Source organism: Amborella trichopoda, chromosome 5 (genome assembly GCF_054954075.1).
Source record: "Amborella trichopoda isolate Santa Cruz 75 chromosome 5, AtrichopodaSantaCruz75HAP2 v2.0, whole genome shotgun sequence".
NCBI lineage: Eukaryota > Viridiplantae > Streptophyta > Magnoliopsida > Amborellales > Amborellaceae > Amborella > Amborella trichopoda.
This window is the reverse complement of record NC_142340.1, coordinates 1,009,594-1,065,212: the sequence shown is the minus strand read 5'-3', so window position 1 is coordinate 1,065,212 and position 55,619 is coordinate 1,009,594. Positions and strand designations below refer to the sequence as shown.

Genomic DNA, 55,619 nt, shown 5'->3' with positions numbered 1-55,619 from the left:
TTCTCATCCATTGATTTGTATGGACAGCTAGGATAACAACAGTCAATATTAATTTTTTTCTTTTGATAGGTGCCCCCACATAAAGTGACGGCATATCCCAAATTCACTCAAAATTAATTTGTAAACAAAATTAAAAACAAAAACTGGACATTATGATTGAAGCTATTCCAAATCTCTTTATCTCTTGTGGAGAGTGAAAGACTCCAAAAAGCTTTTTCTTTGGAAGGTGTCGGAGGAATCTGGGATTGTGGGGCCATAAAAACATGTGTCTATGTGTAAAGGTGTTAGGGTCGGGTTCGGGTGGATATTTGATTGGGTCCTAGTGGGACCCAGACCTAGAATGTACCCTTCCAAGTTTAGCTTTACTCCCTTTAAATGGAAATTTATCAAATTTCCTCTACATTTTCAATGTTTTAACAATTTATCTCTTTTGAACTACTTCAAATCATGGTCACATTTATTTTGATGGGTGCTTTAAAATGAAACTCAAAAATATAGATAAAATTTTAAATAGTTGGTTGCATGTATTTTGAAGGGTCTTTTTAAATTAAATTAAAAGATATGGATACGATTTTAAATAGTTGATCTCTAAATAAAGGAAAAAGTTAATTTAAAGCATCGTCTTTATACTATAGAAGTAAGGTGCACATAAAAAACTCATTTTAAAAAAATTGCTTGACACTGGAAAGCCGTCTAATTGATCATCTTGACCTCGAGTTATATGGATATGAAAAAAATGGCTTTCAAGTCTTAAAAATCTGCATTTTATAACATATTATTTGGATTGCCCATTTTCAAATTTTTCAAATGCTTATGTATCTACTTCATCTCTACTATTATTGGAACTTTAGATTTTATTCTTGATGGTGGAAATAGGTTTTCCGGCCATTATAATAGTTTTTTGGCATTGAAACTGCATCTATCAATAAATTTTGAGTGTGTACTTTACGTTGATTATTTAAGGTTAACCCCTCATGTAAACCGCGCCTTTTGATGAACTTTCCCTTTTTAAATGGAAGTTTACCTTGGGGTGGCAATGCGCAGGACCAGTTCTAGCCCTAACCCGACCCTAGTCCCTATAGGGTTGTCATGAGCCCTGCCCGACCGAAACACTATCGAAGAGGCCTTGGCTCGAACCTGGACATGGCCTTATTAGAGTCAGCAAGATAAAATAATAAGGGAAGAAAAAGGGCCTAACTAGGCCAAATCACAGTGGCCTTGTCGTAGACTTGGCCTAAGCTCGGCCTGGCCCATCCCTATCCTTGGGCCGTGGTGGTCCAACCAAACTGGCCAGGCTCTTGGCCACATTTTGTGGCCTAGGCTCTAGGTTTTTAGGATTGCGCTAGGCCGACAGGCCCACTGCCAACCCTATCTGCCCCTAACCTTATATTTGCAAACAGAAAAATATAGGGAAAACTTGTCTGCATTCATATGAAATTTAGATTTATAATGTTGCACCATCTAAAAAACCATTGCTAAAGGGGGTAACATGTTGAGAAAAGGCCCTAGATCACGATCCTCGAGAAAATATTTGATTTAGAGCTTCATAAAATATTCAAGTATTGTATATACGCTGCAAATTAGAAAATGGACAACTCATATCTATAGTTGGAGAATGTATGGAGTGTCAACTTTAGTTTGTTTGCTTTATTTCATAGGAGTGTATACAATGAGACCATTTACCTTTGGTATAAAGATGTCACAATTGCTTACAACTATCTGTCGTGAAATATGATGGTTGTGTCACAAAGTTCAATCAAATTTATTTTGAACTTTGAGCTTGGTCATTGAAATAAATGCAGCCACTCAATTTCACAACCAATGATCAAGATTAATTGTGACCTCCTTATTCTAAAGGTAACATACTTTCACTTTTTTTATTTAGGAGTTTGTTCTTGGATGAGCTACTTTAACTAATATTTGATTTCAATTATTCCATTACCCATTCAAATGCAGGAGGCATGCTTGGTAAATGTGGCAATATGTTTTGAGCTTTTTTGTGAGCTCTATCGTGTAACAATAGATTTGGAGCATTTTTGTTGAGATCTTCTTTTATTTTTTTGGAAAATGGTTGGATGGGGATGCAAATCTATCAAAATAAGTAAAGACTCACCTCAAAACTCAAAAAAATTTGACAGTTTTGGTGTTGAAAAACCTTCAAATCGATCATCTCGGCTTTGACCATTATGGTTATGAAAAAGATTTAAGATTTCAAGTCCTAAAAATAATATATATTAATTATCCAGACCATCCATTTCACCTTGAAAATAAGTATTCACATATCCGCAAGATCTGTCATATTTTTCGAGATTCAAGATTTATAGTCAGTGTTAGAAATTGATTTTAGAGCCATTATAGAGATTTTTTGATGAAAATTTGACGTGAGGCTTTACTTTGTTTTCATGAAGACTATGTTGGATTTATGTGGCCTTTAAAGGCTTTATGAGTGTGTATTAAAATAATTTTATTATAGTGAAACATAAACCAAGTGGGAGTGTGGTCCCTAGAGGACCATACTAAGCGAATGGTGTTTTCTTATACCGGACTGTGCTTATCGATCTAAGCTAGTCGGTTGGAAAACCTAAGGTACCTGGGCATAAAGAATTAACCAATGAGGGTTTTGGGTTGGCCCTTGATGAGTTCGGAGCTTATGCCTAGATGAAAGAGCCGAAGGACTCTGTGACCCTTGTGTGTGATGGTATGCCTATTGAGACGGGGGCCAAAACCTCATCCATATTCCATCACATGACATGCATATTGATAGATCGTTCGGGAAAGCCAGATATCTACCTTTGGGTGAAGCGTATGCATATGCGAGAGATACCCCTATGCACCATAGAGATGTGGTCGCATCAGGTCGTGGTGACCTTGACTCGTCTCTAGTACACAGTTGGAGGTGGAGTACCCCATATTTACAAGTTGAATTCCTCTTCTTTTTTTGTGATCAAGGTCTTTAAGATTATGGTAATTTTGATTTGAAGCATGTGGTCAAATATTGGAAATGATATAGCGGCCATGTCATATTTTGTAATATGATAAGTATGCTTTAAAAAGAATATGGTCAATTTGAATAGATGGTAAACATTAACCTTATCTTGTTTAAATTTTTGGTAGTATTTATTTACTTGATAATGTTTGGCATATCTTTATGAAATATGTGATATGATCATATAATTTTTATGGAATGCATGATATCTACTTTATTTAAATATATTGATGTGAAAATGGTTTAAGGAAATGGGGATACTGGTCCAAGCACATTCCATAATGTTGATGGCCCATCTATGGAATGGATAACTTAGATCTCTCACCCCACAAGTCACCTTGATCAACGATATAGATTCAATCTCATGAAAGATGCAAATTATGGGAAACCCTAATAAACCCTAAACCTAAATATTCACTATAAATAGGGGTGCTCTCCCGCAATCTGTATACAACCTCTCTCTCCCCCACAATCTCTCTCTCCCATAACCTCTCTCTCTCTTTAAAGGGCACGCTCCACTCTCTCTCCTATGAGTTTCTCTCTCTAACCATCTCTATCCCAAAGTTTCAAAGGGGGGCCACGCCCCAACTCTAACTACTACTATTTTTCTCCTTAGACCTAAGAACTATTTTTCTCCCTAGACCAAAGAAGAAACTAAAGGTTGTAGAAATTAAAGAGAAGCCTAAGTTATTTTTAGAGGTCAGGGTTTTGTGAAGAATTAATGGTGGTTACATAGTTTGGCCGAAATCAACTTTTTCGATTCGAGATTGAAGCTAGACCGTAGATCCCGTGACATTGGATGCGGTGACTCAGTGTGGGGTGTAAGAAGTCCGATTGAGGTAATCTCTGACGTCTTTATCTTATATTTGCTTGTTTTTTATTTCATATTCTCAAGCATAGTATTATGTTGTATGAATGACATTAAGTAGTTGAGATTTATTTTATTGATGTGTTATTTATTTTTGGAATTTTTATTGTTTGTAATAAAACCATCTGTGAGTGATATTGTTGCTAAAATTATAAAAGGTGATTATTATTTAAAAAAAAAATTGTATTTTTCCGACAAAAGATCACATAGGTCTTTCTTTCAGCTTAGGCCTTATAGAATTTACATCCATCTTCTTCTTTTTTTTTTTTTAATACATGAGAGGAGATCAATTTTGAGGGAAGAGATTGATATATAACTTTTTGGTCAACCACTCCTCAAAAATAGTTTTTCGAGGAGTATTGAAGGCTAATACTTTTAGGCACACAAACAAGTTTATTTCTTTTTTAAATAAAAACAAATAAACTTTTATGGGGTTGGGCATGAGGTCCTAGTGGTAGCATATCCCACACTTTAGTTGTACGTTTTAGTTTCCATTCCTAATGATAATTTAAAAAGTCACTAATTAATTGAAAAATGACATCGCACACTTTAGTTGCATTGAAAAATGACGTCCCACACTTTAGTTGCATTCCTACTCAATTTAAAAAACCACCAATTAATTGAAAGGGCTTATCATCCCCCTGAATTACCAAAAAAAAAAAAAAAAAAAAAAGAAAATTGCTTTTCATAGAGTTCCTGAGGGAGCTAGTCTAATTAAAATTGGTTAGACAATTGAATTACATTACATAAAAAAGTAAGAAAGATGAGCGCATTATTTTTAAATATGAAACATGTTAGAAAAAATTTATCAGTTTGTCGAACCAATCAAGCAGCCCAACTAAGTTTTAACCGCGCAAAGCACCACAACATAGCACGTATATTATGCTCTAACCAGAGCATATTGTTCATCTACTCCCTCAGTCAAAGACCTAAATGGGAGGATTTTTTTTCAGTCTGAAATCTTGGGAACTACTTAAGAGTTTAAAGTTTTTGATACTTAGATCTTGCGCTTCAAAAATTAACGGTCTTTGTTCAATCTTTTTCTAGTACATAAAGAGTTAAATTCCTCTTTTTTTTATTTTTCTATTTTTTTATGAGTTTAGTATATGGAGAAGTTTGATCCCCAAAATTCGGGGTCTTAGAATTACTCTTATTATAATGGGTTTTCCAGAAAGAGTAAATGGACATTATTTTCCCGCGGGAGTATAAAAAAATAGAAGAGACGGGTTCTTGCGTGTTTTGGCGGCAACAAGCTCTAATTAATCAATGTTAAGGCATTAGTTAGGGGATTATTAGTTACTAACCTCTCATTAAAGGACACGCTAAGGAGTTCCTGATACCTCACTTCGACCTGCATTTGCGTTTTCTTGAAGCCCTAAACTCTAGAAACCCTAGAAATTTGCAGAAACCAATCAAGAAGAGGCCCAGACCCAAGAAATCCAGATCTCTCTGTCATGGCGATCCTTGGAGTGTGGGCGTGCTATGTGATTTGACAATTCGAAACTAGCAATTAGGAAACCTCTGATGTCTTCACGGCGATCATTGGAGTGCCGAGGTGCTCTGCCAATTGAGCTTTAGAATCCCTGGTAATGGAGAAACCTCGGAATTTCGAGGCTCAACCCTTGAACCATCGAGCTCTTTCATTGTAATGAGTTATTCTTCATTAGCACCAGAAATTTTCGGGAAGTCTAGAATTTAAGAAGCCCGAGAAGTTCACGGACTTTGTAATTGGAGAAACCATTGAAATCTCAAGCACTTACATTGTGATTATCAGATTTTTTGTGAAAATTCTCCTTCTTAAGTGCTATAAGTTTGGGAAACCCTAGAATCTCTTCTTTTTGAGTAGGTGAGATGGGATTTGAACTCGCGACAGTGTTGCTATAGCCAATGCCCAAATCCCTGGAACTCTAGAAATCTCTACCCTTTTATGGCGATTCTGCAATTTCTTATTCAGAAACCTTAGAAGACACTAGAAAGCTGCGATGGCAATTATAGGCGACGCTTTGCGCCAGGCTTTCATGCCAAAGCACGAGTATGAAAGCCTCAGAGAAGAAGAGAAGGCATGGGGTCGATTACAAAGGCCTGTGGTCATGGTAATGGTGACGATCTTGTGGCTCTGTGTTGTGGTTTCTTCAGTTATTAGCCTGAACATTGTTTTTCCACCAAATGGAGAGAGGCCTTTTTGCCATGATCGTAGGCTTCAGAAGCTTCCTGTTATGCCAGAAAATGGGACTCAGGTCTCTGATCTCTTTCCCGGAGCTTATTATTTGACAGAGGAGGACGCAGCTCAGTTTTATTGGATAGTGGTGTTTATACCCTCTGCAATTGTGTTCGTTTGCTCCCTCCTCTATCTTCTTGCTGGCGAGTGAAACTTTCCTCTCTCGTAACAATTAGGGTGTTGTTTGCTTTCTTTTGTGTTACACTATCGAATTCTCTCTCTCTCTTGTTTGGAGGTGCACTATGAATATTCATATTTACAGTGAGACTCCATCTCTCTTCTTGGTGATATCAAAGTCTCTTTCTCTCCCCCCTTTGTTCAATAAGAAGTGCAACCTGTGTGTATTCATGCTTTTGTGAATTGTGAAAATCGTATCTTTCTTCATGATTTCAACATCTGTCTCTTCAAGAACAGTTGCACCATCCTATTTTTAAATGAAACTTTCTCTGCTTACTGTTTTCTATATGTCGGGATTTTTTTTCTTTTTTCTTTCCTTTCTTTGTATGAAGTTGGAATCCTTGTTCTTATTCCTTGCAACTTGATACATATGATAGGTCCTTGATGCAAATTTAGGTTTCTAGCTGATTTGCCTATTATCCTTTTTGTGTACTTTTGCAATATTGATGAATGCCATCTTATATCAGGCTTTTCGGTTGTTCCTTTGTATTTGTGACTTGGTTTCAGGGATAGCGGTTGCTTACTCTGCTCCTATGAGACATGGATGCATTAGGGTGGTGGAGAATAATTACTGTGCTTCAAAGAGAGGTATGACCATCTATTGACACTGTTTATATACACCCCTTCCTGTCTATTGAGTTTCTCTCTCTATCTAAAGTAGATTTTACTTTGTTTTTCAGAAATCTTCTGATCTAGTTAGAATGGATATTCTAATTACATTATCATATGAGTGTGCTTGTCACTGATAATTGCCAAATGCATTCTTTAGGATGCTGTTTAAGTTTAGCTTTTCATGATTTTTGTCCATTAATCTTGCATGGTGGGTTATGCATTTTTTGTTGATTGCCTTCAAAATAGTTTGGTACTCTGGTTTCTTAATAGTCAAAATCATACAGCTTTCTACTGATCTATAGATAGTTATAATTTATTCAGAGTAGTATATGCATCATGCGATATAGAACGCAGATATATGTTGCAGGCGTCAGGACTAGCAACATGTGCACATTTAGATCATTATGAAATGGAAGAGTGTTCTCATTGGTAAACAATCAACGAGTCGGTCTTCAAAATCTTCACTTTCTGCAAGTAGATTTGTACCTATGATTCCCTTGCAGTGTTACAATAAGAAATGTCTCCCTTTCCATGTTATTTAAGAAAAAAAAACAAGTTGCTTGTCAAGGACCTACATGGAGCTATGGTCACTGGAGCCTTGTCTTGATACCTAATATCATTCAACTTGTCACCCTTGGTCACTAAGATCTAATAGACTGTTCGGATAACACTTCAAGAATAGTAAAGTGGGCTCTTGATAGTCTCTAAGTAGGTGCTTTCGTAAAGACCTTCATAGTCAATTCTTCATCGCCCCTAAGAAAGGCCTCCCACACATAAGGTTGAGATTTTTGACTGTTAAATGTTTTTTGAATCTGTCTAAGTTCATAATGAACTTAAAAAGTGCTCAAACAATTCATCTTTATTAAAAAAAAAAAAAAAAAATCCATAATTGGAATCAAGTGCTTGGAGAAATCAGATACATGATTTTGAAACTTTATTTAAGAAGCTTTCTTTCTTTAAGAATTAAAAAAAAGAAAACTTTTCTTTAAGAAGCTTTGAGGACATCCAGCATAGATGAACACACTCTATTATGTCTCTGGCGTTAAATCAAGAAGAATCCTATGGTTCATCATTGGGCATCATGGAATCGAGACTGATCATGTCAAGTTCAAGGCAATACAAGAGATGCCACTTCCAAGAAATTTATGAGAACTGAAATTCCTTCTAAGGAAGCTCATAGGGAAGTTTATACCAAACCATTGGGAAGATGGTAGACCTTTTCAAAGTTAATCAAGAAAGGGGCATCATGGGAATGGCATGAAGCCAGGCAAAATGCTTTTGATAGTGGTAAGGCCTATCTCTGCAATCTAAAGGGCTATCTGCTCCTATTAGTGGAAAGCTACTCATACTATATGTAGCTGCCTTTAGTAGATTTTTGTGAGCGTTGCTAGCCCAGCACAATGAGGAGGGCAAGGAAATGGCATTATACTACTTGAGCTGTATGATGGTGGTGAAGAATGTGATTACCCACCCATAGAGAAATTGTGCATCAATCAAAATTGCAGTTCAAATGTTACACCATTACCTCCTTGGGCACCAAGTGCAACTAATCTTCAAGTCTGGATCATTAAATATCTCATGATGCATATCAAGGCCATCTTGCGAAATGGTTTCTCCTTCTCATGGAGTTTGACATAACATATGTCTCACAAAAAGAACTTAAGGGACAGGTGCTGGTTGATTTTCTAGTTGCATACCCATTCTGGAAATGTCTCACAAAAAGTACTGAAGAGCCCAAGTGCTGGTTGATTTTTATAGTTGCATATCCATTATGCAAAGGATCTCAACTAAATGAGGGTCGCCCAGATAAGGAAGTTTTGTTCATCCAACCTCACCCCATTTAGGAATATGGTTTACTGGAGCTTTCTAAAGTCAGGGGGCAAGATAAGAAAATTTTTTTTCCCCTCTTTTACACTTGATAAGGGAATGATTCCTTGTTCATTCTCTCTCTCTCTCAAGAAGATCTACTCGAATAATGAGGCAGAATGTGAATCCCACATTATTGGCTTGGAGATGGCCATCGAGATGCAACTCGATACTGTAGCTGTATATGGTGAGTCGCAATTGGTCATTAGACAATTATTAGGGACTTATGAAGTCGAGAAGACTGAAGTAGCCCCCTATGCTAACATGGCTAAGTATCTCATGTCCTTGTTTAATGAGATGAAAGTCAAAATCGTATACCTCAGCGACTCAACAGAGGCTGGCGCATTGGCAAGATTGGGGGCACCTATTGTACTCCCTTCAAATCAGCCAATGCAAATCTGTTTTTAAAAGAGCTGCATCCTACCTCCAGTTTTGAAGTTACAAATTATAGAAAGAAAGAGGTGCCTTGAGAAGGCAAACAACGGCTTACATACCTCAGTGATATTCTGTAGAGGAGGTCTTTTGATGAATTCTTATTTTGTTACCTTTCTCATGAAAAGGCTCAACAAGCTTTGAAAGAAGTCCACGCTGGAGCATGTGGGATACACTAGTTGGCACTCAAGCGACATATGAGGCTCAAATGCTTTGGATACTATATATCTGCCGACTCCATGTACTATGAGAGATGGGGTTCTGTATGTCCAATTCAGGGAGATTTGATACACTAGGCACCAGAGCTACTGCATCCCATTGCCCCATTGCCATTTGCAGAATGAGGAATGAATCTTGTCATCCAATTAAACCACTTTCTTCCGGTGGTCATACCTTCATATTAGCTGCCATGGGTTATTTCTCCAACAGGATGGAGGCTATAACTGTAAGGAATGTCACTGGGAAGTCGTAGCCAACTTTGTCCAAACCCATATTATGTAGATTTGGTCCCAGACAGATTAGCCTATGGTTTCTTGTTCCAAATTTCAGATTATATATAAGCTTCTAGCCATTCTCTGTTGTAGATTGGAGGCATCCTTTTATGTACAACCACGGGTTAATGGATTGGCCAAGGATTTCTATAAAATATTGTGCAAGGCTCTAAGAATTCGGTCTTAAGGAGTCAGAAAGTGGCATGAGAGATTGCAGAGGCTTTATGAGCCTAGCGCATGACCTTTTGGATGTCCATTGAAGCCACTCTGTACTTGCTTGTGTTTGTTGAAGAAACACTGTTTCCCCCATCTCTCTGAGTTGTAGTCAATCACCACATCTGCAAGGAGGACCGGGAGCTGGACACATTGGACGAGAGATGCCTATGAACCTAATATAATTTGGAAGCATGTCAAGTCCTCATGAGTTGCGCATTTGATAAGAAGATCATGTTCATGCATTTGAATAAAGAGATCTAGTCCCTCACTGTCTGGTGCCCATTGTCATAATGAGGTGCTCACGAGGTGAGTTAGAGCCAAGCGGGAAGGCCCACGTCAAGAAGGTCTACTCAAGTGCCTTTTTCCTACTTGGCTAATTGCAAGAAGCAATGTAGACATCCCAATGGCCCCCATCAATGGTTGATTTCTAAAGCCATACTATCCATAGTCTTCTATCTACATGTAATGGTCCTCGTCATGTGACCCCGGCATGTTTACTGCTAGCGAGATGAGTATAAATTGTAAAGCAAGACCCTCATTACAAGAGTTCCATTTATAAATGCAAAAGACTTAGTTTTGTTGTAAATATTTTCATATTAGTTCGTATGATGCATGAGTCTAAACTGCATGCCAAGTAATACCCTTGGACAACATAAATATAGACCATGTGTCATACCATGCCCTGTAAAGATTCAATTACCAGTGCAAAATGCTAAATTGATTCTTTTATAGTATTTATCTGTCTATAATACATGTAATGCTCCTAGCCATAAGAGTCTAAGCTGTGGCAAATATACTCTGTTACTCTTTTACATGAGTATAAACTGTACATCATAGCCCCCTCAGGAGAAAATAGTCCATTACCAATGCTATATGCCTGATTATTTATTTTACATTTTTGAAGTAACCAGTGAGTTGCTGTCAAAGTTTAGTTTCATGGTCCCTTTTGGCAACTTGAACAATCTCCTAGGTGTCTCTACACCAATTGCTTTTGGATTTTTGGGTTCAGGTTACTATTGACAAATGAATTAATCTTGTTTTCTGGTTCACCATTAATGTACATGCCACCACAGAGCACGTGTCAATCACTACTACCAATTAAATCTAAAAATTTTATACCGAAATTGAGTGGTAAACATGAGAAACTCAGAAAGGAGAAAGGAAAGTAAAAGTAAAATTAAATGGAGCATAGTTCCTTTTTGTTGGCCTACTATGCAAGCTCTGAATATCTGAGGAACTGTGCTTTTAATGCTTCTATTTTTCATGCTAAAGTCATATGTGGTAAATAAGTCTAGCTTATAGCTATATTTGCATGCTAAAGTCATGCATGCTATAATTCTTCATCCGGCTTATAGTTGTACGTGCAAAATAAAATGGAAGAAACACCTGAGCTAAAAGAAAAATTTATTGGAAATCCATACGTTCTTATCTTGTTGGGAAGGGTGGGAGGTGGTGCTTTTTTATTCGATTCATGTACTTGTCTTTTTCAATTTCAAGTATCATTATTACAAACCTTATTAATTCCTCACAGATGATTATGGCAAAGGAGCAAGCTTGCCTCCTCAAATCTGTCTCTTCCTTCAACACAGTCATCAATTCTGACCTTTACATTCCAATGATATGAAATAGGTAACATACAAGTTGCCTCAGTGCCTCATGTATCATTATTCACCGGGAAACATTAGTGCAGATCGCATGTTCTTTAACTTGTTTGGAAGATAACAGCATATAAAATAATATGTATTTCAGAAATATTAGAGTGCCACTTATGTTGTAATCCATACTAGTAATAGACAGCTCGAGATGATTGCTTTATAGTTGGTGGCTCTGGTTTTCTAATGTTTCAATAGTGTGTACAAGTATTCGGTATTTTATAGGTTAGTTTCCTAAGCTTAGGTAAACAAATAGTAGAAAGTTTTTAACTTCCAAAACTGCAGGCGATGATTGAAATAGTCCTAATTAGATGTTAGTTAAATGGGCAGCTTGTCTCATATTAATAAGTGGAACAACATATTATTAATAATCGATGACTTTGGTTTGTGGCTTGAGTTCTAAGGGAAGGTTGTTTGATCTCTAGGCCCCTCGTGAAAATCTAAACAAGACCTCAAACAAGCGAGTTAGGAGGTTGGGGATATGAACTGGACTGGGTCCCCTTTGGATAGCCCAAGAACCCCATTAAGAGCGGGTGTTATTTGGAAACAGAGGACAATTTTTTTAACAAGCTTATGGCCATTTGGTGGTGTTTTCTTAACAAGTTGGGCAAAGAAAAGGATTACATTTGAAGAGTGGGCGGAGGAAAGAACAGTTTCCTTAATATATTGTCTGCCCAAAAGGGGCGTCCTGTTTTGGGAGGAACCTAGTCTGCAGACAGTCCACTTTGTAGTTGTTACCCATGGATGATGAAGTTAGCATCCAACCATGCAAAGATGGTCATAAATTGCTTTGAGTGGTTGCGGACTTTGGTAGCTTGTCACTCCCTTTTAGGCGGGACCTTAACAAGGATGTTTTTGTTGAGCTAAGTTGTGTTGTTTCTTCGGGTATAAGTTCTATGGGATATGGGTTTAACCATTCTGAGAGTTGGGGTCAGCACGAGGATTTGGCGTTACAACAACAATTTTAGGGTATCAGAACTTAGATGCAATGTTGAATGAAGGTATCAAAGCATGGATCATATCAAGTGTGGCTTGTGAAGAAAGAGTTGTGGAGTACTTATCAAAAGGACAGTGGAAGGCAGTTTAATGTTTGCGGAAACAATGCCTCAGTATTTGTTGGTTGTCTCAAACTTGATGACATTTGTTGTTTTTAATTTGAAAGCAGTGACACTGTATTGATGCACATTCGAATGACCAAAAACGATATTAAAGAAATAATGTTTTGAATGATAATCGATGGAAGCTAGAAAGCCTAGCTTCAACAGATCTGTGAATTCAATAGAATTCCCTAGAACAGTGTTTGAAATAGCAATAATCAACTCTGAATAAAAAACCCTAACTGAAACCCTATTAATAGATTTTACCCTAATCCCAATTCTAAATGTGATTAGAACTCCTAATTAAAATTGAGCCTGAATTTTATGTTTTTGCCCTTGACAAATAACACAAGACAAATTTGTTCTGAAAAGAATCTTAAAATTGGGATAAGGCTTGGATGATGATGATGATATCCCAACTTCACATGGGCCTAACTTTTCGGTCTGATGTGAAAAACTCAAAATCGCTATTATGTCCCATTTTGGAAACAGTAGCATAAATGGTAGAGGCTGAAAACCAACGTCTTGGGTTCCTTGAGCAATCGAGGCCCAAAAGTGCCTCTAAGGCCCTGAATGTTGAACTTGAATTTGCTGCGCAATGCAGGTTTGTTGTCCTGCATCATACTTGCCCTTTTTGGAAACTATTATGATCTCAGTTAAGACATGTTTTAACTTGTCCTCTTTACTCAAAAGGGAGAAGATTCTATAATCGAACAGGTCTATAGCTACTGTGATAAGGCAGGCCCCTAAACACATTGGTGATAGGATTTGTTTGGTTTGCAATGTGCACAATATATTTGATTTGGGAAATAAGCAATTTAAAAAGGGAATATATATAGAATGAGACCATTTATGTTTGGTACAAGGTGGTCACATTAATCTTGACGATGTGAAATTGGGTGGCTGTTATTATTCCATTGACCAAGCTCAAACTTCAAAAGAAATTTTCTTGAACTTTGTGTCACATCCGAGCTATCAAATTTCACATTAGATGGTTGTAAGTAATTGTGGTCACCATGTATTAAAGGTAAATTGCCTGATTGTATACAATCCCATTTAAAAAATAAATTGATTTTGAGCTCTTAAAGGCCTAGTTCTATATCCCAAAATGGATGGCCTGCGTTCATAGATGTGCATATTTTGCACTTTTTGTGTGAATTCAAAACTCACTCTCTCTCTCTCTCTCTCTCTCTCTCTCTCTCTCTCTCTCTCCACCTACATCAGATCTACATGTGTGCAAAAATTGGGATCTGATAGACCTCTACTTTTCAAAGTGACATATGTTGCAGTATCAGCCAGTTTGCTTATATAATCTTCTTCCTTCCTGAAATAGCCACTCATCAATTGTCAACCAGTTTAGACTCCCCTGTTTGCAGAGATAGGGGTCTGAGTTGCGAACCTCCTATCGAACTGATCTAAAGTGTAAAAAACATGAAAATGCACCTAATAAAAGGCTTGTCAATAACTTATGAACAAAGAAAAATAGACTTATCAAATACAAAAATAAAAAGTGACATGGGTCCTGTTTTCATTCTCTTTCCTTCAGGCGGGGTTCGCTGCCTATCTATACTAAACATCACATTTGCCATAATTTTTGGCCTCCTTGCTACATTCCTTGGCTCAAGCATTCTCACCCTAGGCAGCAGCTGCTCAGCCGCTCTCTTTTGGTGCTATGAGATTGCTTGTTGGGCTCTCGTTGTCCTATATGGGGGCACAGCTCATTTCTTGAGGAGAAAGGCAGCCTTAATACTTGATGAAGGTGAGTTCTCCGGCAACCGAAACGGTGGTGTCGAGATGCTTGAGGCTCCACCAGTGCTGGTTACACCAGAGATGGAGAGGAGGGTTAATGAAGGTTTCAAGGCATGGATGGGTTCGTCGCTTCTCTCTTCGGATGACGAGGAAGATGATGGGCTGGAATGGGAGGGTGGAGATTTTAAAGAGCGAGGCAATTCGGGAAGGCTAAGAGCATAGAGTTAAACTTAGTTTGTGGGCTATAATATCCCTATGTCTTTCGCTCTCTGTTTTTCTGTATGCTCCTTTTCTCCCTTCGCCTGTTGATCTTTTTGTGCGTCGTAACTTTCGACTGTGGTGGGATATCAAGAAGGTCTATCCTGCTGTTGGATGAGAGAGAGAGAGATGGATGATTGTGAATGTCTAGAGAGAGAGAGAGAGGGAGGGATAATTGTGAATGTCTAGAGAGAGAGAGGGGTGGAGAAAGAGAGAGAGGGTTGGATAATTGTGAATGTCTAACACGCTAATGCCATTGTTTTAATTAGTTGCGGAAGAATGATATTGTTTAAGTCTCTTTGTAGAACCTGCTCTGTAAAGAAAAAAGTTCACATAAGGTGGCAACCTTATACTGTACAAGTAAGGTGCACTTCAAAACTCATCAGAAAAAGTTGTTTAGTCATGAGAAAACCCTTCGATTGATCCTCTCCACTTCAATTTGTATGAATATGAAAGAAAAATTGAATTTAAAGTAATAATAATAATACATCTTGTACCACATTATCTAGACCATCTATTGTTAAGATATTTAAAGATTTGTTAGATTTGCACTATTTTTGGAGTTTTCAATTTCACAGTAAGGGTGAAAAATAAGTTCTAGGTCGATCATAAGTGTTTGGTGCCTAAAATACATCTTATAATAAGATTTTGAGGTGTATCTTACTATGATTGTTTAAGTTTGACACCTTTTACAAACCTCACCCTTCTGTAAATTGGTTTTATCCTTTCCATCTAGACAAGATATATATATATATATATATATATATATAGAGAGAGAGTAGGATAATTGCGAGTGTCTAATATACTGATATTTTCAGTGAGAGAGAGAGAGCATTGGATAATTGTGAATGTTCTACGTACTTATGATATTCTTGTAAGTAGTTTGATATTGTTTGAGACTTTTTGTGGAACCTATTGTGTGAATTCATTTGCCCTTTCTATCTTGTGAGAGTGGCCATTGGATAATTGGGGAAAAGCTTTCAGACGCATCTGAAATATACTAGATTGGAGCTCTGCCGTTTGATCAAGATTAGAACTGTGACATTATGACCAAAGGTATCACAATTACCTATTTAGATCTGAATCTGACAACTAGGAATGGCAATTACATATATTTTTTATAAGGGTGACAAACACAGATTTCCTGAATGTCTACTTTATATTAAAGGGATTATGGTATTGTAGTTGGGTTTGACAATGGATTGGACTCATGCTACGCTCAAAGGCCATGCCCAAGTGTTGTGTTGTGTTTTTTAAAGAAATGGAAGGGTAAAAGGGAACAAGTGTTTTTTAAAGAAATGGAAGGGTAAAAGGGAGTAAGTGTTTTTTAAAGAAATGGAAGGGTAAAAGGGGATGAGGATTTAGAGAGAGAGAGAGAGAGAGAGAGAGAGATGACATATGAAAGGGTATGCTTGGAGAGAGACGGGGAGAGGGAGAGAGGAGTTAGGGCATGATCCGAGAGGGGTAAGGGGGAGAGAGGAGTTAGAGAAATGACATAATTAGAGAGAGAGGTAGTAGATAAAAAGAAGGGCACATGTAGACAGAAAGAGCGATAGGGAGTTCGAAATGGTCCACGTTTTTTTATAAATATAACAGCCATATGATTTATTTTAACAAATTAAAAACTTTAAATTTATTCAATACTCAATTAAAAAAAGCTTACTTTTGGAGTAAAAATAAATAGATCTTCAAAAAAAAATGTTAATATCACATTGTAATGATGGATTAATAAAAAGAATTAACACTTGCAATTGTGGGAAGAATTATATACAGGGTTATGTTGGGGTACTCAAGGGGTGGCAATCGGGACTTGACTCGATTGGGTTTTGGGTATGGGTCTAAGATTTGGATCCGGCAGGTTGGGTCCGGGTTCAAATTTTGGACTCGAATGGTATTTAGGTTTGGTTTGGGTCCATGTGGACCCAAGCTAAATTAGACTTAAATTTTATTAATTTATTTTAAATATATATTTATAATTATAATAATTAAATAATACATATGTATTTATGTAAGGGAAAAGTTTATATAAGATTGCAACATTAAAATGTAGAATCATAAATGCACTTCAAAAATCTATTGGAAATGTTGTTTTAATTTTGAAAAACCCTCTAATTGATCATCTCGATATCGAGATGTATGAATATGAAAATTTTTTTTTTTGAATCCCAGAATATTAGATCTTGCAACACATTATCTAGACCGTATATTTTCAAGATTTTCATATATTTATAGATCTACTTGATTTTAACTATTTTTGGAATTTAAAATTTACTAATTAGATATGAAAATATATTTTAAGATAATCCTAAGAATTTTTGCCAACAAAGTCACATGTTATGATAAAATTTGGAGGTGTGCCTCAATTGGATTGTTTAAGGTCTTCACTGTTATTCTTTTAAAAGATGCACGTTCAGGATTGATCCTCTCATAACGAATTTTACTCTCTTTTTTTAGGATTTTGATCTCTCTCTCTCGTCGGGACTGGGTTTCCATCCCTACCTGTTGCCACCCCTAGGGTACTCCTACATATAGGGTATTTCAATATAGGAGCCGTGCCAAGAGACTAAATATAGGTTATGCTCCTTTAGAGCACCACCCCTAGGGTACTCCTACATATTGGGTATTTCAATATAGGACGCCGTGCCAAGAGACTAAATATAGGTTATGCTCCTTTAGAGCATATAGTCATTTGGTAGTGCCGCTTCTCCCTACTGTAGGCAAACATTGTGACCATGTCATTTCCATTTTGGTAGTGCAGCTTCTCCCTACTGTAGGCAAACATTGTTACCATGTCATTTTCATTGGTTTTTAGATCGAAATTTTAGACTTAATTTATGGGAGAGAGAGAGAGAGGCTAGAGGCTTGTTTTGGGGTGAATAGCTTCCTCCATTGGTTTTTAGCTTGAAATCTTAGGCTTAAATTTGAGAGAGTTGAGAGAGATCTAAGGCTTGTTTTACTGGAGAGATGCTGACTTTCAAAGAACGTGACATTTGAGACGTATGATAAAGTAAAGGGCAAATTGCTGATATCCCTGGACCCTACCGTTTAGCCTTTGCTCCAAATAGTTTTTAAATTACACTATTAACTCTAATTTATTTTTCACCCACCACAAAATTGAAGTTTTTGGATGAAAATGCCCCCCATTTCCACCTACATTTCTCTCCCACCCAAAATATGATGCCCAAAATGTGTTCGTCAAGCCCAATAATATGTCGGACCAACTTCTAATAAAATGTTCCCATCCGATGCAATTTTTTTTTTTGATATTAAAATTTTGCGTGTCTTACGATATTAAATGGAAAAAATGTATATAAGTTGTAATTATCTAAAACAAAAAGGTTCATAAGGTTGACATCTTAAAATGTAGAGTTAAGGTGTACAATCCTTCAAAAAATGTTGTTTTGATGTTGGAAACCATCTAATTTGATCATTGCAACATCGTGATGTTTACAGCTCTTATTGATTTGAACTATTTTTGGTCTTTAAAATTTTATAAACACATATTCCTGCACTATCTTAAGAATTTTCAAAACCAAAATTGCATCTCATGACAAACTTTGGAGGTACACTTTATTTTGATTGTTTAAGGTTACAAAACTTACGCAAATTACACCCTATTCAAATTGTGGATGTCGGGTAAAATCGGACCAGCTCACAAAAAGTGGGAGAGTGATAAGAAAAAGAGAAATGTCGGTTAAAATGGGGTGTGGGAAAGGGGTATTTCGGTCCAAAAAATATAATTTTATTATTATTATTATTATTATTATTATTATTATTGAAGGGGCTGGTTGGAACAATAAAGTATTGATGGGTAATGCTTAGAAATTAGAGTCCAGGTGTAAGGGTGGCCATGGACCCGACCAGACTTGAGACCCAATGGGAAGACCCGATCTCAAGTCTAGATATGGATTTAGATTTTGGGCCTAAAAGGTCAGGTCCATATTCAAAACCCGAATACTATTTGGGTCCGGGTTCGGTCGAGCCGGAGCTGACCCGTTACTACCCTATCCAGAGTGTACCTGAAATTTTCCCTAAAACAAAATTGACATTAGATGGAGAGAGAGATGATAAATGATAAAGAGTTAAAGAGAGAGGCAGGTGATGGAATGTCATTTGGATGGTGACTGAAAGCAAATAAAATCACGAGACCATGTCTTGTTCGAGCTTCGAAGTGGATGCCTTCGAATAAAACGTTGTGTCACGGGCTCATGTCCAGCAACAAAACAAAAATATATCATTTCCCCTCATTCAATCGATCTCATTCTCCTTTTCCTTTTTGTACTCTTTCTCTCTCTAAATATATCACTTTCCCCTCCTCACTCTACGTTTTTTCATTGTTTCCTCTGCCTTTTCGTACACTCTCTCTCCTTTTGGAATTGTCACTCTCTCTCTCTCTTGTTCCTTATATCTCCTCAATCCTCTCTCTCTCTCTTAGTTTTTCTTAGTCTTTTATTATGATATTATTACTTCCCCAACTCACTCTACTTTCTTTGATTATTTCTTCTTTCTTTTTGTACTCTCTCTCTCTTTTGAGTTTTCGTTCTATCTTTTTGTTTCTTTTTATTTTCCTCTCATTCCTTTCTTTTTATATATATATATATCATTCTCTTGTATCAGTTACGAAAAATCGGGTGGTTCAAATTCTAGTTGCTCGGTTAGACCCATTTAGATTGGTGGCTGGTTTTGGTTTGGGTCGGTTTGGTGAATTGATAGGTATTTTTTAAAAAATTATGTAAAATCTCAAAAAATAAGGGATTTTGTTTGTAATGTATTTTTTAATCTTTTTTATCATTTTGGCAAAAAATTGGAAATTATATTGGCCATTAATACTTATTTTTACATTTTCTCAATTTTTTAGAAGATTTAAAAAACAATGTGTTTTGTTTAATCATATTTTAAATATGCTTTGCATATTTTATTAGATTTTTTTATTTATTTTTTCAACACTTTTTTTAACCGCCCAAGAGGTGCTCAACTAAGACGGTTGAACCGACCAGTTTACTAGCTAGGCTAGTTGAATCGCTTCCATCCACATGTCCGGTTAACCATTATGGTTCGATCGTTTCTAAATTATGATATTATCACTTCCCCTGCTCATTCTACTTTCTATGATTATGTCTTTTTCCCTTTACTGTCTCCTTTAGCAATTATCATTCTCTCTTGTTCCTTCTTATTTCCCTCTAATTCCTTTTTGTATTGTACGTATATATAATATTATCACACCCACACACAGTCTTATTACTTATTGTTCTCTCTCTATTTGCCAGAAATTTTAGTGGGGATTTTTGCGTCCATGATCGATCTACATGAATGAAAGCCTTGGACAGACGACAGTAAGCAGTCATCACGGGTCAAAACATCTCTCTCTCTCTCTCCACCAGCAAGAATTTTCAGTGGGATTTTGGGCTCCATGATTGATCTACATGAGAGATTGCACAGACAATAGCTTGCAGTCGTCACGGGCCAAAACATCTCTCTCTCTCTCTCTGTTTAGAGTTGAAAGGATTCTGTCTCTCTGTCTCCAAAGTTGAAACGTTAAACAAATCTGTCAAAAGTGGAAACATCTCTCTCCATTAAAGGTTGAAATAATCTCTCTCTCCATTTATAGCTGCAACTTCCTTGTTTGCTCCTCTCTCTCTCTCATATATGTATCAGAGATTGAAACAATCTCTCTCTCTATAGCTAAAAGTTCCTTGTTTGCTTCTCTCTATGGAAACCATCGAAGAAGAAAGACTCCTTCCGGGAGAAGAGGCATCAGAACTCCATAAAGCCTTGCAAGTTTGCTTCTTCATCCATATCCCCCCTGTTCTACGTTTTTCTAATTCAATTTCTTTATCTTGATTTGTATTTTCAAAATTTTCTTTCGTTTCTTCATTTTCCTGATGCAATTCTTTTATTTTGATTTTGTATTTTCAAAAGTTTCTTTCATTTTCTCAGTGCAATTCTTGTTTGTATTGTATTATGGAAGTTATCTTTCATATTTCCAGTGCAATTCATTATTTATATTTGTAGTATGAAAGCATTTTTGTTTTTATTTTATTTTATTCAAATTTTTAGTTCAATTTATAGTTTATAATTGTATTTTACTATTTTTAAAAGGGTGAGGTGTCTATAAGGCATAGGCTTTATGAAAATAAAATAAACCCTCCCCTCAATTTCATGTTTGGAAAGTATTTTCAGCAACAGAAACATCCATAATGGCTCGAAAATCAAGTTCCAACACTGACAATAAGATTCGAAACTAAAAAAGTAGTACAAATCTTGTAGATCTATGAACACTTATTTTTAAGGAAAAAAGGACCATCTAGATAGTTTGTTACAATATACACTATTTCTAGAGTTTGAAATTTTTTCTTTTTTTTAAAAACTATAATGTTCAAGCCAAGATGATTGATGTAAAGGTTTTCTAATGGAAAAATTGTTTGATTAGGCTACAACCCTATCAAAATAAGTATAGCCTCACTTCATAACTCATCAAAAATTACAATTCAAGCATTAGAAAGCTTTTACATCGATCATCTTGACTTAAACATTATGGTTGTGAAAAGAAACTAGTATTTCAAGCTAAAAAAATGATATATGTTGTAACAAATTATCTAGACTGTCCATTTCTCCCTAAATATAAATGTTCATAGATCCACAAGGTATGTATATTTTTTAAGTTTCAAATTTCATTGTTGGCATTGAAACTTGATTTTAGAGACATCATGGAGATTTCTATTATCGAAAGTACTTTTCAGATGAAGATTTGAGGTGAGGCTTTATTTTATTTTTATAAAGCCTAGGCCGTATAAAAACTTCATCCTTTCTAATCCTTGAATTGCAATTTTTCATGAGTTGTGATGTTTGACCTGCAGCCCTATCAAATCATTTTTTTTAAAAAAATTTATTGTGAATAAAGACATTTTAGGTGTCTTTTCTTATTATAGGAACTCAAAGCTTTGCGGCGTCATCTGCACCATGCTGCTGACTACTACGAGCTTTCTTTCATGAAGAAGAATCGGAGCAAAATGCAAGTATTTTCTTTAACAATATTCCTTCAAGAATATGCATGTATATGTGAGCATGCATGTATGTATATACATAATATAGATAGGTGATCGGGATCGCCCATCTGGAAAACCGGTCCACATTTGCTGATTGGAGTACCAGATCCAAGAAAGAATAAAAAAACTAAAATAAATATTGAGAAAATAACAAAAACTAAAAAGTGGGGCCGTATCATCCTATTCCTAGCCAGAACTGGTTGATTCCCAATATATATTCGGAATTGGACCGGACCCACCAATTCCCAACTTGGATTGGGCCATTCATATCTGGATCGGCGTCTTTCACAACTTGGATCAGGCCATTCAGATATGGATCGGTGTCTTTTAATACCATGGTACATACGAAGTGGAGCAAAATGCAAGTATTTTGTAAACAATATTCATTTGAGAATTTGAATATTTATATATGTATTTATGTATATACATATATGTATGTGTACATGCATGCATACATATACATATATGTACATAAGAATAGATGATGTATATGTATATATGTATGAATTTTTTGCATGTATTCATGTATGTGAATATATGTGTGTGCACATAACGAGGAAGGGTGTTTACTCCAATTTTTCAATATTTGAATTAACATATTATGTTGTTGATTCACACATGTATGTATATACCAGTGTAGGATTGCCCGAATTGGGACCAACATTGGGCCATGAGCCGGGCCGAGAAACAGTAATTGTGTAACTCGGCCCGAGTCGGGCAAGTCCCTTTTGAGAGAGAGGGAAAGGTAGGAAGCTAGAGAGAGAGGGGGAGAGCGAAAAAGAGTAGGGGAGGGCTCTGTTGCCTCTGACAAAGAGAGAGGAAGCTAGAGAGAGAGGGAGAGAGAAGGGTAGGGGCCATGTTGCTTGAGAGAGAGAGAGACGGGGATAGTTGAATAACCGGCCGGTTTAAAGAACACCTAGCTGGGTTAAAGAAAACCCAAGTAGTTAAAAACCTGTTTGAGTAGGAGGTGCATTTGGGTTTTTTTTTTTTTCGTGGGGGAGTCAGTGGGGAGAGGGCTCCAACCATTGGTAGGAATTGAGCCTAGGGTGTTGCAAATTGTTGAGTGCTAACAAATTAAGCCTAGGACATTGCAAATAGTATTTATTGCAAGTTATTATTTTTTGATATTTTTATTAAATTTTTTTATTTTTGAAGAATACACACATAAAATTTCAAGTTATTTGGATTTGTAGAAAAAAAATTTAAATTCAAACACAAAATGAGGTTGTGACCGTCAAATTGACCTAAATTCAATATGGACTATTGAGCTCATATGTCAATATGAGCTAGTGGGTTAATCTCAACATATATATATATATATCTCTATATATATATATATTTATTTCGCTTCTTTTGACATGAGACTTGAAATTTTGAATGCAGAGTGATCCTGGATGCTAAGGAATACATAGCAAATTCCGTGGTTGCAACTTTGGATCATCTTGGGAATCTATCTTCAATTTTGGAGTCTCTTTTATCCGATACCTCAAACCATGTTTCCAATACTCATTTGAGGATCGACTGCTTAAAAAACGTAAGCTAACCAATTATTATTATTATTATTTTTTTTCTCATCTCTTATAAAATGGTGACTTAGAATTCCTATTTTTGATACAAAGTTCAGTGTCAAAATGGTTCCCAAGGGTGGTGGCAACGAGCCAAACCTAGGCTGGGCCCACCTTTGCCCTGGTACTAGCTAATAAACAAATGAAGAAAAAAAATCAGGCCAGAACGAGCCGTTATTGGCTCTAATCCAGCCCTCGGGCCATAGTTTAGGCCTAGACCCTACTTTTTTCATGGCCAAGTCCCTTGCCAATCCCAATGGTTCTAAAGTCTTCATACATTTTGGTGTAAATACAGGAGTGGGGTTGAGGTTGTGGTGGTAGCACCACTTGACCGATCTAGATTTTTATTCCCAGTGACACATTAAAAAACCATTAATTATTTTTAAAAAGGGCAGGGGCTTGTATTCTCTACCGCTAAAAAAAACAAAGAAAGTTTTGGAGTAAATATTATTGCATAGTTTGATTGAAATTTGAAGGTCACCAAGAATCCCTGATTTTGTAGGTTCATATTTTTTGGGTAAATGCTATTTAGTTTCTACATTTAAGGGTATTCTTTTCGTTTTAAGAAAAATGATTTTTGGGAGCACTGAGTTATTTTGTGTGACTCTTTATGTTGTCAAAGGGCATTTTGTTCTCGTTATTAGAAAAGTATGATAAAACCATTTTTGGAAAAAAAAAAATTTTATATAAGTGCGAAATTCTAAACAATCAAATTAAGGTGCATCTCAAAAATTTTACTAGAAGAGGTTGTTTTGGTGCTCAAATATCTCCAAATTAATCATCTTGGCCTTGGCCTCAATATGTATGGACATGAAAAAAAAAAAATTTCAAGTTTTGGAAATAGTGCATCTTGTATTGCATTTTTGGATCGTCAATTTTCAAGTTTTCATAGATATGCTTGATTTACACTATTTTTGAAGCTTTAAATTTTATAATTAGAGATAAAAATATATTTTAAAACTATCAATTTTCAGTATTGAAACCACATTTCTAGAAACTATTTGAATGTATGTTCTACTTTGATTGTTTAGAGCCTCGAATTCATACAAACCGCACCCTTTTTCCACCTGTTAATTGAGGAGACGTTAATTACATGAATTAATGATTTGTAGAGGGTCTTGACATGCAAAGAATTCAGTGAGAGAGAAGGCCTCAATGAGCAACGTTGGGCATGGAGATATGCAAGATATTACAAGAGCTACGAGTGTTTGGGTAATTTTTAATTTTTTTTATTTCTTTAACACATTAGGGGAGAAAATATACAACCTTTATAAAAAAGTAAGTGTCATCATGCGTGGCAGTCGAATTGACCAGCCGATTGACGGGTTGACACGGTTCTAGGTCTAGACCCGAATTTTGGACATGGCGGGTCGTGTTCGGGTCTCTTTGACTTGGACCCGATCTTGGGTAAGCTTTAGGTTTGGGCTATCCATGACCTTATTGCGTTGGGTCCATGTCCTGAACTTATTCAGCATATATACATATATATATATATATATATAGTGGGTGTGGCTTGTACAAAGTTGCAACCTTACTTGTAGAAGTAAGTTGTAAAGTTTTATAGTAGATGATATAGATTTGACATGTCTTTTCAGTTAATACCAAAAAATGACGCATCTTTTAAAATAGTATTAAATCTACACCATTCAAATAAAATTGAATTTCTTTATACAATTTTTGGACTTATGTTATTGCGACTTAGTTTTTAACATTTCATTTTAACTTTCCTATTTAGACACGGGTACCTTGGAGGACAAGAATTCAGATGTTATTGCAAGGTATGACACTAAATTCTGTCTATTTTCTATGGAAAATGTCAAATGTAGTCGATTTTCTCATTTTCTTAATTCTCATAATATAAAAGAAGAAGCCCACCAACAATTAGTTATAATAAACTTAAAATATTACTTGATGGCATATTGTACATTCACTCCCTCGATTAAAACTGCATTTAGGAGTATTTTCTATTTTTAAGACCCCGAAAGTTTGGAATGTAACCAACAACCTAGGAACTAACCTAAAATTTAAAAAATAATATTTAAAACACAAGCACACCATATTTATCTTATAACATCTTAGGATTAAATAGAAATTATCTTATTTTTGGATGGTCGGATTCGAGTGTTTAAAGACTTTATTATTATTAGTTATACATTTGTTTGAAAAAACTCATCGAACTATTTAAATAGATCCTAAAAAACCCTTTTAAGTAGTTTTTTGCCTAAGGGATTCATATTTTCTATTTGGTAGTTTTGTGATACGGATCAAACTCAAATGTAGTGTTCTCAAATCAATTGCTAGAAATTCAAGCCAAATTCCAATTCCCGAAAATATTGATAAAATAAAATAAAATAAAACAAGCTGGCCTAGCCTTTTCTTTTTAGGTATTTTGCCTAAAAGAGTTAGTGTATATTGTGGTCCTGCAGGAATACACTATAAGAGCTCAACGGTGAGAGTTTATTTTGATTCTCATAAACATATCTCTCTTACTTGCAGGGAAAACAAGGATCCTACAAGTGGCCATATATCCAAAAGTAAGTATATTTAGGAATGATAATGAGCAGGGTAATTACGGTTAAGTTCCCCTTTTTTGGTTTTTTACTGCCAACACTATATTCATTTAATAACACTATATTCAATTTATTGATTTCAAAGTATGAGTTTATAGGGTTAAGTTCTACATGTTTCAAAAGGGTTGGAACCCTAGAAATGGGTAGATCCCACATTTTTTCAGCGGACCGGCCTGATCAAAATACAACAAAATGTCGATTGAATTAAGCCATATCATGCATGTTTGAAAGACATATCATTCTCATAGAGTATGAATATTCATCATCGTCATAGCATTTTTTTAACTAATTGGGGTTGGCTTCCATAGTATGAATATTAATAATAAAAATAGCATCGTTATTCATACTTTTATAAAAAGATTATATGCTATAAGGCCGTTTATTTTTTGTGCAGGAAGGCGATAGTCACCTCTAGCAATTAGATGTAAAATAAAGCAATGAAGAGTGCATCATTTCTCCACTCAAAGTTCGAGAAAACTTTTCTCATATGTTGAGTGTGATGAATAACATTACCCCTAGCCGCCTGACTTCACATATGATAGCTAGGCATGACTGTTATCTTCTTAAACCAAAATTAAATGGTAATTCTCAAACTTTCCCTTTACAGAATAACCATCAACAATAACCAAAAGGAAATTAATAACTAGGAAATCCTGGAAATTAAGAAAAATTTCCCTAGAGATTATGTAATGGAAAGGTTCATGACTCTTGGATCCTATCCAACATTGATGTATGTACATTTTGGTAATTAATATTTGAATTCTTATCTACTTTCAATGTTGGGGAGGGATCTAATAGTTCTTTTCTATGAGAATTCATGCTAATAATAAAGTTTGTTTATTATAAGACTACTTACCTTTGATATGAGAAATTCACAATCAGCTCAGGTGGTTAGATGTGAAATTGGTTCATTTCTCGACATAAACTCAAAAACTATTTTCTTTCGCTTTGAGCATGACCAATAGCAATTTTCAAACCACTCGATTTCACTTCTAACAGCTAGGGACGATTGTAACTATTTAGTACAAAAATAAATAAATTAAACAATCTTATGGTATACTTTCACATAACAAGATTTCTATATTTATGGTATTGTTTAAAGGGTGCAGTTGGCATACAGATGCATCCGTAGCTGTAGAGGTAAGGTGCACATTCAAATTTTATCATGATATATAATTTTGATGTAAATTGTTATTAGGATTATCTCAAAATCTAATTTTATATCTAATTATAAAATTTTAAATTTAAAAAATGGTTAAAATCAAGTAGATCTATAAACATATAAAAATCTTGAAAATGGACGGTGTAGATAATATGTTGTAAAATGCACTATTTCTAAGACTTAAAATCTTTTTATTTTTCATGGTCATAAATTTTGATGTCGAGATGATCAATCAAAGGATTTTTCAACATTAAAACTACATTTTCCGATAGATTTTTGAGGTGGATCTGTAGTTCTACATTATAAAGTTGCATCCTTACATAAACTTTTTCCTTGTTTAAATGGTTCTTTCAGGATTTACAGCCATGTCTACGCACTCCAAGTCTCTTGATCCTTCTCCTCTTAGTGGCCTTTCAATGGTTGGATTCTCGTCTCTTTTATTTATTTTATCATTAAAATAAAGAAAACATTTGGTTTTTCCGGTCAAATTGTAAACCTCACGATCATACTGTAGCACGCAAAAATTATAAGCATCCAAGATCATCTAGATCAATAAGTTAGTGGAGGTTGGATTAGTGGAGAAGACCTAATATATAGTCTAGCCCACCAATAAAATATCTTCACTCAGATGATAAAAAAAGACAAGAGGAAACCCACCTGGCTCAGGAGCTCCATCCATGAGAGACTCGTTATGAATCTCCCTCGTTACATCAACCATAAGCTTTTTGAAAGAAACCTAGCTAATGTTTGCCTTAGGCCTATGCTTCAAATGCCTTTTAAAAATGGTTAATTATTGCCTCATGAACTTTTCTCTCTCTCTCTAACACATAAAACACATTTTCTTTTTATAATAATATTCAAATGTAGTTTCATACTAGGTGTGAGGTTTGTATGAGACACCCTCTTTATACTATACCATAGAAGACATACCTCTAAAATATACTTGGAGATGTTTTAATTTCAAAAACTTTATGATGACTTGCAAATCTATTTTTAGTCCTAGTTATAAAATTTTAAATATAGTCTAAATTAAGCATATCTATAAACATTTGAAAATATTGAAAATAGACGGCCCATATAACTTATTACAATGCACTATTTTTAGGACTTGAAATTTTTTTTTCCCTTCATATCCACACATCTTGAAATTGATACGATTGTTTGAGGGTTCTTCAATGTCAGAACACTCTTTTGTAGACGACTTTTGAAGTGCACATTACTTCAATAGTATAAGATTGTAACCTTATATAAAATTTGTGTCTATTCAATGACACTCTTACAACTACCCATTTTGAAATTTAAAGGACAAAAATGATTGTGACCGCTATGTACAAAAGATAAATAGTACAATCACTTATATTAAAGATTTTTTTTCTCTCCCTTTTTTTATTTTCTTTCTTTTTTTTATTTTCCTTTTTTTTATTTATTTATTAACTTTTGTTGTTGATAGGATCATGAGTTATTTTCAAGTCAGAACCAAAGGAGGGACGGCATCAAGAACAAGATCTTGGGATCGCTCACTTGGAAGAATAAGAAGGCCATTTAGGAGTGAACCACTGACTGTTGCATGTTCAATTGTTTTTTTTTTTTGGAAAGAAAAATTTGAGAGAGGATATCATATGAAGTTTTAATTTCATGACGGATATGAACAATCCATTACACCCTCTCTGTCTGTGTGTATGTGTGTTTGTGTATCTACGTATGAATAGCCAAACGCACTTAAAGCCCTGGTAGGAGTTTGGACACTCATATAGTCCTGCTCAACTCTTATTTTCACATGCCAATAAATGCATTTGTGAAAAAAGACACTCATTGTTCTTTATATGTCACTAAGATAATATACTTGTTTTTTTGCCTAGAAAGATGCTTGTTTTGTTTTGCTACAAGTGATAGAACCCCAGTATGGCATTAATTTAACTAAGGAGATTGTATACCATGCGACTATTATCTTTGTTACAAGGAGGTGATAATAACCCTTAGTTATTAGATGTAAAATTAGTATCATAAAGCTCGAGAAATTTTTATTTGTAACTTTGAGTGTAGTTAATTTCACTCTTTTAAAATATGATGGAAATGAATAATTATGACCTCCTCGTACAAAAAGTAAATATTCGTTTTGTATACTTTTCTTTAACTTCAAGTAGGATTGATGCTTAAAAAAAATCGTCCATAATAGTAAAGCACAGAGCTAATACACCAAGATCTAGAAGACTGCAAAAAAAAGACCTATCCTTAATATGAGAAAAAAGAGTAGAACATCTTAGCAGTCCTTAAATGCAATCATGTGAGCCCTCCCAACATTTCATGGAGTTTTTTCTTTTGCTTTAATGTTATTTTATGGAGGTTCTCAATCTTTACATAGACTCAACATATGCTTTTTGTTGCTCTTAACATTGTTTTTTCTTGTTTGAGTGTTTTGATATGGAAAAATATACAATGAGACTATTTACTTTTTGGAAAAGATGGTCATAATTAATGTGGCAATATTTATTCCATTGACCACACCCAATTTTTTTTTTTTTTTAATTTTGTGATAGACCGATACTATTAAATTTCACATTAAATGGTTATACGCAATTGTGACCTCTATGTACCAAAAGTAAATGGTCCCATTGTATATAATCCTTTATTATATTGGTATGTATAAAAACCAATTCTCGAGATCGAACTTGGGGCTAGGTCTCTTGTTATGCATACAAACTCGTTTGTACTATAGTATTAAGATTGGATTAGTCTATTGGTCATACCGATCAAACTACCAACCGATGTTTTGGCTGATTTAGTCAAAGCAAAATTCCAATTTATTAAAAATCTAGTTAAAACTTGTATTTGATCAGTTTTGATTAGTCAGAGTAGCTATATTAATTAAATAAAATTAGGCAAATTTTTAAATATATTTTATTTTCAAACTATTATTCTTATTTTTTTATTTTTGAAAATTCAATCCAACCTATTCGACAAGTAGTTGAATTAGTTTAGACTGGACTAACCTCCTTACCTATTAAGTAGCCTGTTCAATACAGTTGCGTATGAAGTTCATGATAATGATAATAATGAACCTCTTCTTTCCTCTCTCCTCTTTTAACTCATCTTCTATCGTTGTCTCTCTTTCTCTCTCTACTCTTATTCTTTATCCCTCCCTCCCACTACAAAATTATTTTTTTTTTTTTTTTTAAGGACTTCCTAGTTCGTAATGATGTTTCATGTTATATAGGAATTATTATTAGCTAGATCGTCTATTTTCAAGATTTTTTGAGTGTTTGAAGATTTATTTGATTTAGACTATTTTTGGAGTTTAATATTTTATCATTAAAGATGAAAATAGATTCTCAAACCATCTTAATAATTTTTTATATCAAAATTATATTTATTATAAATTTGGAAGTACGCCTCCTAAAATTTGTTTAAGGTGGCAATCTGATAAAAACCATACCCTGTATAAAAAAGCTATTTACTATCTTCTCTAATAGAAATAGTCACGTCTACGACGAACCATGTTAAAATTTGATATTCGTTTTCGTGTTATTGTCTTTGCTGCCTATTTTTGGTTACTTGTTCATCACCGGTTTTACTTTCGTAAAGATATTTATTTACCAAAAAACAAAGAGTTTTAGAAACTAAGGTCCAAAGAACAAACATGAATCTCTCTTTGCTCCACGATCTCCCTCTCCCTCAGGCCGGCAATAGGCCGGTTGGCCTGGCTTGGCCTGAGGGGCCGGCCTAAGCCACCGACGAGGGCGAAACTAGGGTTAGTGGCGCCGCGGTGCTATTGGCCCAGCTTTTGTATTTTTTTGTTTTATTTTTATTTAAAGTTTTGCTATTAGTTTTAGCCGGGCTCACGCCACGGCCCGCCCGTTGCCATCCCTGACTGCTTTCTCCTTTCTGCTCTCTCTCTCTCTCTTACCCTGTGCGAGCAACCCCTCTCTCCTCTCTCTCTCTCCACGAAAACGCCTTTCCCCTTACTCTCCACATTTTCAGCCGCTCACTCTCCCTCTTCTCTCTCTCTCTCTCTCTCTCTCTCACACACACACACACACAAATTTCAGCTGCTGTATCAATCCGTCAAGATCAAAAGCAACAACATTCAAACCAGGAAAACATTACCTTGAGAATCCAGAGAGAAAAAAAAGAACTCCATATTTCTGCAAATCACAAATTTGAAGAGCAAGAAACCAACAATCTCGAAATCAGGTATGTTGATTCCTTCTATTTAGGATTTTTTGAGCTGCATCAATTAGATGGAATGATTTGTTTGGAAGAAAATCAGAAAATCCTTTTTTTTCGAAGAAATGAGTTTTTTTGAGCTATAAAATGCTGAACATGTAAATCAGTGATTAGGAGTGTGTGATTAGGAGTGTGCACTCTGTTTTTAACGAGTGGTTTATTTGTACTTATCTCTGATTAAACATTGTAAATCACTGTAAATCAATGGATAGATTACCAGAAATGTTCTTTCATTCCGGTGATTTACTGTAAAAAATGGGTTTTAAATTTTTCTCGGTTGATGGTTAGCTTTTCTTGATCTTCCTGGATTATTGATTATTTTCTGGAAGAATATTCTGATGAAATTAACTGATTTTTCCTTTTAATTATCACTGAAATGGACACAGCTTCGGTTTCATTTCACTTGTTTTCTATTTGGCTTAATTTGATAACACTAAACTTGGAGAAAATCCACTCAGATTGCTTTTTGCTTATATTTAAACAGGTAATTTTGGGGAATTTTTCATTCCATGGCACATTTTCTCAGTCTTTAACGAATTTAGTGTTGCTCAGTGTGCATGCATGTAATGAAATGGCGAAGTTTTGTTAGTAGCTATTTAAAAAGAAATTGGTATGAGCTCAATACAAAGTTCCAAATGTTAATGCAGCTGAATTGTTTTTGTTATTTTATCTCTAGCTTCCGTCTTGTGTTTACTTTACACTTAAAACTCTGAAATCGGCAATCTTGCTGTTTCTACTTCGGCTGGAGTGTCATATCAAAATTCATACCATTGAATTTTGTGTCCTAACTCTTTCAATAAATCTAATAAGGAAAATAGTTCTTTCTTGCCCTAACTCTTTCCGTAAATCTAATAAGAAAAAGAATTCTTTCTTACTTTTCTGTTTTGCATAAATCCAATTGATTCGTTTATGTACATGATTTCATAGCTGTTTTTCCCAAAGCGATTAACTTGGCAGTCTAAAAGATTTTTCAATGGAACAATGGCAGGTTGGTGTTTATTATTTGCGCTTTCTTTACCTCCTATTGTTTGAGTGGTGACTTATGCTCTGATTTTTGTTTCTTTTTTGCAGCAAACTCTTATGAAAATTGCAATGGCTGTACAGAGAAGACATAGGGTTTTGATGGTCTCCGATTTCTTTTACCCCAATTTTGGTGGTGTCGAGAATCACTTATATTATCTCTCTCAATGCTTGCTTGAGCTTGGTCACAAGGTCAGATAATCTTACGGCTCTTTTCTAAAGATCTCTCTCCCCCCTCCCCTGCTACCCTATTATGTGATCTTATAGTCATGTAATTGCATTCCATCTCAAGTGTTGATGAGTTCTCAGAATTCTGAGTTTTAGATTTTGTGTAATGGGTAACATTTTATCTGATATTTGGGAAGTAGGGCTACAAAACATTTTATTATGGCTGCAGAAATCCTATTCCGTCATTCCGTTCTATCAAGGGTCATACCTTCGGTCAGACCATAAGCTGTCATATATTTTCTCATTACTTCCATCCATATCTTTTGGGGCCTTCCCGTTACCCTTCTAGAGCCTTTGACTTGTACCAAATCACTTCCTAACTGGTCTGTTCTAGGTTGACACTGCACATGTAGTATGACCAGCCCACCAAAGTCTACTTTTCCTCATCGTATCGCCTATTGGAGCTACCCCTAAGTTCCCTCGAATGTATTAATTCCGAAATCATCCTTCCTTATCTTGCCACTAATCCATCTCAACATTCTCATCTCAACTACACTAATTCTATGGATATGTTGTTTCTTAATCGCCCAATATTCCTTCCCATAAAGCATAGCTGGTCTTATAGCCGTCTTATGGAACTTCTCCTTTAGCTTCATTGGGATGAGATGATCATATATGACTCTAGAAATACATCTCCACTTTGTCTACTTAGCTCTAATCCTATGAGCAACATCTTCCTCAATCTCTCTTCTCTCATGGATTATCAACCAAAGATATCGAAACTAACATCGTTTAGATACTTCTTGGTCATCAATCTTAATTAATTCCTCGTTTCTGAGCCTATTATTACTAAACTTGCATTCGATATATTTGTCGTAGTTCGTCTAATTTTAAAACCTTTAAATTCTAAAACATCCCTCAAAAGTTCTAACTTTGTATTCATGTGGTCTCTAGTCTCATCAATCAAAACTGTCATATGCAAACACCCTTACACTATGGCACCTCATCATGTAGATGCCTAGTTAACTTGTCTAAAACCAAAGCAGAGATATGGGTTCATCGCATGTCAATATATCCTCTTGATGCTCCTTTCTATTCTAGCATCCACCAAATTATCTCTCTAGGTTTCCTTACTTTCTCTAAAGCAATAAAGACCGTAGAGATGTCTTTTCTCTTCTCCCTAAACTTCTCGATCAATTGCCTAAGTAGGAAAATAGCGTCCATATACATAAATATATAACTAATTATATGCCACCATAAATACTATTTGCATATCCATACACAGTAACATATTCATAACATACATGCATTGACTATTATGTACACATTATAAGTATCATCTTTTGGTTCTCTTCCTTTTCCTGGTCCTTGACTGTGTGCATGAATCAGGTTGTGGTTATGACCCATGCATATGGAACACGTACAGGGGTCCGATACATGACAGGTGGTTTGAAAGTCTACTATGTGCCATGGAAGCCTTTTCTTATGCAAAATACATTGCCTACAATTTATGGCACATTTCCTATTGTTAGGACAATCCTAATAAGAGAGAAGATATCTGTGGTTCATGGCCACCAAGCTTTCTCAACTCTCTGCCATGAAGCCTTAATGCATGCAAGGATTATGGGCTACAAAGTTGTTTTCACTGATCATTCGCTCTATGGTTTTGCTGATGTTGGAAGCATCCATATGAATAAGGTGCTTCAATTTACTTTGTCAGATGTGAACCAGGCTATTTGTGTTTCTCATACTAGCAAGGAAAACACAGTCTTGCGCTCGGGTTTGCCCCCTGAAAAAGTTTTCATGATACCAAATGCAGTAGATGCGGCCATGTTTAAGCCAGCTGAGACTCGTCTAAGCCGTGAAGAAATTGTAATTGTTGTGATAAGTAGATTGGTTTATCGGAAAGGTGCAGACCTTCTTGTGGAGGTCATCCCTGAAGTTTGTCGTTTATACCCAAATGTGAGTTCAAAAGCATGAGAAGAAAGCTGTATGTCACATAGTTGCTCTATGAGGTCTGCTATGTTTGTTGCCTTTTTCTTTTGTCAGGGGTTTGATGGGAGTTAGAATTTGTTTTTTTCATGTCGGTTTTTGGAAATCAAAGAAAACCATTTAGCGAACTAAATGTAATGTCAATCTTGAGATGGATGATCTTGTGAATCTCATTTGACACTTTTTTATGTTGGTTTATTTGTGTTGAAGGTTCGTTTTATCATTGGTGGAGATGGACCAAAACGAGTGCGGCTGGAGGAGATGAGAGAGAAGAATTCTCTTCAAGACAGAGTTGAGATGTTGGGGGCTGTGCCTCATGTGCAAGTGCGATCTGTCCTTATCCGTGGGCACATTTTTTTGAACAGGTATTGGCTTGTATTTCCTCTTTCCTATGCGACATTGCTTTTATATTTTCAATGTTACTTGGATATTGGCTTCTCTTTTTCCTCTGTTCTTTCTTATCTGTAAATATATTATCAATATTTGAGAATTCTTTGTTCTTGAAGTTTGTAAGTATGATATGTTTCATTTCTAAGCATCGATACGTATCTTCTTTAAGAATGTATTTTACAGTGTGGGTTACCAATTCCTCCTTTTCTCTCTCTCGCGCTTTCCCCATTCTCTCTGTTTCTTCGGTGCCATCCTGTGCTCCGCGTTGTGGGATGTCAGCAAGGGGCATGTGGAATTTTGTAAGATATATATATATATATATATATATGTATGAGGGCATGAAGTGCAATGTTTTTTATATATTGATAATTATTGGTTTCATGTTGTGCAACATATCAGTCCCGATCTCCGAAAGGAAAATTGTGCTTTCCTGACAATAGTATAGGAGTCTGAACCGATATGGGAGGGGGCTCTTGGTGTAGGTGACATCAGTATTTCAAAACCTGGGTTGGTGGGGCGGATCGACCCCACAGATCCATGTCGGATCACCTGATCGCCGATCCGGATCAGTCCATGTCTGTGATTTGGAAACACATTAAAAAACAAAAAAACAAAATGGGAGTTTATGGGGCGGGGGGGGGGGGGGCGGATTTAGGGTGAGACCTAAGAACATCAGATAAACTTCTTTTTGTTTTTTTTTAAAGAAAAGTTATTGAAGGGGGGGGGGTTTGGAGTGGACCGGGCCGGTACTGATAGCTTTGGGGAACCGTTCCGTTCCCGGCCAAATCCCGATTTGGATTGGGGATTCCTGGTTTGGATCAGTGGGTTTTGAAACACTGGGAGATATAAATCATTCAATAGGGACCTTCTAGTGTGGGTCAGGGAAAGAGCAACCTCAGGGTGTCCTGGGAAGCAAGTTCAATGGTAGCAACATATACTTGTTAAATCAATCCTATGTCTTTATTGTGTTGTCTACAAGTATTGACAGTGAGAGAAATTCATTTGGCATCTAGGAGAAAATTTTGAAATGCAATACCTTTGATGGACAGATTTATATTCTGGGTTTAAACTATGTCAATGAATCAGCTTACATGTATTGATAGCGAGAGAAATTCTTATGGCATTTAGGAGAGAAATGTTAAATAAAACAGCTTTTATGAACTGATTTATTTTGTGCAGTTGATGAAATGTTAATTATCAAAAGTTTTCTGGGATTAATGGAAGAAGGTATACATTTGGGGATAAAAAATTTCCAGAACCAAGGGGTATATAAATTTATTCTAGAGTGTTTGGCATCTTCCATGCAAATTTTTTTGAGAATGTTAACTGTTATATATATTAGAATAAGGTCATTGAGTACAATGAACTCGTAAGTAGAGAGGAGAATGGGGGGAGAGTGTCTATCCGTTCTTGGATAGCTCAGAGTACAAAGATCCCTTCTAAAATAGAGGGGAGGGAGAGAGAAAAGCGAATCCAACAGCCTTCTTTTTGAAGGTTACAATGAAAAGAGTACAAAGATCCCTTCTAAAATAGAGGGGAGGGAGAGAGAAAAGAGAATCCGAAAGCCTTCTTTTTGAAGGTTACAACGAAAAGTCAGAGCAACCAAGAAAAAGAAACTGATCCAAAAAACAATACTAGGATCCATCATGAGCTGCTGCCTTCTTGGCCAGAGCGTTGGCTACCTGGTTGGACTCCATCCAGATATGCTTCCATGAGATGCTCGTACCCCTGCAGAGGTGATAAATTTCATAAAAAATGTGGCTAGAACCCAAAGAGGGGGGAAGAGTTGGTGGCCCAAGCAATCACGTTCTTAGAGTCTCCCTCGATAATCACTGACTCAATGCAGTGAAGATGAATGAGTTTGAGTCCCTCGAGGAGCGCCATAGCCTCTGCCTCCATGGAGTTGGCATGGCCAATGTTTTTGGATAGTGCCACAATTGTAATTCCCGAGTGATCTCCCATGCAAATTGAGAAAAAGAAGGCTGTATTTCCTATCTCCATAATGTATTGTACCCTAGTGATTAGATAGGAACTCTATGTGAAATCGCTACATTTTTGTAATTTTGTAGATATATCGTAGTAGTTAGAGTCACTAGTACTATATGGAAAGTGGGTTGGCTTTGATTCCAGTTGGTGATTTTGTCATTTTGACACTTACATGCTAATTGTGAAAAAGAAAGGTGTATTTGCTATATCTATAATGTAGTCTACCCTGGTGATTAGAGACAAACTCCGTGAAATTGCCACATTTTTGAAATGTTGTAGAGATATCATAGTGGCTAGATTCACTAGTACTATATGGAAAGTGCGTTTGGCTTTGATTCCTGTTGGTGATTGAGTCATTTTGACTCTGGCAGTTCCCTCACGGAGGCTTTTTGCATAGCCATATTGGAGGCTGCTTGTTGTGGCTTGTTGACTGTAAGCACACGAGTAGGAGGTGTTCCAGAGGTATCTGTTACAAACTAATTTTTTCGTCTCTTGTTAAACAGACACTTTCTAAAGCAAATTAATTTTAATTACTTCGACAAGTATTTCTAAAATCTGGGACTCGTTAAATTGTTGTGGTGACCCATAAGCAACATTGGATCATATTTGTTCTTTTTTTTCCCTTCCTTTTAATTTGGTTACAGGTTTTACCAGAGGACATTATTGTTCTTGCAGAGCCAGTACCCAATGATATGGTTCAAGCTATTGGGAAAGCCATACGATTGCTTCCTAAGATTGATCCACAGGTTATGCATGACCGAGTGAGTGCCTTTCTTTATTGGTGCCTACATATGTATCATTTTTACATCCATGGATTCATTAAGTGAGAGAAGTTTGTTTAGCTGTCTGGCAATCTTGGTAGAGAGAGAAATAATTGTTCTCAATGTTTGCATTCAGATGAAAAGCCTGTACAGTTGGCATGATGTGGCGAGAAGAACAGAGCTAGTGTATGATTGTGCCTTAAGTTGCTCTGATGAGAATCTTCTGGTGCGGCTTTCACGGTATGACTTGACCATTTGTCTATGTAAATGATAGAAATATCATGCTTATAGAATTTTTTAACTTGGTGATTTCTCATGAGATTTTAACGATCTGTTTTTTCCCCCAACAAATTCTTGAAAGGGAAAATTTTATACATGGAATTTTTGAATGATAGCTGCTAATCTTGCCCATGTTCTCTACCAATCAAGAAAAACAGAAGAAAGACTTGTTCATGTTTTCTTTATGCCACCTAAAACATGGTGAGAGTATAAAATTTGCTTTTGCACTTGTGCTTGGGTGCGATAGGAGAAACATATGTGAGAATAGTAACCCGCTTTAAAATTTATGAAATAATAGGAAATGAAAATATTCACAGTATCTTTCCTTTGGTTAAGTTTAGGGTTTGTAAGTTAATAGTTTCAGAATAAATGCTAGGAAAAAGCAGTGTTTTCTGTCTACTGTTTTTTCCTTTCTTTTTGGGTATTTTTTCCCTCTCCCTCTGCCATGGAGGGGGTTGTTTATCTTGATCGTTTTTTTGTCAGATTCGATGATAACTGCAATATTTGTCACAGGATGATGGTTGACAACTCATTATGTTTGTATTACATGTCCAGTTACGATTTCCAAGAGATAAACCAAGTTTTTTCTTTGTGAGAGTAGTGAATGTGTCAAGTTTCTGTGAGTCTTATGATGAAAACTGTTCTTATAAACGTATGGAAGTCTGACTGTCATATCTGGTGCTGGCTTCACTCGTCAAATGTAAAACTAGTCTGGGCCGGCTCGGTTTTGCTAGGAGTGGATATCGGTCTGAAGATTATAAATTGGTCTGCCAGTTCTTTGACTCTGGCCTGAGGCTTCTTGCTCTATTTGAGTCGCCTTAAACCAGAGCTGGTTTTGCAGTCTTGAGTAAACTACTATATTGGGTTGCTTATTTTCCTTCTTTTCCGAGTAAGATGGTTAAGAGATCTTTAATGAATGCCGTGCGTTCTAAATTTGTTAATGCTTATTTCATATTTATGTCACTTTTATTACTTCTTTCTGACTCTGTTAATGCTTATTTCATAGGTATTTCGCTTGTGGTGTGTGGGCTGGCAAGCTATTTTGCTTGGTCATGACACTAGATTACTTGTTATGGCATCTCTTAGAACTTTGGCAGGTACATTAGTTTCTCTCTCTCTCTCTCTCTCTCTCTCTCTCTCTCTCTGTTGAGATATCCGCACTATGCTGAGATATTTAGTGTTTCTTCTGATCTCTCTCACTCTCTCTCAGCCTTCAAAAGATATAGAGGAAGTCCCTGATATAGCATCTGAAAGTTTACATGAAGAGATGCCATGGAGTGTTGAAACGGAGGCAATATAGGGTGGTATGGAAGATGACACCCTCTATTTTATTAATTAGATGGTTTGGGAGATGACACCCTCAATTTTATTAATTTAGCTTTTGGGTCTTTTCCCTGTAAATGTCCTGATGGTTAGTTGAGGCATTTTTTGAGAAGTGAATGAATATGTTACATTGTTCTTTAAAATGCAATAGAGAATGATTTTTAGTTTCTTTTGCATGCTCATTAGTTTGAGAAAACAATGAATGGTGAGAATTGTTGATGTGTTTTGTTTTCTATGGTGGAACGCCATTTATCATTGGAATAAGGAAGTTATGATCAAATCCTAACTGTAAGATGTCAAATCAGACAGTTTTGGTGTGTCATAAAGTTCAAGAAATTTTCTTTTGAATTTTGAACTTGGTCAGTGATACACACCCAGTTGCACAATTTCAATATTCATGCCCAAGAGTGATTGGGACATCTTTGTAACAGAGGTGAATGATCTTTTTATATACTTCTCCTTAAAAAAAATTGTTATTAATTGTGAACACGACGGTGATTTTGACGATGGTGGCTTCTGATACTATGATTAAAAAATATTGGTGTTACAATGCATCCATTCATCTTTAGTACAAGAAATTCAGAGTCACTTCTATGGTTTTACATCGTTGTGAGATTTATTTGGCATGTTATAATGTTTTCTTGTTTTTAGTGTGATTCATGAAGATATTAACGCCTAGTGCTTTTATGTGGTCCATGTGACCTATCATCTGGGTATCCAATGAGACTGGGAGCTCTTGCTATTCTTTGCAGTACATGAGTTAGGCTTTTGATTCTGATGTCATAGGAAAGCAAGTGGTTGTTTCAATTGGAGCCATTAGGGCATGTTTGGTATTATAGGTGACGCATTTTCCTACAAAAACATTGAAAATTATCGAACCTAAAAATCTATAAACAGTGGAGCATACAGTTGTTAACAAGTGCAATTCTCCATCACAAATTTCGATTCTACCCAAAAAATGGTATAATGGTAAACTTTCCTTTTCATTCTTTAGTGATTTGTTGCATTAATACTGACCTTATGAAAACAAAAAGGGCATTTATGTTGCAAATCTACAACATCAATATTCCCCTTCAATCCACCAAATAATATAACCCTCATGTATTCAAAATAACACGTACCCAAATTTTAAATTATCAAAGGAAAATATAGGAAAAGTATTTCTTAAAGAAGTGGCTTATACACCCACACCTCAAATCGTAGATAAATGCAGTTTTGGCATATGAAAACCTTTAAATCAATCATCTCCACTTTGATGATTATGGATATGAAAGAAAAATTAAAAGAATGTTTTAAGCCCCGAAAAGGGTCCATTGTGCAATACTTTTATTGAACTGTCCAATCCAAAGATTCACATATCTGTCAAATCTACACCATTTTTAGTATTTCAAGCCAACGGCCAAGGATGTAAATGAATTTGCGGGCCATGTCCTGGTTTTCTAGTACCAAATCTGATTTATCCAATAAAGCTGTTAGGTACAACTTTACCACAATTTGTAAAGCTGTGGCCTTACCAAGACCTGATCAATATCAATATGCAAAAAACACACAATATCTTAAAAAAAGAAGTTTCAAATATGTCCCACAAAATCATTTTCTTTTGAAAATGGTGATTTAAAGAATATTGAGTGTAAACTCCAATTAACTAAGAAGAAGCAACTATCATCTAAAGAAGAAGAAGAGTTATGGAACTCAATGAAGTGTTTGGTGGAACCATGTAAATAAAGAAATAATTAATAAGTGCACAAAATTTAGGGCTTTCCCATTGTACACATTCTCATTATGAGGTTTGACAACTCATGGTCTACTATTTATGAGCATTTACCCCTTTAAAATCAAACTCATTGTCGTTGGGTGGTTTCTCTATCTAAATTATTGACAGCATCATCTATCTACCATTCAAAGGGAGTATTCTATATCAAATTAATTTTTTGCTAGTTATAGAGGCATTTTTGGGGCCTCAAATTTTGGTGATGTAACCTCCTCAACTTAGTGACCGACTTCGGAAAAGAAATAATTAAACATACGACAAATAGTATCTTGAGATTGAACAAAAACCGTTTAATTTTTGGACAATTCAAATGACCTAAAAATCAAATTTATTTTCTTTTTTTTAAAAAATAATAATCATGTGTTGATTCTAAATGGAGTCCAATATTTCATACTAAAAAGGGGAGAATTTATCAAAGGGTGGGGCTTGTATAAGGTGTTTGTACTCTAATTTTTGTTGGAAGATGTAGCTTTAGTGTCAGAAACTTTACAATGACTTGAAAATTCAGGTTCAACTTTAATTATAAAGTTAAAGTTAAAAAACAAATACATATTAGGCATATCTACAAACAAGTGAAAATTTTGGAAATAGACAGTCCAGATAACTTGTTATAAAATGCACTATTGTTAAAACTTGAAATTCTTTTTTTTCTTTATATCCACAATCTCAAGGTTGATATGATCAATTGGTAGATTTTCCAACTTTACAACACTCTTTTTATTATTCAAATACACCTCATTTTTGTATAAAATTGCGACCTTATATAAACTTTTTCCTTTAACAAAATACCCATGTTGCAACCTTATATAAACTTTTGCTTTTAACAAAATACCAATGAGAGAGAAAGTATTTAACATCTTACCCATTTTCAACTACTACAACTCAAGACCATGTGTAGTGTTATAGTTAATTTGAATTAAATCAAGGACCCAGTTTCTATGGGGGCCTATTAATAAATCTATTTTTAAGATGGATTTCTAGATTTACTTTTTAAGGATATGTACTCTCTAACATGGAGATCATAAATATGAAAAAAATAAGTAAATTTAAAAGACTAGAAATAATAATTCTACTAAGAAAACAATTGGACCATTAATTTTCATTGTTTTTAGATGGAAAAACTACTTGCATTCATCTTTACGATGGATGCTTTACACTTTTTTGACTACATATGTAGTCTTGCGGTCCAGATCGCATGAAACATTTTCCTTAAATCAAGGGACATAAGTAAATTGTTTAAATTGCTTATTTTTACAAAGTAATTTGATAAATGCCACGCCCCCACCCCTAAAAAAAAAAAAAAAACTATTTCCAAACATTTATTGTGCTTGAGGGAGTAAATGCACAATGTACTTTAAGGGCAGGCACTCTTAGCGAGAGAGAAATTTTTTGGGTGCGGTTGTATGGAGCCTAGGCTCTAAACAATCAAATTAGAGCCTACCTTCAAATAAGATCGATAAATGTGGTTTTAATATTGAATATCTTTGTGATAGCTTTAAAATTTATTTTCATCTTTATTTATAAAGCTTAAAACTTCAAAAATAGTGCAGATCGACAAATCTATGAAAACTTCAAAATCTTAAAAATTGACGGTACAAAAATGCGTTACAAAATACACTATTTCCAAAATTTGAAATCCATTTTTATTTTTCTTATGTTCATGCATCTTAATGTCGAGATGATCAATTTAAGCATATTTGAGCATCAAAACAACCTTTTCTAGTGAAATTTTTGAGGTAGGCTCTAATTTGATTGTTTAGAGCCTCAGCTCTATATAAACTTTTCCCAAAATTAAATGAGGTCTTACCTCTTTTGGAGTTTTCTTGAACCCTTTCAGTTGAGCAACTTAAAAAATTTGGATTGCTTCGATGGGACGAAACAGCTAGCTGCATGTCGAGCTCTTTCGTTAGGTTTCTATAAGGCCTAGGCTTTATGAAAATAAAATAAAGCTTCATCTCAAATCTTTTTTTGGAAAGCACTTTCGGTAATAGAAATCTATATGATGGATTTAAATTAATTTTCAAATTTGAAACTCAAAACATAGTATAGATCTTGCTGATCCATAAACACTTAATTTTGGGTGAAAGGTAGGGTCTAGATAATTTGTTACAATTTGCACAATTTTTTAAAGCTTAAGATCCCAATTTTTTTTCACAACTAATATGTTCAAGCCGAGATGATCGATGTAAAAGTTTTCCAATTCTTAAATTGTAATTTTTGATGAATTATAGTTGAGTTTTTTACTTTTATTTTGATAGCTATCAAAACATTTTCCGTATTTGTTTTCTTTGCCCCATTATCTTTCTCTCACACTCACATGTACACACATATTGTGACTTGAAAATCGAATTTTGGGAAATTTACGTATAGACCGGGTTTTTTTACCGTTAGAACATTATGGCTCAAAAATTGGCCACTATTACTTGGAAGGATGACTTCACGATGTTTTTTTTTTTTTTTTTGTCAAATTTACCTCGGGTTCGATTTCGCTACTTTTTTTGTAATGAAAAAAAAGAGTAAACATGGGGGGCAATGCCGGTGATTATGTGGTCTAACTCTTTATCCGATTTAAAGAGAGAGATAAGAGTTTAGAGAGAGAGAGAGGCTTTTAGTTGGCTCTTTAGGCAAGAGATCAAATCAAGAATGTAGCTTCGAGTGAGTAGCTGGTCCTGATTCTAGAGAGAGAGAGGCTTGCCAAAAAAAAGGCAGGAATTGGTCCTGAATCTAGAGAGAGAGACAGGCCTGCCCCTTCACAACTCAAGTACATGTTACAGATACATGATCTAGAGAGAGAGACTTAGATGTGTTGGACCACCTACGATCTGACTCTTACTGGTCTTTATGCTCCCTCACACTAAAGGAAGCCTACATGCTCCATGAAAAAAAAGTAGTAAATAAAGCGGTCTCCAATGTACCTCGGGTAAATTTGACAAAAAATAAAAAAAAATCGTGGAGACGTCATTTTAAGTAATAACAACCTATTTTCAGGCTATACCGTTCTAATGGTAAAAAAACTCGATGCGTACGTATATTTTCCAATCGATTTCTACCTGTAATTAGGAAATTTAAAGCTCCAAAGGTATTGTAGATTGGGCAGATATAAAAGACATTTAGAAATGGACGGTCTAAATTAGTGGTTTAAAAAACGGAGCGGCGCTTCGGATTGGGCCTCCCAAAAATCCATCCGCACCTGTGAATCGACAATCCAAATCGGGAATCGGTTGGATTAAACCTTAAAAAAAATCCAAAAAAATTATTAAAATTCATTATAAATATTGTTTTTTAGGAATCTAACAAAAAATGGGGGTACTACATTATTAGCTTTCATTTTTTTCATCAACATGCGAATATTGAGATGTTTTTTCCCTGTATAAACTTATGTTAACTATTAAACTTACATCACAAAAAAGAAAAATCATATAATTATCATGGATGAAGTATATAATCATACTAAATTACAATAAAGAATGGATTAAATCAATGAAAAAATGGCCACCAAAATTTTGAATTGACAGAAAACCGCAATCTGCTAAAAAAAACCCAAATTATTACAACCTAACTAATTATAATCCAAAATTATTATAACCTAACTAACTATAGTATTATATACTGAAATTAAAATTGTTGGTTTGTATTTTATAGTTTATTTTATTATACAAATAATAACAAATCTAAAATATCTTATACTATCATTTAATTTAAAATGTATTATTGACTACTGGAAGAAAAAATAATACATCACATAATTGATAAAGCAAATAAATTAAAATAAATAAAATAAAAGATTTGGCTATCAATGTAGAAATAAATTCTAAAGTGGTATGAGTTAGTGTTATTGTTCTCTCTTAAAATATCCTCTAAACTAATATTTTTTAATATTCAATAAACGAGAATTAGTATTATTTGTTGTTTTTTAATATCATATGAGCTAGTACTAATTTTTAATATCAATTAACTACTTAATTAATTATTAATCATATAATAAAATAATCTCGTGAGATACCTAATAGAATTTTTGTGTTTTATTTGGGTAGATAAATTTAGATTTTTTTGGTAGAAGATAGGGGTGATGAGCACCCAATTATTATTTATAATAATTTTTTTATTTTTTATCATATAATTTAATTACCACAACCGAGTCGACTCGTTGTTTTTTAAATCCCTAATTATAACTATTAATTATATTATTAAATCAAAATAATTTAAAAATATTAAAAAAAACTTTCATATAATTTAAAAATAATTTAGTGTATATTAACATAAGCCAATCTTCTTTGTATTTCAAATAATATATTATTACTCTAAATATATGGTTATTAATAACTTGTGGATTTGTGATATTTAACTACCATTCCACAACTACCAAACCAAAAGAGGTAAGATCTTTTCTTAGCAGCCCAACAGCAGGATAAGGATTATTGGTAGGATGTGGGTGTCTCATCATAGCAAATAGACCATGAGTAGAAAACATTCTTTTTTTATGTAAAATATAATAATGAATAACAGTTCTGTGTTTATTGGTAACTTTATGATTTTCAATATGACTTGTAGCATTAAAAGAAAAGGGAGAGGAAAAGCAAGAATATCACATAGAGAGTGTACTTCTGCAGGAGCATACTATATAGTTACGCCATTAGGCAAAAGTGTTTCTCACGCGGATGTTTTCAATTTGAAATTTTGGTTCACTTGAGAATCACCATATGAGTATTTCGAACATAAAAAGGAAAAAAAGATTTTGATTTTGAGTTATTGAATACTTAGATGTGATAGTTCAGAAGATGAACGGCTCTTATCAATTTTGGGTCGCTATTTTCTCTTTTCAAGAACATATGAAGTGGGTATGGTTTTAAATTTTCTTCATATCTGGCTATTTCATGTTTGAGGTGTTGAGGAGGTTATATCTCAAAATTTTGATATCCTTAAAATACTCAAGATGTTTTACTTGGGTGAGAGAATGTACAGTATGCTCCCGCTGAGTATATAATCTTTTCTTTTGCAAAAAAAAAGTATATAATCTAAAATTTGCATATATCGTGGCAAGAAGGATGGCGCATCTTTCGCCATTCATTTGGAGAAGTAAAAAGTTTATATAAGCTTGCAACTGTGTACTATAGAAGTAAGGTGCCGCTCAAAATCTATAAGAGCCTATTATGAAATTGAAAAACCTTTTTATTCATCATCTCGACTTCGAGCTTTATGTCTATTAAAAGCAAAAAAATTTAAGGCCTAAAAATAATGTATCTTGTAAATTTTCAAGTAATTATAGAGCTACTAAATCTGCATGTTTTTATAATTAAAATTTCATAATAAGGTTTGAATATGAATTTTCAAGTCATTACAAGGTTCCCAGTACCAAAACTGCACCTTCCAGCCAAATTTAGAGACACGCCGTAATTGTATAGTATAAGGCGGGCACCTTATACAAACCGCACAGTTTTTGAACTCTCTCAGCCCTATTGATAATGGAAACTCTCTCCTATTGCCCAATGAAAGCTCTCTCTCTCTCTCATTTGTCAAAAAAAAAAATCTCTCTCTCATTTTTTGAACTTTCTCTCTCTTATTGCCCAATGGAATCTCTCTCTCTTGGTTTGTTTCTCGAGAGATTTCATGCAATATTTCATGGTAAAACTACGAAGGATGAGGTTTCTATAAGGCCTAAGCTTTATGAAACCAAAATAAAGCCTCAACTCAAATTTCTATCCGGAAAGCACTTTAGGCAACGGAAATCTATACGATGGTTCTAAAATCAATTTTCAACATCGACACTGAAATTCAAAACTTAAAAATTGGTACAGATCTTGCGAATCTATGTACACTTTTTTTAGGGCAAAATGAACAGTCTAGATAATTTTTTACAATAACACTATGTTTAAAGCTTGCAATCAACAATAGTGTTCAAGCTAAGATTATTGATGTAAAAGTTTTCTAATGTTTGAATTACAATTTTTGATGAGCTGCAGCCCTATTATATCATTTTCCTATAATGAAATACACCTTTAAAAAGATAAATGTTAGAAGCATTTGTTTGACCCCAATTTTTAGACGTACATTCTTTTTAATTCGATGAACAATTTAGAAAAGCAAATTTCAGAAATGCACCTTAAAAGATATTTTCTTTTAACCTATTAAATCTAGGTCGTCCAATTTTTATTTTTTTTTTCAAATTTGTAGATTGCCTTATCATCATTATAAGAACAATTTAAAAGAAACAATTGACATCGAGTTCTTAAAGGCTAGGATCTTAATGTCCCCTAAATGGATACTTTTGATCCACTGCTGGAGAGGCAAAGGGACTTATTCTAACTTTATTTAAGAGTGTAAATTTATTTTTTATTTTTTATTTTCAAGATTGAATGTTGAGATGAGGAGACTAATTGCACAAAATACTGGATCACACAAATTTTATAAATATAAATTTTTTATAATACAATTTCATTATATTATAATAATAAAAAATATACAAATAAACTGTTTATATTTAGCACAAAGAAGGTCACAAATCACTCTTGTCCTTTAGATTTGAAATTCAAATAGATATAAGTATGTCATCGACTAAACTCAAAGTTCAAATAAAATTTTCTTGGACGTCGGGATACACCCCAAGCCATCTACATCTAATAGCAATAAATAATTGTGACCTCGTTATAAGAGACATAAATAGTCTCATAGTATACAAACCCTCCTAATAAAACTATGACATATAATCACTCCCATAAACAAAAAGGAATAGTTTATATAGAGCCGAGGCTCTAAACAATCAAATAAGAGCTTACCTCAAAATTTTCACTAGAAGAGGTTGTTTTGATGCCCAAATATCCTCAAATTGATTATCTCGTCATCAAGATGCATGGACACTAGAGAAAAATGGACTTCAAGTTTTGGAAATAGTGTACTTCATAACACATTTTTGGACCGTCAATTTTCAAGATTTTCAAGTTCTCATAAATCTGTCGATCTACACTATTTTTGAAGCTTTAAACTTTATAAATAAATATAAAAATACATTTTAAGGCTATAACAGATATTTCCAGTATTGAAACCACATTTCTCAAAACTATTTGAAGGTAGCCTCTAATTTGATGGTTCATAGCCTGGCTCTATACAAACCGTACCCTAAACAAAAATCTAAATTGAATTAAATGAAATACTAAAAAAATAAAAAGGAACAAATAAAGACATTAGAAGGTGGGGAAAGTAAAAGGAGAATTGCCTTTGTGTGATAAGAACAAGAAATTATTGTTAAATTATGGTAAAATTGTAACAAAATGCACGTCGCATTGGAAAAAATAAAGGGAAAGAGTCAGAGAGTGTTTGGTAAATTTGGGAAAATTTGGAGGCAGATTCATTAATTGCATTCATTCTCCATATCAACTTCTATGACGCGACACATAAAGCATGGCTCGGCTCGGCTCGGCTCGGCTCGGCTCACAACCAAATGAGTTGGCTTAACCTTGTCTTTTTCTAATTTGTTAGTGTTTTAAAAAGGATGAGGTTTCTATAGGGCTTAGACTGTGTGGAAACATAATAAAGCCTCATGTCAAATCCTCATCTAGCAAACATTCAATTATTTTTAGGGTGAAATTGATGGTCTAGATGATTTGTTGCAATATACATTATTTTTAAAACCTGAAATCTTAAATTTGTTTTTTACAACCATAATGTTCAAGTTGAGATGATCGATTTAAAGGTTTTTCAACACTTGCAGTACTATTTTTGATGAGTTATGAGGTAAGGCTTTACTTATTTTTATAGGGTTGCAGGTCTATCAAACCATTTTCTTTTTAAAAATCGGGATCTAGTATATTGATCTGGATCAAGAATCATTGAGGACCGATCTAGTTCTCTGTCAAAATTGGGAAATTGGCCCAATTTTGATTGTCTCACTCGTTCTAGTAGAAAACCGAGCAAGTCTGCCACATAACTAGGCCATCCAAATCGGCTAAATTAAATTTTTATTTCATCAATTTAATGATTTTTAAAATTTTCAAATTTAAAATTAGAATTTACACAGAAATTTGGACTGATTCTCAAACCAGAGATTCAGACTGATCTAGCATGGATTGATGATCTGAAACTATTCAATGGGTGGTGGGTCTAGTATCCTGGTCTTAATTGTCAAACACTGCTATTTCCTATGCGTTAAGGACTTGGATTTCAATCGGATGATTCTGATAAGCATTGACATTTTTTAAACTGCTGATCTCTAACAGTATAAATGAGAGAAAAATAAAATGGGTGAAAATTTTGCCGGATTGCGACTTTATGGTAATCCATAAAACCGCACAGTAGAACCCTACTAGAAAATGCAGTTCAAAAACTACCCCCCAAAAAAATGCACTTTCAAAGCTAGAGATCCGTTTTAATTACTTAGAAATCTAATTTTCCATATAATATGAATATGAAGCTCTAAAATAGTGCCAATGTGGTGGATCTACGAACATTTTAATTGGATGGTAAAGAAGAGGTATTACAAGTTTTTTTTTTATATATATATTTTATAATTGTGTCAAAATGATCAATTTATGGGTTTAGTAACATTGAAATAATATTTCCCGACATGATTTGAGGTGTTGCTTTGTAGAGCGATACCGCTCCATGAAATACTGTCCCTTTTCTAAAGCTGCAACTCTACAAAACATTTACCTTTATTTTATTTTTTATCACTCGTTTGCATAGTCAACTAATGAGGAATGGTTCTAGTAAAAGAGTACAAGAAAAATAAAAAAAATTACCCATAGTTGTGACATATTGAATTGAAACATGGCTTTCCTTGGGTGAATTGAATTGAAACATAGATGAGAGAGAGAGATTTCATTAAACACAAAAGACACACACGTCACTTTCTTTCAGATTTTTACCCTAAATAAATGGAACCCAACCTATTAAGATTGCAGCTGATCTAGACTTAGATCCTGTCATGTCAACAAAAAAAGTAAAAAAATTGGGGTAGTTTAGTGGGGGCAAGGGGTTCTCTTTCCATGGCAGGAATATAACTCAAAACATTATATTGTAGCACCATGTCACCCTGATCACCAAGCCATGATTCATTTCTCTGTTGGGTCAAGGTTCATCAGACCTAGATTGATTTGTTGGGTTTCGATCATGGATGCCGACTCGGAAATTGGTTCCATCGGCAGGCAACTTGGGTCCAACCTTGGACCCCCCAGAGTCCAGCACCAGTTGGGTTTAGGACCCATGGCTAGATCCATACCAAAAACCAAATCCTAACATGTCAGTTATGGAAATTGACACAGACCCAACTTGCTAGGTCTGAGAGGCGGGCTGAGACTTGAACCCGAGTTAGTTCAACCTGACAAGTTGTCAGGTCGGCCCGAACTGTTTGACAACACAAGCCTGACTAACCTGTCAACAACGCTATTGGGATGTGTTTTGCGCCACATTTTGTTTGAGGAAAACATATAGAGCAATGATCCAACGCAACGATTGTATCATAGTGTAATACAACGACACTTCTAGAAACTATGTTTGTGGTATTTAAATGACCCCAAATTTTGCACACATACTCTTTTCATCTCAATAAGCAATTCTCTTTAAAAAAACAAGTTCAATTTGAATCCAATATATGGTCAAAATGAGTCCCCTCCAAAAACAAATCTAGACCATTCATTTTGTGAATTTCAAGATCTTAGCCTTTATAAACTCAAAATATTTTTATTTTTTATTTTTGTAACATTGTTCATCTAATGATAATAAAACCATCCAAAAAAAATGAAAATGAAAAAAATCTTTCTAAGGCCTAGATCTAAGCATCTTACAAAAATGAACGGTCTATGTTAATTGGGCTAAAAAAATACTTTCTAGGTTGTGTTTTCAATTTTTTATTTTTTCGTGATTGTTCATTGGAATGAAAAGAGTGTATATCTCAAAATTTGGATCAAACAAATAGTTATAAGATGGTTTTTTAAGCTTGTTACATCATATTAGAAATCATTGGCCAAACATATAAGTTTAAGAGCAAAATGTCTTACAATACAATGAATCCCTGCAGACCCAAGAAATGTTTAATTTGCTGAAAATGTAGTGCATTTTTTCCATTTCTATTATTTGGGACGATACATGTACTTTCTCTGAAGTGAAATAAAGTTTGGAAGAGTCAATTTTGCATCATATACTTTCTCTCAAGTGAAATAAAGTTTGAAATTTTGCATCAACAAATGAATGTGTGTTTGATGGTAGATTGTTTGAGTTTTTTTGTACGGTTCAATGATAAGAATTGAATTTGAGATGTAGCATTACTAATGTCGACTGCTATTCTATGGAGCCCAAGCATTTGAGTCCTCAAGATGCGCGTCCATGCATTTTTACCCCCTTTTAGGTGCGCACTTACACAAGCACTGTCCATGATTTGTGTGAGCCAAAAAAAATTGACGGACATGGTTTCTATGAGTATTAGGACTCATATACAGAAATGAGTTCCCTCTTAAAAATTCATGTTTTAGATATATTTTGGACTTAATTTTTTAAAAATGTATAATCTCTAACACGGGGATCACAAATATATAAAAACTAATTTAAATTTTAAAACTGAAAATGATAATTTTATGAAAAAAATATTTAAATCATTGGTTTGAAAATTTTTTTAAGGACTACTCATTTGCGTCCACCTTTAAGATGGATATTTTGTACCTTGGGGGACACAAATATAGGAATTAAATCATGGGAAAATATTTTCATATCCCTTATTTTTAGGTTTCATTTTTTGATAAACTTAAGGTTTCAAAAGATATCTTCTAACCCCGTGGCCACTTTAAACTTATTTTTTAACCTAAATAAATGTTAGAAAGACATGTTTTTTTAAAACTCAATCATTTCTCTCTCTCCACTTATATACCCCAAACTTCTATCTTCCTCTCTCTTCTTACATCTCGGACTCTCTCTCTCCTCATGTGTCTCTCCAAACACCTCTCGGTAACCTCTCACCTCCATGAAACCTTTCTCTTTCTCTAGAAGTATAGGAGAATGGCTTTAGAAAAGGCATGTCTTTTTAGATTTGTTTGACCTAAAAAAAACAGGTTTAAATTAGCTCAGGGGGTTAGAAGAAATAAAATATATAATTTGTATGACGCAAGATATCTTTTAAAACCTTAGTCTATTGTGAAATGAATCCTAAACATATGAAATATGGAGATATTTTCCCTTAAATCATTGTCTTAGGAACCAAAACAGAAACCAACCTAAGCCTGACCAGCCAAACAAGCAATAAGTTTTTAATATGAGTAATTTTAATTTGTGCAACAAGCAAATGTCGAAGCACTCAAGAGCAACTTATGGATTTGGTAAAAATTTATGTCAAATTTTAAAGTAGTATTTTAAAACTTAGAATTAGTATTTGTATCACCCACAACATGTACCTAAATGGATGGGCCAAATTGCCAAACCAAATCGGCTGAATCGGTGAAAAATCGGCAAAAAAATAACAAAATGTCAGTTTCAGGTGATTCTAGGGGCGACGCGTGGCGTGGGGGAGCCTCGGATAACCTATCCACCGAATCTTATCAAAATCGGCAATTGTAATTTGGATTGTAGGGTTTTAAAACACTAGTCTAAACAAGTTTTGTCAAATCCGCTTCGCTTCAGCCGAATAGGCCGAAGCTTTCAGATTAGGCCTAGACCGAAGCGAAGAGAAGCCTGATATTACCGCTTTTATCAGATTCGGGATGCTTCGGTTAGATTAGGATCTGCTTTGTGCAGATTCCGAAGCTTCAGCCTCTTCGGCCTAACTAAAAAAATATCTATATAAAACTATTTTTATTTTTCTGATTTTTAATTATTTTTATAAATTGTTGCTACCGCTTCGATTAGATTCAAGCATGCTTCAGGCGGATTCGGCCGAAACTTTAGCCTCTTTGGCCCGAGCAAAGAAATACTATATATAAGTATTTTTTAAATTTTTAATTTTTGAAATTTTTATTTTTAATTTTTTCATTATTTTTATAGTTTTCTACATATAAATATCTAATTTATTTATATTAAATTAAAAAAAATCTATCAGCCGAAGCACCTAATTGCTTCATTTTTCTCACTAAACCGAAGATAACCTTGAAGCAAATCTGACAACATTGGTCTAAACTATGAGGAAGATATCTTTTTAAAGTGAAGATCGTCAAGTTTTATTAATATGGGCTCGTGTTTCTGGTCTTTAGTATTGGTTAACACACCAAAATATTAGACACTTTAGAACTATAGACATTGTTAACCTCGTTGGTTGAAATGTTGAAATCTCAGTACAAAAATATTTCAATATCATTTTAAATCTCACCTCCCTTTTTATCTAAATGATACATAACTATATCATATCTCAAAAATTAATTTTGAAATTGACATTTCTGATACGTGTAACATTGTGAAATGCTAATACACTTATTTTTGTCCTTACAATTTTTTTTTTTTTTTTGGGCAATTCAATGGGGGAGAGGGCCCCGACCCATTTTTTACGACAAACATCAAGAGATACATTTATAGTTTCTAGTTAGACGAGGAGTTCATACTCTTACTGCTTTGATAATTAGTAATGACGAAGATTTTGCTTATGAATAAGATGCTCCTTGGTAAGTCGTGGTGGAGAAGCCTTCAGCTATGGTGCCGAGTTCTAATCACAAAATATGGTTTAGATAGGCAAGAGATGTGGATAGCAAAAGGTAGTGGAAGGGCAAACATTTTTTCTTTGTAGAAGGCAATATATGCCTACAAGCAACTAGTTGAACAAAATGTCCATTGGTGTGTTGTGTTGGGTAATCTAATCTCATTTTGGCACCATAAGTTGTTGGGGGATAAGCCTTGAAAAAATACCCATCCACACTTTGTTTTGATAAAGTTTCACAACCAAATGCTAGAGTTTCTGAGTTGTTTGAAATTCAGAGCAATAAAGCAAGTTCGAACATCAATTTTCCCTATAACCGATTGCAAAATGATCTTTATCTTCCGTTAATGAATATTCTGCATGAGTTCGAGAATGTGTATATTCCTCTAATTATGGAAGATGAGTTAGTGTGGGAGGTAGAAAGTGACCGACAATACACGGTGAAGTCTGCTTATAGAATGCTCTTCCATGATAAGAAACACAAGTCGTTACCTTTAGTGACTCAAGTTCGGAAATGGCCCATACCCCGCAAAGTACAGGTCTTTATTTGGCCGACTGCTCAAGATAAGATCGTTATTGTTGATAACTTAATTAAGAGAGGCAATATTCTTATTAATTTATGCTTAATGTGTAAAGAATATGAGGAACCATGGGTACACGTTTATTCATTGTTTCTTTTGTCTCTAGAATTTAGTACTGGTGTTTTAGCCTTATGGGGATAAGGCTGGCCTTGCCACAAAATGTGCTAGACATTATTGGCCACATTTTATTCCAAACGTGCTACGATTATTTGGAAAATTTTCAAAGGTGGTATGGTTATTTGGAAAATTTTCAGATGTGGTACGGTTATTTGGAAAATTTAGAAAAAACGAAATCGTGGGACCTTTGAAGGAGAGGAGCTGCTTTTTTGATAAACAAATTAACAATATAAAGCTTTCATTATGGTGTTGGTTGTCTGATTCAAAGGAAGGTTAGGGTATGTTTGAAATAGATGTGATGCTCAATTATCCAAATCTTTTTAAATTTGGTGTTGTGAAAGTTTGGCCGCGATGTAGATTCTTACTGCCTAAGCAAAGATGTTTCAAGCTTAATTTTGATGGGAGTTCATATAGTATTGGGGGTGTGATTACAGATTGACATGAAAATGTCAGGTAGGTTATGATGGTGCGGTTAGAGATTGATATAGAAATGTCATTTTCATGCATCCAGGTCCTGTAGTGTCAACACTCCAATCATGTTGAGTTCTTAGCCCTTCTCTTGAGAATTTTTAAAATTAGAAATACAGGTTCCTTTTATTCCATTGATGGAGATTCTTTAAATATTATTAGATGGTGCAAAAAATGTCAATTGAAATTGATTTGGCTTCAAGTATTAAATTTGACGGTTTCTTTCCGCCATGTCTACAGGTAAACAAATGATATCGTTGTTTCTCTTGCGAAAAGGGTGTTGCTTTGTAATCTTTGGTCATGGCTAATGATGTAATTTTTCTATTGTAATTTTCCTCTTTTAATAAAATTTGATAATTTTGTAAAAAAATAACAATACAATTAGACGAGAAAACAAAGAAAAAGGAATAAATAATTTGTAAGACACAAGGTTCATAAAAAAACTAGTAACATGTTAATGGCACGCATACCCAATATGCAACATGGAAACTCAAATCTATAACTTTTTTTGTTTTATGTATTTCAACACATTAAGGACACGACATTCTTATTTAATCCTTTAGATACTTAGGCACTTGTTACCCTTTCCCCTTAAAACCTCTTCATAAAAGTTCTCGGTATCACTCCTTTTTTCAAACTAATGTATGAATTTGAACTATCTTAAGAGTTAATTTTTTAGATTGACATTTTTCAATCCTGTCTGTGTTAAATGCTAATATGCATTTCGGTGTCCTTATAATTAGAGGGAGAATGATGTTATAAAAATGAAGAGAGAGAAAAATAGGGAGAGAGAGATTTTTTTATATAGGAGGAGATATTAATTTCTCTCACGTATGTACCAGACATGCTTGCATCGACCCAAGCCAAGCCTTACGCCAAACCAACAGCTAGAGAGAGAAAGGCTGGAGTATGTTCACTTAAACATGTCTAGAAAGAGAAAGGCTAGAGAAAGTCCAGGTAAATATGGTCTAGA

At 34.7% G+C, this 55,619-nt stretch overlaps 3 protein-coding genes across 32 annotated transcripts; all 3 read left to right on the top strand.

Moving 5' to 3' along the window:
- Positions 1 to 5,207: 5,207 nt before the first annotated feature.
- Positions 5,208 to 14,979, top strand: LOC18426627 (uncharacterized). 3 transcript variants are annotated; one of them, XM_088866619.1, is made up of 4 exons: positions 5,208 to 6,215; positions 6,757 to 6,837; positions 11,398 to 11,495; positions 14,162 to 14,979. In XM_088866619.1, the coding sequence occupies exons 1-3, from the start codon at positions 5,837 to 5,839 to the stop codon at positions 11,466 to 11,468; spliced, it is 531 nt and encodes a 176-aa protein (XP_088722745.1). In that variant the 5' UTR covers positions 5,208 to 5,836; the 3' UTR covers positions 11,469 to 11,495; positions 14,162 to 14,979. The 3 variants fall into 3 exon arrangements, with proteins under 3 accessions (XP_088722745.1, XP_088722746.1, XP_006833332.1); XM_088866620.1 differs by lacking the exon at positions 14,162 to 14,979 and adding an exon at positions 11,944 to 12,782; XM_006833269.4 differs by lacking the exon at positions 11,398 to 11,495.
- Positions 14,980 to 18,983: 4,004 nt separating this feature from the next.
- Positions 18,984 to 28,827, top strand: LOC18426626 (protein ABIL4). 21 transcript variants are annotated; one of them, XR_016055522.1, is made up of 11 exons: positions 19,054 to 19,675; positions 19,890 to 20,201; positions 20,348 to 20,400; positions 21,552 to 21,634; positions 23,052 to 23,202; positions 24,346 to 24,445; positions 24,969 to 25,011; positions 25,730 to 25,767; positions 26,198 to 26,384; positions 27,320 to 27,384; positions 28,416 to 28,827. XR_016055522.1 is itself a non-coding variant. In XM_088866623.1 (10 exons), exons 4-10 carry the CDS (start codon positions 21,612 to 21,614, stop codon positions 28,509 to 28,511), a joined length of 516 nt encoding a protein of 171 aa, XP_088722749.1. In that variant the 5' UTR covers positions 18,984 to 19,675; positions 19,890 to 20,201; positions 20,348 to 20,400; positions 21,552 to 21,611; the 3' UTR covers positions 28,512 to 28,827. The 21 variants fall into 21 exon arrangements, 15 of the variants coding, with proteins under 15 accessions (XP_088722749.1, XP_088722757.1, XP_088722753.1 ...); XM_088866623.1 differs by lacking the exon at positions 26,198 to 26,384 and having other exon boundaries at positions 18,984 to 19,675; XR_016055525.1 differs by lacking the exon at positions 20,348 to 20,400 and having other exon boundaries at positions 19,056 to 19,675.
- A 1,824-nt stretch (positions 28,828 to 30,651) lies between these two features.
- Positions 30,652 to 39,277, top strand: SETH2 (UDP-Glycosyltransferase superfamily protein). 8 transcript variants are annotated; one of them, XR_016055516.1, is made up of 9 exons: positions 30,652 to 31,156; positions 32,261 to 32,401; positions 33,767 to 34,339; positions 34,580 to 34,734; positions 37,117 to 37,207; positions 37,421 to 37,506; positions 37,643 to 37,746; positions 38,792 to 38,882; positions 38,996 to 39,277. XR_016055516.1 is itself a non-coding variant. In XM_011622251.3 (9 exons), the coding sequence occupies exons 2-9, from the start codon at positions 32,270 to 32,272 to the stop codon at positions 39,083 to 39,085; spliced, it is 1,353 nt and encodes a 450-aa protein (XP_011620553.1). In that variant the 5' UTR covers positions 30,652 to 31,156; positions 32,261 to 32,269; the 3' UTR covers positions 39,086 to 39,277. The 8 variants fall into 8 exon arrangements, 3 of the variants coding, with proteins under 3 accessions (XP_011620553.1, XP_088722743.1, XP_088722744.1); XR_016055519.1 differs by having other exon boundaries at positions 33,767 to 34,392; XR_016055518.1 differs by having other exon boundaries at positions 33,767 to 34,392; positions 37,390 to 37,506.
- Positions 39,278 to 55,619: the final 16,342 nt, after the last annotated feature.

What these genes read in the sequence shown, in the direction of transcription:
- LOC18426626 (XM_088866621.1), top strand. Translation starts at nt 20,332, where the DNA reads ATGGAAACCATCGAAGAAGAAAGACTCCTTCCGGGAGAAGAGGCATCA. An exon ending in AACTCCATAAAGCCTTGCAA is followed by an intron (nt 20,401 to 21,551) that starts GTTTGCTTCTTC and finishes TTCTTATTATAG; the next exon opens with GAACTCAAAGCTTTGCGGCG. An exon ending in CAAGAGCTACGAGTGTTTGG is followed by an intron (nt 24,446 to 24,968) that starts GTAATTTTTAAT and finishes TTTCCTATTTAG; the next exon opens with ACACGGGTACCTTGGAGGAC.
- LOC18426627 (XM_006833269.4), top strand. Translation starts at nt 5,837, where the DNA reads ATGGCAATTATAGGCGACGCTTTGCGCCAGGCTTTCATGCCAAAGCAC. An exon ending in CCTCCTCTATCTTCTTGCTG is followed by an intron (nt 6,216 to 6,756) that starts GCGAGTGAAACT and finishes ACTTGGTTTCAG; the next exon opens with GGATAGCGGTTGCTTACTCT. An exon ending in TTACTGTGCTTCAAAGAGAG is followed by an intron (nt 6,838 to 14,161) that starts GTATGACCATCT and finishes TCTTTCCTTCAG; the next exon opens with GCGGGGTTCGCTGCCTATCT.
- SETH2 (XM_011622251.3), top strand. Translation starts at nt 32,270, where the DNA reads ATGAAAATTGCAATGGCTGTACAGAGAAGACATAGGGTTTTGATGGTC. An exon ending in TTTGTCGTTTATACCCAAAT is followed by an intron (nt 34,340 to 34,579) that starts GTGAGTTCAAAA and finishes TTTGTGTTGAAG; the next exon opens with GTTCGTTTTATCATTGGTGG. An exon ending in ATCTCTTAGAACTTTGGCAG is followed by an intron (nt 38,883 to 38,995) that starts GTACATTAGTTT and finishes ACTCTCTCTCAG; the next exon opens with CCTTCAAAAGATATAGAGGA.